The following is a 72,089-nucleotide window of genomic DNA, read 5'->3' as shown; positions in this document are numbered from 1 at the left end:
TCTAAACGGCAACGACAATCTAAACAAAGGTGGGACATTTCGATCTACATAGGTGACCATATTTAAATTGGAAGAAAAAGAAATCTACATAGGCGCCATGTAGGAAAACAAAGGCGAGACATGGCGATCTAACGGATGAGAGGCAAATATGATCCTAAAGTATAATTGTAAGGATAAATATGTCAAGAAAGTATAACGAAAGGCAAATGTAACCTTTTTTGAAGAGTAGAGGGGTAAATATGATCCTAAAATATAACGAAGGGCAAATGTAACCCGTTTTAACGTGTAAGGGGTAAATATGAACCTAATGTATAACGGTAAGGATATTTTTGATAGAAAATTTAAACGGAGGGTAAATAAGGCCTAATTATGATAGTAGAGGGGCAAATCAGACCCTTATCCGATCTCTATCTATCTATCTATATATCTATCTATCTATCTATCTATCTAAGGCCTAATTATGATAGTAGAGGGGCAAATCAGACCAAAAGAGACAATATAATAAGACGCATTTTTAGTCCCTAAGTTATATCTATCTATCTATATTATTATAAAAGTATGAATACAATATCGGTTTATAAAAATAATCTTATAATATTAAGCATAATAACTCATAATAAACGGACATAACCGGAATTCTAGATATTAGCCTTATAATCCTATTAGATTTAGGACATAATACTACATGTCAGGAATCCTACATGATTACTTTTAGGAATCCTATTAGTATAATTACTTTTGGGTTGTCTAATTCATATAAAATTGAACAAGTAAATATCTTTATTCATGTAATCCTATTACTTTTAGGATATACTTCTTAAAAATTTATATTACTAATTTAATTTGAAAATATATTATAATATCCTATTACTAATTTAATTTGAGAATGTATTATATTGTCCAAATCAATTTAGAAAATAGGAGAGACTATATTATTATAAAAACATAAATACAATAATAATATACCAAAATAGCCTTAAATTATTAAACGGAAGAACTCATAGAGAAGGGACATAAATGCAATTAACTATTTTTTGGATTACAATACCTTCTATGCTAATTTTTAATATTTAAGATTTTAAAATTAATAAAATTTTATCTATTAAATTCTTATTAAAAATATGTAGAAAGGTTTAATAAAATTAATTTAATAAGAATCCTCCGTATTGGCAATACATTACCACTCCATAATGTCCAATATCAAAAAATATAAAATAATATTAAAGATTGCATAAAGAGTTAAAATTGAGAGAGAGAAAAAAAAGTCCCGCAATAATATATTTTTATATTATATTTGAACTATTTTCCTACTAAAATAATATTTTTTATCATTTTTTTGTGTAATAATAAAAAATACTCAATTATTAGACAACAACTAAAAAAATATTTAAGAATATAAATGTGTGAGAAAGAGAAAGAAAAATGGTTGGTTAGAGTCAATACCACTAATGATTCTACTGACATAAAGATTTAAAGTAAAATGTTATATCAATCTTTTACTCTTTGAAAATAAAATTTATGGTGGATAAAAGTATAATTAAGATTAAATATTCAAAACAAGAGAAGAACTAATATTAAGATGTGAATCAACATAGAATAAATTAATTTTTATATTTAAACCAAATAATTAAATCTTTTAATTAATTATTTAGCAAGAGAATCTAATTCAATTATTTTCTAAATTTATCATATGAGTAAAATTCTTATTCAAATTAAAAAAACATATTAGTGTACATAAATTTATTCCATAAAAAGAGCGTTAGAACACAAAGTAAAAAGGTTAGCATGTTATTAAGAATCAAAATGTTATACCAGTATATGAGGAAGCACAATCAAAGCTAAATCCTAAACAAGAACAAGCTTTCAAGAATATATTATAAAGAGTCGACTCTGTTATAACATGATTATTCTTTGTAGATGCCTCCGACGGAATCGAAATAATATTTCTATGTCATGCATTATTTGCAAATATCATATCAAGAGGCATGACATTGTTAGCAATAATAGCAAGTGATATACCAACAACGATTTTATTATGAGACCACCCACTTTAGATTAGATATACCTTTTCAAACAACTTAAATAACCATCATAAATATATCAAAGCAGAATAATTGTGCTAAATTTATAAGTAAAACAAAATTGATAATATGGGATGAAGCACTTATGGCTAAGTGTCAAACGATCGAAATAATTGCTCGGAGTTCTAGAGATATATTGAATATCAATGAACCCTTTGGTGGAGATCAATGGTTTGAGAGGTAATTTATGTCAAGTACTACCAGTAGTTCCAAAATCGACAAAAACAGAGATTGTAAAAGCTAGCTTGCCAAAGTTATACTTATGCCCTCAAATGAAAAAGATTCAACTGACAAGAAATATAAAGTAAGAACAAATCCAGTATTCAGTGTCTTCTTCCTTCGTGTCGGAAACGAAGAAGAACATCCAATAAAAAAAGATTTGGTTCCTTCTAAACACTTTGTTATCAATCCCACTAATAATAGTGGTGCATTTAATAAGAGAAATATTTTTATCATTAGATTAAAACGCAATTTGTGCAAATCGCATGATAGAATTAAAAAGATATCTAAGCTAGCAGAAACGAATATGTTGATCAACTAAATAAAAGGTTCGATTGCAAAATTTTATAGTAAAAACAAAATATTTTTCTGTTTTTGACTCAGCAGAAAATGATACCAATAATTACTACCAAGAAGAATACTTAAATACTTTAATACCAAATGGTCTTCTACCATATATTTTTGTTTGTCAACTTTATTATTTCTTACATATGTTAGTGTCACCGTATATATAATAAACTAAGTTAAAATTGATCTTCCATTGTATATAGGCTGATTTTGAAGAAAAATATGCTTATCGTGCTGCTGAAAAACTTAGATACGTCGAATAACTTATGTAATAGTACACGGATGGTATATTGAAGTTTTGACAACAAAGTCTTACATGCAAAAATTATTATACTGGTCAATGTGCTTCTAAGTATATTCTTATTCCCGAATTCAACTTTCGTCTTTCGAAACTAAGGAATATCTAATTTAATTTGTGTGAAAATAATTTTTAGTATGTTTATGTTATGCAAACATAATAAATAAAGCACAAGGACAAACATACTAAATATTGGACTATATTTTGCCGTAATATATTTTCTTGCACGAACAACTGTATGTTGCACTTTCAAGAGGGATATCAAGATCGACAACAAGAGTTTTGGTTAAGGCATAGCAACCAAAGCATCAGGAGGAAACATACACAAAAAAATATTGTCCACAAAGAAGTGTTCGTTAAAATACAATCACATTAAATACTTTTAAACTATAATACATAATTATTTAACTAACATTTCAAAATTGATCATTTGTGTAAGTTTTGATGATGTCCTTTTATTTTAATTCATGTATTATGCTAATGTGATAATATTTTTCGGCATTTACTGATTGTTGTATTATTATACATAAAACTTTTCTCATTAATATAATTTTATTGTTCTTTCATATAAATAAATGTTTAAATCATCAGATACCATTATTAACGTGCAACGCACGTTCATAAATACTAGTATATAGAATATAGAATATAGAATATAGATATAGATATAGATATAGATATAGATATTTAAATTCAAAAATAATAACCAATAACTAATTATTAACTACTTATGCCATATTTTTTTTTATATGATGCCACTTGGCTTAAGGAGAGGGTTTTTTCCTCTCCTTTTAATAATATATAGATATATATTATTAACTACTTATGACATGTTGCTTTTTTTTTTTTTATGATGCCACCTTTTTTTTTTATGAGAGGGCTTTTTTCTCTCATTTTAATAATATATAGATTATATAATATTATACAAAAACTAACTTCATCTCCTTCCCTGAGCCTGTTCTGAATTTTAACTGAAATCTAGCTCAAATCTACTCCAAATCACTTCTAATTTAAGTTTTGAACTCTTCTTGATGTTTCCAATCAATTGGAAAACACCCAATTCAAACTACTAACAAACTCGAAAAATCCAATTTCTAAAATTAAAACTTCGAATAACCTTTAATGGCGAACTTCTATTTTTCAAGTTTTCAATCAACTATAGTAAAGAGAAGCTCGACTTCGGCTCAAATCTATTTTCAATAAATCTAAACAACACCCGCACCAATTTTTTTCTACAAAAACCGTATTCGAAATCCAACTCACTTCTTTAAACTTATTCAACAATAGTGAGTTACCTTTTTAATTTAATCTTAATATCTGTTTTATAAAATCAGTACTCTAACCACGATTTAGGGTGTTATCTGCTTGCAGTGTGTCTCTCTAGAACATGAAAGCATGTAAAAGAATACAATACAAAAAGATGTAATGTTCAGCTAGAAGTTGTTGGACCATTAAATGATGATATTAAAGAGCTGGTATGGCTATGGCATGTGAAAATCTTCGAAAGCCATTTATATAACTGGATTTCACTGTATAATTTTTGGATTCTTTTGGATTTGCTTCTGATTTAAGATTGATAATGAAGAGATGCTGATTCGGTTTCAAGCCGTGAAAATAACATCTTGCAGAAATGCAGGCTCAGATTGCGTACAATAAAACTTTGTGATTCAACCCTTCCCCGGATCCCGTCAATAATGAAACGTAATGCACCGAGTTGAATAATTAATTATTATAGGTTAATTCTTCCGACCCGAATTTCTGTCGTTGGGCCCAACTCAACCCGCTCATAAAGAAAAATAGGAAGTATATACAATAATATCAATTTTACCCGTCCTATGAAGCGCCCTAACACACCCAAAGTCCCTACAGTCAATTGTCCAAGCTTTTACCATCGTTGAGTTCTGTGAGCTTAAGAGCAAGAAAAAACTTTTGGGAAATTTCCCAATGTCTTCAAACAACCCTTCTCAGCTTCTTCCATCTGGTAATTTCCCTCCTAAGGAGCTTTATTAACTATGATTTTAACCTCTTTATTCAATTTTTAACGTTTCTTGATATTTTTTTTTTCTTCTGAAATTGGGTTTTTGAGTTTTAATTTTGCAGAGTTGATTGATCGTTGCATTGGGTCAAAGATATGGGTGATAATGAAGGGGGATAAGGAGCTAGTTGGTACCCTTAGAGGCTTTGATGTTTATGTTAATATGGTTCTTGAAGATGTCACTGAATAGTAAGTAGTAACTCCCTTTTTCTCCTTTCAGATTTTTACTTGTGTTACAGTTCTTTTTGTTGATAATTTACCATTGTTTGTCAAAGATTTTAACTTTAGGGTTTTAGAATGCTAAAGGGGTTTAGAATTTTTTGCCTAATGTGTGGATTGGAACAAAGATTGATTAAAAAGAATGCCTAATTTGCACAGTTTATTTAGGACCTTTTTGTAAAAATTGTCAAGCTTAAAAATACTTAGGAACTAAGCCTGGTATTTAAGTGGAGAAGGGTAGAGGGGCGCGCCCAATATCCCTGAGTTTTGAAGTCTGTGGTTGGTCCTAAAGATTGGGCCCGTATAGATTTCTGGGTCATCAAAAAGAAAGTTACCATCTTTATACTTATAGGAACGTTTCTGTTTTGTTTTCAAGGTTTCATAACCATATTTTTGTTTGATTTTTAAAATTTTCTTATGCGTTTCATCTGCATTTCATTTTGGGTATGGCTTCCTGTGTAGTTAAACATATTCAAGAATAAAGTTGTGAACTTTTGGTGAAGTTTGACAAGATACCAGTTTGTAGTGTTGTAATGGGCAATCTTGAATATTGATTTCAAAGCCATGTCCTTCTAGTGAGCTAAGTAATGCATGTTTTTTTTTCAATCTCTTATCCTAGTGCATCATATCAACCGTTGGATTTTATTATCATGGAGCGGGTAAACGGATCCCACCATGTTAATGTAGTAAAGTTATGTATGGTCTACGCCTAACTTGGTATACTTCTGCAATTAAAATCACATATTGTGATTGTGACTGTAGTTTCATCACTTTAAGCACCTTCTTCTTGACGTAGAACTCAAGTATACATAAGTTGGTTTTTATATCAATGCCTGCAATCGAGTCTGAAGTACATTTCATTCATCTTCATTTATGCTAGCTAGTTGACATATATGTTTGTTTTCTTAAGAGATCTATAATTGGTTTATTTATGAACTAAGTACTTTTCTTAAGCTGTCCTAATTTTTTGGTTCCTTATGTTGAATAAAGAGTTGGGGTTTTTTATCTATGCACTGTTTTGCGTGATGTCCTGGTAAGCCAAAAATGCAGCTTCTCCTACTTGGAACTTGGGTCCAATCTTTACCGTCTACTCTTCACATCCACTTGTTTGAAATTTTTGTTTGCTAGTAACTACCAAGTTGTGCACAGATTCCTTTTTTGATCAGTGATTTCTGCACAGATTTATATTCACATTCTTTTAAAGAGCATAGTTATTGAATGGAGGTTTTAGGCAGCATTTGCCTGGTATATTAATGATTTAGTTGAAAGTTCGGTCTCAAACTCTAGTTTAGCTCAAGCAGGTGAGAGTTACTCTTTATAATTTTCCATGTTAGCTCTGTAATTCCTAATATCCCCATCCTGGCTCCACCCTCGTACCTCTGCTATGAGCTATGGTTGAAAGTACTATCTATCAGTCCACTGCTCAACAATGTTACAATATTTATTTCACTGCTGTTTCTGTAATACTTTTCGGCAACTTGGCGCCTGATCTCTTTCACTGGTACTAAAATTTAGCCTTTGTATCTCTATTACTTTGAGGATTTAGTTTTGTTTTAACACAGACTTTCGAAAGTTCTCAGTCTATCCTGTTTTAGATGATTGAAGTTGTTATACTCATGGTCAAACAAGAAGAAACTTTGAGAACTTTGAAGTTGGATAATATGTAGTATTATTTTGGGAGCCTGGTTTTTTAATTTCCAAGTGCAATCAATATGTGTTTACACAGAATACTGAGAATGCATTTAAAATGTGCCACTCTTAACTCAATCTTATCCACATGGAGTAGAAGCAGTTGTACTCTGGAAATTGAATGACTAGATTAGATGTTATTTACATTGTCTGTTGTACAAATCTAAAAAAGATTATTGCATGATATAGTAATAGTTTCTGAAGTTGACACATGAGACATGCTACTGGGCACTGTTTCTTCACATCCCTTGCAGCTTCGTCGCTTGTCATGCAACGTTTGATACAGGCAGATTTTTTCTCACATTTTTAATAGGCACCAGAATATAATTAGTTACTGAAATGGAGGTTGTAGGCTGCATTATTCTGCTGTATTGATGAGTTAGTATATAATATGGTCTCTTAAGTCTAATTTAGCTCCACCAGTTATTTATTTCACTCCCATTTCTGTTCCTTTTTTCAGCAACTTGCTGTCCTGATATTTTACAGTTGGAGTCTAAAATTTAGTAACTGTATCTTCACTAAAGTGAAGGTTTGATCTGTATAAACTATAAAACACGCTAAGACAATAAGAATAGAGAGCCCAGTCTGTCTATCTGTAGATGATTTATGTTGTATCTCTTAAGCCCTGCTTGCTCTAGATTGTACTTCACGGATAAATGAAAATGTAAAAGGGGGTGGGGTGGTGAGTGCGAAGTTGATTCCTCATCCGTCCCGAAATGTTTTGACCAGTCGTCCCTGAAGTCCAGTCCAATATTGTGGAGATGTGCCATTTCAAAAAAAAAAAAAAATCCATTTCAAAAATATTGTGGAGATGTGGATGGTTACTTGTGAAGTGGGATAGTTATTGAATGACCAGAATGCATGCTTACTGATCGAAAGGAGAAAAAGTCTGTAGGAATTTGTTTTCATCTTTTATCTTTTAAATAAAACATTACGTTTGAAGTAATAATTTCACGACCTGAGATGTTCAACATGCTCCTGGCACAGTACTTTTCATTCTGTTGCAGCTCTTTGTTGTTTTGCAACAATTACTAGCAGGCAGATATATGCTCACATTCTTTTAAGAAGCACCAAAATATCACTAGTTATTGGATAAGGTTTTAATGCATTTGCCCCTTGATTTCATGGAGAAGAAAGTATCTATTTTAGCTCTCTTAGACTCTTAGTTGAAATGTTTGTCTCTCTTAATCTAGTTTAGCCCCCGCAGATGAAGTGCCCTTTAAACCCTCAGGGGTTGGCCTGGTGGCAATTGACTTGAGCCTTGGGGTTTGCTCCCTTTCAAGGTCTCAAGTTCGAAACCCACTGGGTGCAAACAATTTCTGAGGGCCATCGGACTGGGTAAAACCTGAATTAACCGTGGTGCACTTGCGGGAAACTCCTTGCCGAGGGCCTGTGCACCCCCGGGATTAGTCGGGGCTCAAAGAGACTCGGACACCCGGTGCAAAATCAAAAAATGAAGTGCCCTTTATACTTTTGTGGTTGTTATCTTCATTCAGAAAAAGTGCCCTTTATACTTTTCCATATTACATCTTCATAAAAGTTGATATCGAAGTTTTTGGTGGAACATAGTTTGTGCAATTTGAAGAGGTCTCCTTCTGGCCCCCCTCGTTATGAAAGAAAAATTTACACCTTCCTGCCATGAATGAAGTTGAAATGGACTATTTATCACTCCGATGCTAAAACCTTTTCACTTTTCCTACAGTGAGATCACTCCAGAAGGGAAGCGAGTAACAAAACTTGATCAGATTCTGCTTAATGGAAACAATATTGCTATCGTAAGTATAAGCTATTCTTTCTGATTCGAGTTGCTTCTTTTCATTTGCATCCTGTTCTTTACTGATATTCTCATTTTATTCCTAGCTGAGCTTGAAATATACTGAGTGATCAGTAACGAACCTTTTTTTTTAACTAATGCAGCTGGTTCCTGGTGGGTCACCTGAATCTGAATGATATATTACGATATGCGACTTGTGCTGTTTATTGAGATTAGTTGATGATGCGCTCGAGACATTTAAAACTCAAGCGGCATTTTCAATATGTATTTTCAGTAATTCTTACTGTACAAGTTTACCATGAATCCATAACTGGCAAGGATTTTGTAACAGTGACTTGTGAGTGTGTTCGGCTAGTCTTTCTAGGATAATGATAGTTGCATTATATCAAAAAACTTCATGATCCTATGGCGAACAATACTTTGAAACTGATTTTGTTCAGGTGTTATTACCTTTACACTATGGAGTTTTTGCAGAATTCTCTAAATCAAGTGCTTGTGAATCTACCTTTACTTCTTTCCAGCTATGTATGTCCATTGTTTTCTTTAGTTCACTTGAGATATTGTGTGCCCTCTGATGTAGTCAAGCAGGGAAATAGCTAGAGGGGAATATCTTCGTTCTTATTTATTTATATGTCCATACATTTATTTATTATGATCAAGCATTATTCACACAATTTTTTGGCTGAAGAATTTAGGCACATACTTGTGGGGATGGAAAACCAATGCATTCTTGGGCGAACATAGGCATTGGCGGATAGAGTTATTTGTACTAATTGGAGGTAGCAAATAGAATAATCGAGGTGCGTCCAAGCACAGAGTTATGTGTACTAATTGGAGGTAGCAAATAGAATAATCGAGGTGCGTCCAAGCAATCATCCTTCGGAACCATATCGCATCCTGGTTATGATAGAAATAGGATGAATTGAAAATCATCCTTCGGAACCATATCGCATCCTGGTTATGATAGAAATAGGATGAATTGAGACGGTATTTTTGTAAATAACTCCTCCTTACCCAAAAAGAAAGGACCATAGCCTAATGTACAAGACTGGAACTCAACAACACTTGTTTTGGGGCTTCTAACGTTTTTCTTTAGTGAAGTTTTTCCCTTTCTTCTATAATGCAGATGTTGATGGTGATAGCACACAACAACAACAAACCCATTGAAATTTCATAATTGGGGTCCGGGGACAATTGGAGTATTGGGAAGGTAGTGTATATGTATACCTTACCCGTATTCTCGGAAGATAGAGAAAATATTTCATAAAGATCCCGGCTCGAGCAAGAAAATGATAACAATAACGTAAGAAGTAGAAAAATTAGATGGAAGAAAGCAATAGACTTTGTTGATAGCATAATAAACTTTATTAGTCACTACAGAAATAGGGAAACATTTTTCTTTTTGCGGTACAAATTCAGCACCAGCTTAGTACTGCCCTATAATGAGATCCTTCTTGTACTCATTAGAAGAATTTATCCTAATCACAGTTGGAAAGTTTTATTGTACTTTGCATCTAATGCAGGATTATAAGATCAATTAGCCATCTACTGACTTCTCAAGTTGCATCCCAATGCGAATTACCTCGTCGGCTTCACGTCCCTTGATGTCGAAACCGCGGGCACCGAGATTACCTCGTCGACATCGAACATCTCCTTTATGGCCGGTTATTCTCCATATATCATCTTGACTCTTCCCAGTGTGGGGAATTTCAACGCCTGGTGCAAGGTCGAGGGTACCACCCACATATTTTGAACCCATGGGCTTCCGAACATGCCGTTGTGCCTCATGTCCCCCTCGATCACGTAGAACTTAATTTCTTGGATTGTCCCGACGGTGTTCATTGGCAAGGTTATTTCCCCTTTAGTAGTTTCATATACCATGTTAAATTCGTTCAACACCCGGATCGCTGGCACGATTTGGTCCTGTAACCCCAATTGCTCTACGACCCTCGATCTGATGATGTTGGCCAACACGTTTAACTCGAGATTTATTGATAAGTACGGATATTACCAGTGCATCATTGCAGGGTTGTACGATGCCCTTGGTATCTTCGTCGCTGAACAAAATGGCTCCCTCCGGAACATAATCTCGGGTGCATTTTTCCCTCGTGATGGATATTTTAGTGCGTTTGATCATTGACCCTTGGGGGACATCGACTCCTCCGATGATCATGTTGATTACGTGCTGAGGCTCCTCTTGTACGACCTGTTTGGTGGCATCCTTGTTCCTGAAGTGGTTTTTGGCTCGATCACTCAAGAATTCTCGGAGGTATAACCATGACTGAGTATAGATTTTCAATCGAAAATAGTGAGAGGATAGTAAGAAAAGGCCCCTAGGGTCCAAACAACACTAGCACAAGGCCCAAACATGACATTCAACCCAATTTACAGAAAACTCTTTCTAAAAACACATAAGTATCATATAGTTTCAACAAAATATGCAACTTTACAGTTGCTACGGGACGGACCAAGTCACAATCCCCAATGGTGCACGACAACACGCCCGTCACTAGCATGTGTGTCACCTCAAAATAGTAAAATGATACGAAATCCGGGGTTTCACACCCTCAACACTAGATTTACAATCGTTACTTACCTCAAACCGGTCAAATCTCTACCCCGCAATGCTCTTGCCTCTGGACTCGGTCTCCAAATGCTCTGAATCTATTAAAAACCAATACAATACCATCAATACGCACTAATGGAATGAATTTCATAAGAAAAGTAACAAAATTAGACCAAAATCCGAAATTGGCTCAAACCCGCCTCCTGGCCCACGTCTCGAAATCCGACAAAATATACAAAACTATAAAGCCCATTTACTCACGTGTCTAACCATACCAAATTCATCAAAATCTGACATTGTTTGGTCCTTCAAATCCTTAAATCACTTCTCCAAAAATCCCAAGCCCTAACCCCTCATTTTCACTAATTACAATGATTAAACAACGAAAAATCACCATATATACAAGTATTAGGGATCAAGTAGCTTAACTCAATGAAACCTCCTTGATTCCCCCTTCAAATCTCTCCCAAAAGCTCCAAAATCGAATAGAAAAATGGTGGAAATGAACCAAAATTTGCGAAGTGCTATCTATACATTCTGCCCAGATTTTCGCACACGCGGCCTATTCCACGCGCCTGCGGGACCGCACATACGTTTGAAAATCCTCGCACCTGCGAGAATCACTTAAACTCTCAGCCTCCGCACCTGCGCTCAGGTCTCGCACATGCGGGCTCGCAGGTGCGGCCAAATCCTTCGCACATGCTCTCCACACTTGGCCTCCCATTTTCCGCATCTGCGCCCCAGGTCTTGCACCTGCGGGCTCGCAGATGCGACAGACTTCTCGCACCTGCGCATCCTGCCTAGCCCAGAACTATCCGCACCTGCGAACTCCCCACGCGCACCAACGACATAGCACTTGCGACTCTTTCTTCCGCAGGTGCGGAAATATCAATAGCTTCAGTTGCATTTTCCAACTTTGACAAATCCGTTAACCACCCGGAATCACCCTGAGGCCCTCGGGACCTCAACCAAAAATACCAGCAAGTCATATATCAACATACCAACTTATTTGAACCTTCAAATCACTCAAAACAACATCAAATTATCAAATTACCCTCGGATTCAAGCCTAAGAACTTCTAAATTTTCAAATTCGGCAACCGATGCCAAAACCAACCAAACCACGTCCGAATGACCTCAAATTTTGCACACACGTCACAAATGACACTACGAACCTACTCCAACTTTCGGAATTCCATTCCGACCCCGATATCAAATTTTCCACTCCCGACCAAAATCGCCAAATTTCCAATTTCGCCAATTCAAGCCTAATTCTACCACGGACCTCCAAATCACATTTCGGACGTACTCCTAAATACAAAATCACCTAACAGAGCTAACGGTACCATTAGAATTTAAATCTAAGATCGTTTACACATAGGTCAACATCTGGTTGACTTTTCCAACTTAAGTTTCTACTTAAGAGACTAAGTGTCTCAATTCACTCTAAAACCTCTCCGGTCCCGAACCAACTAACCCGATATAACATAATATAGCTGAATAAGACAAAAAGAAGTAGAAATGGGGAAAACGAGGCTATAACTCTCGAAATGACCGGCCGGGTCGTTACATCCTCCCCTTTTTAAACATCCGTTCGTCCTCGAACGGGTCTAGAAACATACTTGGAGTCTCGAATAGGCGTGGATATCTGCTCTGCATCTCCCACTCAGTCTCTCAGGTGGCCTCCTCCACAGACTGACCTCTCCATTGCACATTCACTGAAGTTATATCCTTTTACCTCAACCTTCGAACCTGCCGATCCAAAATAGTCACCGGCTCCACATCATAAGTCATATCACCCTCCAACTGAACCGTGCTGAAATCCAAAATATGGGACTGATCTCCAATTTACTTCCGGAGCATGGAAACATAAAACACTGGATTCACACTCGACAAGTTGGGTGGAAAAGCAAGCTTATAAGCCACCTCCCTTGTCTTCTGAAGCACATCAAAAGGCCCAATGAACCGGGGGCTCAACTTGCCCCTCTTCCCAAACCTCATAACACCCTTCATGGGTGATACCTTCAGCAAAACCTTATCCTCAACCATAAAAGACACATCACGGGCCTTCCTATTTGCGTAGCTCTTTTGCATAGACTGTGCCGTGCGAAGCCGCTCCTGAATCAATTTCACCTTATCTAATGTGTCCTGGACCAAGTCTGTACCTAAGAGCCTAGCCTCACCCGGCTCAAACCATCCAACCGTAGATCTACACCTCTTCCCATATAAAGCCTCATACGGAGCCATCTGAATACTCGACTGATAACTGCTGTTATATGAAAACTCCGCGAGTGGCAGAAACTGGTCCCATGAACCCCCAAAGTCAATGACACAAGCATGCAACATGTCCTCCAATATCTGAATAGTGCGCTCGGGCTGCCCGTCCGTCTGAGGGTGAAAAGCTGCGCTCAAATCAACCTGAGTACCCAACTCTCGTTGCACTGCCCTCCAAAACTGCGATGTAAACTGAGTGCCCCTATCTGAAATGATGGAAACTGGGACACCATGCAGGCGAACAATCTCTCGGATGTAAATCTCATCCAACCGCTCTGAAGAGTATATAGTACCAACTGGAATGAAGTGCGTGAACTTGGTCAGCCGATCCACAATAATCCAAATAGCATCGAACTTCCTCGAAGTCCGTGGGAGCCCAACTACAAAGTCCATGGTGATCCGCTCCCACTTCCACTCTGGGATCTCTAAGCTCTGAAGCAAGCCACCCGGTCTCTGATGTTCATACTTAACCTGCTGACAGTTGAGACATCGAGCTACAAACCCAACTATATCCTTCTTTATCCACCTCTACCAATAGTGCTGCCTCAAATCCTGGTACATCTTCGCGGCACCCGGATGGATGGAATACCGCAAACTGTGGGCCTCCTCAAGAATCAAGTCCCGAAGCCCATCTGCATTAGACACACATATCCGGCCCTGCATCCTCAGCACGCCGTCATCACCAATAGTCACATACCTAGCATCACCTCTATGAACCATGTCCTGAAGAACGAGTAAGTTGGGATCATCACACTGACGCTCCCTGATACGGTCATAAAGAGAAGACCGGGAGACCACACAAGCCAATACCCGACTAGGCTTCGAAATATCCAATCTGACAAGCTGGCCCGCTAAGGCCTGAACATCCAATGCCAAAGGTCTCTCTGCTGCTGGAAGATATGCCAACTCCCCAAACTCTTTGCCCGGCGACTCAAAGCATCAGCCACCACATTGGCCTTCCCCGAATGGTACATGATAGTGATATCATAATCCTTAAGAAGCTCCAACCATCTCCTTTGACGCAAATTAAGATCCTTATGCTTGAACAGATGCTGCAGACTCCGGTGATCAGTATAGATCTCACAATGAACCCCATACAAATAATGACGCCAAATCTTGAAGGCGTGAACAATGGCTACTAACTCAAGATCATGGACATGATAATTCTTCTCATGGGTCTTCAATTGGCGCGAGGCTTAGGTGATCACCCTACCCTCCTACATTAAAACACAACCAATGCCTATCCTCGAGGTATCACAATACACGGTGTAAGAACCTGAAGCTGATGGCAGAACTAACACTGAAGTTGTGGTTAAAGCAGTCTTGAGCTTCTGAAATCTCTCCTCACACTCATCTGACCACCTGAATGGAGCACCCTTTTAGGTTAATTTGGTCAAGGGCGATGCAATAGATGAAAATCCCTCCACAAAGCGACAGTAATAACCCGCCAAACCAAGAAAGCTCCTAATCTTCGTGGCTGAGGACGGTCTGGGCTAACTCTGCACCGCCTCTATCTTCTTCGGATCCACTTGAATACCCTCACTGGACACCACGTGCCCCAAGAATGCTACTGAACTGAGCCAAAACTCACATTTGGAGAACTTTGCATAAAGCTTCTACTCCCTCAATCTATGTAATACAATCTTCAAATGTTGAGCGTGCTCCTCTTGGCTAGGAGAGTACATCAGGATGTCATCAACGAATACAACAACGAATGAGTCCAAATAGGGCTGGAATACACTGTTCATCAAATGCATGAACGCTGCTGGGGCATTGGTCAGCCCAACAGACATCACCAAGAACTCATAATGGCCATATCGGGTCCTGAAAGCTGTCTTAAGAATATTTGAATCCCGAATCTTCAGCTGGTGATAACCTGACCTCAAATCAATCTTGGAGAACACCCTCGATCCCTGAAACTGGTCGAATAAATCATCAATACGAGGCAAAGGATACTTGTTCTTGACTGTGACCTTGTTCAAATGCCTGTAATCAATACACATTCTCATGGAACCATCCTTCTTCTTCACAAATAGAACCGGTGCACCCTAAGGTGACACACTAGCCCGAATAAACCCCCTATCAAGGAGTTCCTGAAGTTGTTCTTTCAATTCCTTCAACTCCGCCAGTGCCATACGATACGGTGGAATAGAAATGGGCTGAGTGCCCGGCACCAAATCAATACCAAAGTCAATATCCCTGTCAGGCGGCATGCCCGACAGGTCTGCAGGAAACACATCCGAAAAATCACGTACCACCGGAACAGAATCAATGACAGAAGTCTCTGCACTAACATCCCTCACCAAAGCCAAATAGGATAGGCAATCCTTCTCAACGATGTGTTGAGCATTCAAATATGAAATCACCCTACTTGGTACATAATCTACTCCACTCAACCCTCAGAATTCCCGGCATAGCCAACGTCACCGTCTTAGCGTGACAATCTAGAATAACATGATATGGAGATAACAAATCCATACCCAATATCACATCAAAGTCGACCATACTGAGCAGCAAAAGGTCCACTTGGGTCTCTAGACCCCCAATAGTCACCATACATGACCGATATATGCGGTCCACAATAATAGTACCGCACACAAGAGTAGATACATGTACATATAAATCTAAAGACTCACGAGGTAAATCCAGAAAATGGGCAAAATACGAGAAAATATATGAATATGTGGAATCGGGGTCAAATAATACTGAGGCATCTCTGTGACAAACTGAGACAGTACCTGTAATCACAGCATCTGAAGCAATAATATCTGGTCTGGAATGGAGGGCATAGAAACGGTCCTGGCCACCCCTGATCTGCCTCCTACTCTAGGGCGATCCCTAGCTGACTGACCTCCACCCCGAGCTAATTGGGCGGGTGGTGAGGTAATTGGTGCTGAAGTCGGAGGCTGATTCCTATGCTGAGATAGACCTTCATGACGACGAGGACAATGCCTCCACATATGCCCAAACTCCCCACACTTAAAATAACTCCCTAGTGCTCATGGTGGGAACTGAAGGGAACCCCTAGCACCGGGATGACTGGTAGAAGAACCTGGCATGGAAGAGCCCTGAACAGGTGGAGCACGGGACGAACTCTGAGCTGGAAGGGCACTAAGTGATGAGTGGACCTGATGAGAATTGTGAGAACCATGGCCAGATGATGCACCACGATGAAATGGCCAAGCTGACTGAGCATGTCTGAAATGATGACCTCTACCGTGCTGGAACTGACCCCCAAAAAGAGCACCGCTGAATCCACCCTGACCACGAGGCCTCTTGGCCTCCCTCTCAACCCTCTCCTGACCGCGAACCATCTCAATCTGTCGAGCAATGTCGACAACCTCATCAAAAGTAGCACCTGAAACCCTCTATCTGGTCATGAGCAACTGTAGCTGATAAGTGAGACCATCAATAAACCTCATGATCCTCTCCCTGTCCGTGGGAACCAACCAGATCGCATGACAGGCCAACTCGGAGAACCGCATCTCATACTGTGTCACATATATATCACCCTGGCAAAGCCGCTCAAACTGTCTGCGCAACTCCTCTCTGCGGATCGAGGCACGGACTTCTCCAAAAAGACCACGGAGAACTGCTGCCAAGTAAGGGTGCTGCGGCAACAGGCCTACGCCTCTAGTAAGTCTCCCACCATCTGAGTGCAGCCCCAAAAAACTGAAAGGTAGTGAATGAGACCCCACAAGTCTCCAGAATACCAGTAGTACAGAGTATCCTCTAACATCTGTCCAAAAAGTCCTGAGCATCATCTCTCTCTGTACCACTGAAATGTGATGGCTGGAGTGTCCCAAATCTCTCCAACCTACGCTGATCATCTTCAGGCATAGCAAGAACCAGATAATCCTGAGCAACCGCAACCGGCTTGGCTGGTGGTGCCTCCAGTGTCTGAAGTCCCTAAACAACCTGCTCGGGTGTGCGAGCGACGGGAGTTTGAGTGCCTCCCCTGGCCTGAGAAGTGGCTGCGACCGTCGAGATAGAGACCGCCTGAGCAAGTCCGATAAACGCTGTCAGAATCTGAGTTAGGGCCTCCTGAAGGCCTGGAATCACAATAGGCAACTGAGCTGGTGCATCAACAACTGGAACCTGGTCCTCATCTGGGACAACTGGTGGATCTGCAGGCACTGCCCCAGCTATTGTACGGGCTACACCTCTGCCCCTACCACGGCCTCTACCGCGGCCTCGGCCTCTCGCAGCCCTGGCTGGTGGCACTGGTGGCCGGCCCTCCTGACCGGTAGCACGAGTCCTCACCATCTGTGAGAGAATGAAACAACAGATGTTTAGTTACTAGAATCAACAGATTCGCACGACAAGAAGTCAAGAGTGTGGAGTTTCCTAAAGGTTTTGCAGTCTCTCAAAGATAAGTACAGACGTCTCCGTACCGATCCGCAAGACTCTACTAAACCCGCTCATGACTCGTGAGACCTATGTAACCTAGGTTCTGATACCAATCTGTCATGACCCAAACTAACCCTGTTGTGATGGTGCCTATCGTGGAACTAGACAAGCCGACTCATTTCCAAAACAAAATGATATTTTCATTTCAAAGATGATTTTAAGGCTATTTAGCCTAAAAAACCTTCGTAAAGGAAATCAAATCAAAACAAAAATGCGGAAAAAAGAAAAGCTCGACATCGGGGTGTCACTAGTCATGAACATCTACTATCATTTGTCTGACAATATCAAGGCTAACTCAGTCTGAAAAATAGCTAAATACAACTAAAGAAAGATAAGAGGAAGAAGGGCATGGGCTGCGATCGCCAAACAGCTACCTTGCAATCTTCGAGAAAATCTACAACCAGAACAATCAACCACCGCTACCGTGTCCAGCTACACCTGGATCTGCACACAAGGTGCAGGGAGTAACGTGAGTACGCCAACTCAGTAAGTAACAACAATAAATAAATACTGAGCATTAGTGACGAGCAATAAAGCATATCAAGTTCATATTATAAAAATTCAGTAAAGTACACCATGCTTTAAAAATCAGTGTTTGAATCAAATCATCTCGTTTAAACTCGGTTCCAGTAAAAATCATTTAAAGATATTTTTCAACAGTTTTTTTCAAACAAAGGCTCAATGCAAAGGTGAGCAAAAATGATGAAATCATAAACAGCCCCTCGGGCAAACCTCATAGTCACTCGTGCCACTCGGGCATACCTCACAATCACTCATGCCTACCAGTCACTCAGTACTCGGCATTCGCACTCAGTAGGTACCTGCGCTCACTGGGGGTGTGTACACACTCCGGAGGGGCTCCTTAAGCCCAAGCTCTGTATCAATCCAAATAATGGCATAAATCAATCAGGCCCTCGCCCTATATCAAACATGCTACGGTGTGCATCCCGATCCCATAATTATCCGAACATGCTGCGGCATGCAATCCGATCCCATATTTATCTGAACATGTTGCGGCGTGCAGCCCGATCCCATATTTATCCTCACAAATCAGGCCATCGGCCTCACTCAGTTATAAACCTCTCAAGCCACTCGACCTCTTAGTAAAACATGGTATTCAGCCCAAAATAACATTTATATGCATCAAAACAGAGTAATGAAAATAGAGTTATGCAGTAAATACTAAACAAGTATAACCATGACTGAGTATAGATTTTCAATCGAAAACAGTGAGAGGATAGTAAGAAAAGGCCCCTAGGGTCCAAACAACACTAGCACAAGGCCCAAATATGACATTCAACCCAATTTACAGAAAACTCTTTCTAAAAACACATAAGTATCATATAGTTTCAACAAAATATGCAACTTTACAGTTGCTATGGGACGGACCAAGTCACAATCCCCAATGGTGCACGCCCACACGCCCGTCACCTAGCATGTGTGTCACCTCAATATAGTAAAATGATACGAAATCTGGGATTTCATACCCTCAAGACTAGATTTACAATCGTTACTTACCTCAAACCGGTCAAATCTCTACCCCGCAATGCTCTTGCCTCTGGACTCGGTCTCCAAATGCTCCGAATCTATTAAAAATCAGTATAATACCATCAATACGCACTAATGGAATGAATTCCACAAGAAAAGCTACAAAATTAGACCAAAACCCGAAATTGGCTCAAACCCGGCCCCCAGGCCCACGTCTCGAAATCCGACAAAATTTACAAAACTAGAAAGCCCATTCACTCACGAGTCTATCCATTCCAAATTTATTAAAATCCGACATCGTTTGGTCCTTCAAATCCTTAAATTACTTTTCCAAAAATCCCAAGCCCTAACCCCTCATTTCCACTAATTACAATGATTAAACAACGAAAAATCACCATATATACAAGTATTAGGGCTCAAGTAACTTACCTCAATGAAACCCCCTTGATTCCCTCTTCAAATCTCTCCCCAAAGCTCCAAAAACGAATAGAAAAATGGTGGAAATGAACCCAAATTTGCGAAGTGCTATCTATACATTTTGCCCAGATTTTCACACCCCGCGGCCTATTCCACGCGCCTGCGGGACCACACATGCGGTCAAAAATCCTTGCACCTGCGAGAATCACTTAAAATCTCAGCCTCCGTACCTGCGCCCAGGTCTTGCACCTGCGGGCTCGCAGGTGCGGCCAAATCCTTCGCACACGGTCCTGAACCAACTAACCCGATATAACATATTATAGCTGAATAACACAAAAATAGTAGTAGAAATGTGAAAAATGGGGCTATAACTCTCGAAACGACCGGCCGGGTCGTTACACTTCGGGAAGGGTCGGACTGCAATGGTCGCATCCACTTGGTCCCTTTGATACGCCCTATGGCCGACACGATGCTGGCGGCGTCCACGTTGAAGTTGTATTCCGACAATCTCGGTGCTTCCCTATTCCCGAGCGGCCTATCGAACCCACTTTTGCTCATCAAGCCTCGGCCATCAGACCCCCGATCGCTTCTCTTTTCGTTCCTTGCGGGATGACGCCGGATCCATTTCCTCTTCGGTCCGCATTGTATGGATGATACCGATCTCGAGTCGGTCCTGGCTCTTGATCAATGGCTCTCGTAGATCTGTCCTCGGACTTGATAGGGTAAACAGATCCGGAAGGGACCTCGAGCTGATCGTCCTCGACCCTAATCTTCGATTGATACCTTTTATGGATGTCAACCTAGGTTATCGCCGGGTACTCCACCAAATTTTATTTCAACTGTTGAGAGGCCAAGGAACTTCGGGGGTTGAGCCCCTGAGTGAATGCTTGAACAGACCAATCATCCGCGACCGGTGACAAATCCATCTGTTCCATCTGGAATCTTGACACGAAATCTCTGAGCATTTCGTTATCCCTTTGTTTGACCTTGAAGAGGTCTGACTTCCTGGTCTCGACCTTAATGGCCCCGACATGTGTTATGTAGATTTGTATCAAATCACCACTATTATCCTTAGCCCCACGATGGGCGCTAAAGTGTTTATTCCTAAATCGGATAACAATTAGATTTATACACAGTTTTAAGGATACGTGGGTTGATTCAACACAAATAATCAAAAATATTAGATAAAAGTGTTAAAGATAAAATAAATGACCAAACTAGTTGTAATGTTATGGCCTAGCCCAAACCTAGGTTGAACAGTGATTTTGCCCTCGATTGGACCCTTGGTTCGAGCCCAGTTGTGAATGGAGAACGTAACAATTAAATAAGAACTTTTGCAGTAGCTAGAAGGCAAAAATGAATTTGTATTGATTTGATTCGCCTGTTACAATGTGTCTTACAAAAGAAAACTTCCCATTTATATAGTAAGAGAGTTTCATCCCTAGTACAAGCCTAAAAAAAGGTAAATATCTTTCTTCCTCGTTAATTACTGATTCGTAACCGACATTGAGCGAGATCCGCGCCGTGATATCCGGTTGGGTGCGAATATCACGGCCCTCTATCCGTCGTGTGTAATCGTTTATCGTGTTTCCTGAGGTCTTAGAAATCGTCCTAGGTCCGGGGCGCGCCGCTTTATCAAGCCCGATGATGAGCACATCATTTACCTTTCATGGATCTCGATACGAAGGGCTCCCAACCTCAATTTCAATCTCGTGTGTCTATGCCCTCATTCAGTTTTCTTCATCGAAAAATCGGGGTACGCATTCTCCCCAATTTTACCCGTATACAAGTGTGTACGTACACCTTACCCGTATCATGAGGAGATAGAGAATGTTTACTAGAGACCTTCGACTCGAGAAGATGAATAGAAAATAATCAAATATCAATAACAATAGCCATGAAAATGATAACAATAATGTAAGAACTAGAAAAATTAGATGAAAGAAATCAATAGACTTTGTTGATAGCATAATAAACTTTATTACTAGTACACTGCAGAAATAGTGAAACATTTTTCTTTTTTGCGGTAGTACTGCCTTTTAACGAAATCCTTCTTGTACTCATTAAAAGAATTTATCCTAATCACAGTTGGAAAGTTTTATTGTACTTTGCATCTAATGCAAGATTATAAGATCAATTAGCCATCTATTGACTTCTCAAGTAGCATCCCAATGCGAATTAAACATTTAGTCTCGCTGCTAACATTTTATTATAACAAAAAAAATCTCCATTTCAGTTTTGAAAATTCGTTTGATTTTCTATCCTTCTATAATTAAGTACAGACTTGATGTGCTAGTCACCCTTCAAACTCGTGTTATAGGTCTTTCTATAACTAAATATCAAATTTAATTAAGTATTAATTAATATTCTGGCTGGTCTGTTGTACGTCCTTCTACAATTAAGTACAAACTTGATTTACTAATTAATGTTCAAACTTGTATTGTGCGTCCTTTTAAAATTAAGTACATACTTCATGTACTAGTTAGGATTCAAGCTCGTGTTGTACGCCTCACTCGTGTTGCTCACATTGGCATAATAGAGATGGCGAAGTGAGTTACTTAGCTTAAATGTAAAAGTGAAATAACAGAAATTCATGATTCAAAATTCAAATTATTTATTATTTACTCCATTATCACAGAGCGTGTCATACACTTCCCACAAAGTGTAGCCTCAAAGTGTATACCGGACATTGCACTGCAAACGCCCCCTTCCCCTCCACCCCCCCACTCCCACCCCCCACCCCGCACCTCTTCTCTCCATCAAACCCTAGCATTTCTTTTGCTCTTTTTTTTTTTTCAATATCAAAATTATGATTTTCTATACATGAATTTTGTGGGTTTTGCAGAATCAAGAATAACCTTCAAAGGTTTGTTCTTTTCTTTGATTCTATCATTATATTATCCTTAATTTTTCGTTTGATTTATAGGAAAGGTTCCCTTTTTTTTTTTCCTGCTTGAAATACAATTATTTGAATGGGGTTAGAAAAATCTTGAATTTTCAGATTTTCATGTTTCTTTTCTAATCGGGTTTTCCCTTATGTTGGTTATTGATATTTGCTAAATTTCCCTCTTTTTTTTTTTTACTTATATATAGTGATTTGTTGTCTGCAGTAGTATCTTGTTTATAAAAGGTTTAATCTTTATGGTTATTGTGTGATTAGGGTTTTGCTGCTAAATTAATACCGAGGATCATTGTCTTGTATGTACAGTTGGTTTCAAGTGCTTTCTATCAACAGTTTTATTGGATACATTTAAGCCCACACCAACTTATTCGAGACTGAGGTGTCCTCACGGTTCTTGTGACTGTCTTTCCTCCAACTTTACTTCTGATATTGTAACTTGATTCTGCACCTTACATGATATCTGTGCTAATTTTTGGTTAGTTAAATTTGTCCACTGATGTGATATGTCTACTTTTGGCTGTTTGTGCAGATTATGGATCATGTGAACAGCGATAGTCAATTCGATGTTCCTGACACCCCTAATAGATTAGCTGCTAAGGATCTGAATGTGAGGAATCGTGTCAGCACGGAGAGTGGTTTATCGACATCTGGTCATTCAGGATATGGAAATATTACTGGTGAACATAATGAGAATCAAGTTTATGTTAACGGTGTAGGAAAAAGAAGGCTGTTTATGCGTCCTCCAAAAAGTATCAATAGTTCCATGAAATCTGAATTCCATGCAAATTCATCAGCTTCTGGTTTGGGGAATTCTATCCCTTCAAGAAATGGTGTTCAATTTACTAAGGTTTCCTCCATTCCTAATTCCAATGAGAAATATAACTTGCACCTTTCCAAAAGTGAAAACCCAGAGTCAAAAAGTCAAAAGTCTTCTCAGCGAAACTACCCTGCCATAGACCTAACAAAGAAAAGTGGGTCGATGCATGTGTTTGTTAAAGCTCCTACAGTTGAAGCACACGATGGTGGTCAAGTTGAAAAATGGAGAACACGATCCGGATCGGCAGCGATGAATGAACACTCTCATTTGCACAAGATGACTTCGTTCGTACCATCTAGCAATGCCAATAAAGGAAAGGAAATCGATGGTTCAAGTTCTAAATCTCATGGAGAAAAGGATTCTACCAGTGATGCGCAGCTTGGAGCTCGAAAAGATGGTTCTGCATCTTTTGCTAACTCACCCAGAGTAATTGGGCAGAAAAGATTGGTACGAAACGGATGTATATCCCCTCATAACATAGCTAAGGCCAAAAAGCCAGCTGTGGAGGAGGACAAAGGTGTTTTAACTCATGGGCTAACTGGTAACAGTCTTACGGAATCATCTGCAGGTACAAGCTTAGGTATTGCCAAAGAATTGATATCTAAAAATGGTATCTCTAGTACATTAAAGGGTAAGGAGGTGATAATGCACTCTTCTCCTTCAAAAGAACATGAAACAACACATCCATTTAGCAGGTGCGTATTTGGTGAAGATTGTCTAGATATTCATGGAAGAGACAATTTTAGTTCTTTTCTGAGAGCAGTTTATTTCAAATTTACTAGGCCGACCAAATTGGAAAAGAAAAAGGGAAATTTTGTTTACATCTTCTATGATATAGATCCCTGCTGAGCGATCTATGCTTTGATGATTTATGTGGAACACAGTTTAGCTTGTTTTCATGTGTGTATAGATGGATGAGTTCAACCAGCTGTAACAAATGATGAATCTATATTAAGATATGCATTTCGACATATTTGTGTTGTGCGGAAACTTATCCAGAAAAAAATATCTGTGTTGTGTGTATCCCTGTTTTGGCTTTAATGAGATGTCTGTAAATGCTTGCTGCATCTTGTTGTATGAGATGCTACTACTACTTCGTTCATAAGTATTGTTATGTGATGTTATTCTAGTCATTTTATTCCTGCGAATTGTGATTTTACTTTATTATTCATAATCATATCTAAGTTTGTGCCAACCATTTTGTACCTTTGTTCTCTTCTTATCCATGTCATAAATGTTTGCAATATAGTTAGGTGATTTTAGTTGCTTCACATTCTTCATGCTTTACAAGTTACAGGTTCTTATATATATTCTAGAATTGTAATGTTTATAGTAGCTTAAATTTCTGGGTTCCTTTTCTTTTGAATGTTACCTCAACGATTAACTCTTGTCCTGATAAAGGTCTCATCAGGTTTTTTTTTTTTTTTTTTTTTCATTTATCCTTCCAGAAGTTTGATATCTATTGATGAGAAGGCAAAGGAAACGAGTGATTCCAGTAGAGATGCGTCCAGAAGCTTTGACGAATCCAGTGGATGGAGAAGTACACGTAACCGTAGTGGGAACATGAACTTTTCTTTGTCCAATGTGCACAGGACCTTAGATAAGGATAGTGCCTGCTTTATCACTCACTCCAGTGGGAGTTGGGCGACGCGAAGAGATGATGCAAGTAATGGTCACGATTCAGCTTCTATTAGACATGTTTCTGGTGAATCTGCAGAGCCAAATGAATCCATTTCTGGACCTCAATGTCCCCAAATTAATGGAAATCATACTGCATTAAACACAGTTAAGAATAGACTAAAGCAGGGACCTGCCTCAAGCATCCATGGTGAATGTTCTACATCAGCCTCTGATGATTTAGACATCATTTTGCTTGCATCACCTGAAAGTAGGATTAATAGAAGGTCCACCAGAAACAGAAATCATGTAGGTATAGGCGTAGAACCAGTGATTGATGTGGACAGTCCCTCCTCTACCACAAGACATGAAGGCTCTCGTGTTGTATGTAGCAGTAGTAGGAATGATGATGCTAGGACCAGACAATTAGAAGCTGATGAAAGGCTGGCACGGGAACTCCAAGAACAATTATATAATGAGGTGCCTTCGTTTGGCGTTGGCGAGGTTGGACTCTTTATGAGCATATTTTTAGCTGTTCTCTATCAATATTTAACTGTTCTTGTCTTCCGTACACAGTACCATACCCCTTTGTCCATAGATGATATTTGGGAAGTTTGAGAAAAAAAAAATTCAAATGTCTTTGTTCTACAATCTGGTCCATTATTTAAACTTCAACTTGAAATAGAGAATTTGAATTTTGAAGAACTGGTTTGAGAAGTATTTCAAGTGAAAATAATGGTTCCCACTCACAAAACTTCAAATGTTTTTCCAAGTGAAATTCATGTCCAAGCACAACTTCTTCCAAATACCCGTTTCAACTACAACTACAAATACTTTTTTCAAACTTCAACCAAATATTATCCAAACACCTACTATTTTTTGATAGTTTTGCTTTTCTTCGCAACAGATTGATGGAGATGTAGCCTTGGCTTTAGCGCAGGAGGATCTCCTACATGCTTCCTCTGGGGGAGAGAATCAATTATCCAATCTTGTATGTTGGGCTTCCTTACATTTTATTGTCTTCTATACTTTACATCGCTTCTTAGTAAAACATGTGCCACTTAGGTCTAATATTGACATTGACATCCGACTTTCAAAGATTTATACATTATGTTCATGTTTGGGGGCTTTAATATGTGGAATGTTAATTCAGAAGTTACTTTGACTTTCATTTGCACTTGGTAATATTCATAATAATCCTCCTATTCAATTACTTCGACCATCTCTGAGCACCTCATATCTTTTTCGGGGAATTCAAAAGTTCGATTATTTTTGTATGATTTCTCTTGCACTGCCTTTCCAATGGGTTTCAAAGATAAAAATCTTTTATTGATTTGCCCGTTAAGTGACCTAGGTAAACCCATAAATTTCGTTGGATTATCCTTTTTGACTAAGCATATGAACCATGACTTGCCCTAGTAAGACAATTCAATCAATCCTTTGTTGCTAAAATAGATCTTTGTATACTAGGTTTTCTTTGACATGAAGTGATATAGAAATTGGAGGTTTTGCTAAAGTTAGTACGTATGCTGGTGCATATGGTCCCAAATATGCATTATACTCAAACATGATATCTTGTGTTGTTAAAGGCTCGCTTGAGGTACACTTAAGCCTTGAAGCTAGATGTAGTGCAGGCCGGGAACTTCGCCGAGCTTAAGAGGCACCTCAATGCTTAGCACCAAGGCACTAAGCGATGCACCTCATCGACCATAGGGCATTGAAGAGGGCAGCAACGAACGGTACATATAGCTCTAGAAAATGATATATGAATTGTTAAGAAAATGTCATAAATAAATATATTAATAACTAAGAATAGAAATAAGTAGTCAAATTTTGCTGACTAGGTACTGTACTAAATTCAAAAAAATTAGGAATTTAGTCCAGAAACTAGTGAGCAATATGGGATTTGGAACTGGAAACTGCACACGCGTTTGAGTATATATATATGGGTCCATATGCACCGTCATGAACTGCTAATGTGTTTCTTAATGCTAGATCATGAGAAGATGTTAAAGGTTTTGTGCACTGGGGACCTCCCTTATTTACTTTAAAGACCTTGCATGAATAATTTCGCTCACCGTAGAACTTCCATTTCCAAACTGTATTCAAACAGTTACCACATTTTCCATGCCACATTTAGCTCTATGCTACTCTCAAGCTCTTTCTGGAGATATCTAACTCTACTTGGTCAGGTCAAGGACGAGCTTTGTCTTCAGCTCTTCCCTCGATCTTGTTTGCTGAACTTAAGTTGTTGTAGCGGAAAACCATATTCAACATTTTCATTTGTAGTGAAGTTTGTGTCTGAGACACTTAAAATTTTTTGACCTACCCAGTCTGGAACTTCCTCTGGGGGCTGTGTACTTTTTATATGTACCCAAAAATATTTGAAATTGTTTACACTTGAATGTGCTCATGTTGGATATATTGCTGTGATCAACGATCATGATAGTTGGTAATTTGGGTTGTAGCCGTGCAAATTGATTGTTCTTTCTTTGTTATATAACTTTGACTTGCAGCATTGATTGAAATTCAAGGTTTTCATTTTGATTTTTGTTTAAAATTTGCTGTGATTGCAGTATCACCTATTTTGACAAGAGTGGGTTACTCTAGTGGTGAACACTCCACTTCCAACCAAGAGGTTGTGAGTTCGAGTCACCCCAAGAGCAAGGTGGGAGTTCTTGGAGGGAGGGAGCCGAGGGTCTATCGGAAACAGCCTCTCTACCCCAGGGTAGGGGTAAGATCTGCGTACAAACTACCCTCCCCAGACCCCACTAATGGGATTATACTGGGTTGTTGTTGTTGTTGTTGCTGCAGTATCACCTATTTTGTGTGTCTTTCTCTTTGAATTTCCTAGTCTAAGTGTGATCTTAAATACATTAGTCTTCAAAATGTGCAAAAAACAAAAAACCTTTAATTCATATTCTGTTTTCATCCTTTAAGAATGTGCCTTGATCTCTGACTGAGTTCTTTTTCTTTTTCCTCCTTTTGTCTTTTTTTCTTTTTGGGACGTGGGGATGTTGTGCAGAATGGATCATTGGTTGCAAACATACGCAGACGACAATCAAGAAATGCATCCATTACATCTCGTAGAGCTTCTCAAGCTCGGGCTTCTTCATCAAATAGAATGGCAAGGTTGAGGAGCCGTTTCCCTGGACAACCTCGTACAGTCTCATCTTCTAGAGGAAGAAATTCACTATTTCCTCCTAATATGGATGTGGACATGGTATTTATTACTTCCATTTTTCCTTGTGACTTTGGTCGCCAATAAAACATTTAGTTTACCCAAGTTGTATTTCTTGTTATTTTCATGCTGCTTGTATTCAGTTGGCTTCAAGTAATGACTTTTTGTTTCTAAGCTATTTAGGTTGATTCTACAGTAGTTTGTGTTTTAGAAGAGACCGAGATGATTAGTGTTAAGCAGCTGTGTCATATATAAAGAAAGAAAGGACGGGCTATGGAAAATTGAATCTGAGCCGCCTCAGTTTGAGAGTCACTAGCCTATAGAGTTATAAACAGTCAAATAGAAAGAGAGAAATAGAAAGGTACCTAAGAAATGACAATCACCTACGTTTTCTGAATCTGCTGGAGTACCTTAGTCTCCGTTGGTCTTCATTCCAACTTCATCGACCATTAGGCAACATCCTTGTGTGCAGATCTTGTTCTTATATTATGATTTATCTCCTTTCTTTCCCTACTTTCCAAAAGGACATTTTAAAAGATTTGATATATTTTCATTGAAATGTGGAGCAATTATTGCATTATGGGTTCTCTTTCCCTTTTGGATGTGTGATTACCCTATATGCATCATTGTATGAGTTTGAATGGCATCATTTTAAAAGATTTGATATATTTTCATTGAAATGTGGAGCAATTATTGCATTATGGGTTCTCTTTCCCTTTTGGATGTGTGATTACCCTATATGGCATCATTGTATGAGTTTGAATGTGTACAATGAAATCCTACTTTGATGTGGGGTTCTTTTATTCTGGATGTAGGATTGATATAAATGGATAGTTAGCTAAGTTCATCTATTTCTTTGGTTTGTCAAAACATACTTAAGAAGACAGGATTTGATACAGAGGAGAAAAATATCGCACTTCTTTCTTTTATCTTGATAAACATAAAGAGATCTCATGTTATAATCCTTAACAAAGAACAAACGATTTTCTGTTAAGAGAACATCTCTTATGGGACCACAAGCTCCCTTAAGCTCTTTATTATCATCCTCACTTGTGCCCTGATTGGTTCTTCCGGTCTCCACCTTTCTGTCTTTGCTCCTTCTGAAAGAAACCATCACCTCTTCCCATTAAAACTTCAGCGTCAAAGAGATGCTCTTTTCACCTCTCTTATTGAAGGACTTGTTTTAGCCGAATGATTAAAATGGGATTTGGGTAATTGCTGTCTATTTTTTTTGATGTGGGTCCAGCAGTGAATGTGTAATTTACTTTTTCTGAATGTTGCAGAGGATGCATATATTGGAAACATTAGAGGCTTTCAGTAATATGGATGTTGATGGTAACCTCCTTCAGACGCAGCGTGACTTCAATGAGTAAGTTTTTATGACTTCAATGAAATTAGCACTTCAATGAAATTAACTTTTGTTGCATCAAAATGTAAAAGGAGGCATGGTGACTACGCATTCAAATCTCTGAAACGTATTTTTTTCAATGATATTACTAGAAACTCTAAGTAACATAATTTGATTCTCTCTGAAGTTAAGGTGCAAGGGTATGTGTCATCCGAGGGAATGAACTAATCTGAAGTAATCTATGTACTATACCTTATCAAAAAAAACTAATCTATGTAGTATTGTCTTCTTTCTTCTTTACGTTATCAATCTCGTTTTTAGCGTCATTACTATTGTTTTGGAAAAGATGTATATCGTGTTTTCTAACATGTCCTTTCCTTCTTTGGTTTAGGAATGACTATGAAATGCTATTAGCTCTTGATGAGAACAACCACCAACACGGTGGTGCATCTGTATGGCAAATCAACGACTTACCACAGTCAACAGTTCAGGTAACTAGGATCTCCTTGTGGTATTAAATTCTTACCTTAGATTAACACTGTTGTATATCCTTGACATTCTACTATAATAAAGGAGTACACATCTATGCGAGTGTAGAGCATAGATGTTGGTTTGCTGGCTGCTGCTTAAAGCCGTGAGTAGCTGGAATTGCACGTTGCTTACCCTCTTTGGTTCCTTGCAGAATGAGAGTCTTCAAGAAGCATGTGCAGTTTGTCTTGAAACTCCTACCGTGGGGGACGTCATCCGCCATCTTCCTTGCTTGCACAAGTTTCACAAAGATGTAAACTTTCTGAATTTTCTTGCTCGAGTGTTTTTATTGTTGGTTAAGCAACCAAATTTCTAACAGTCGTTGAACTTACTGCAGTGCATCGATCCGTGGCTGAGGAGAAAAACATCATGTCCAGTTTGCAAGTCTTCGATAGCTTAAACCTGCTTTAGAGATGATAGTTGGTATGTTGTGGCAGTTGCAGCTAGATTCTGATACAATCTTTTTGTTTCTTTGGAGGTTGATCAGAACAAATGCCTTATTTCGCTATATAGTTTTCTGCAATTACCTTTCTATGCTTGATTTTCTAAAGATGCATATTTGAGGTTACATTTAACGACGAAAAAAATACAAATGTTCGATTTTATGAGGTTGTTGATGAGCACATACTAGTTGGTGGTCTGTGCAACACTACTTCCAATCATTGATGAAACTTCATTTTGATATTCCTACTTTCCAAGTTCTCTGAGATGAATATGAATTTATGCGTAGTCTAATTAGTTGTCGAATTGATTAAATATTTTAAAATAGATCTTTGCATGTTAATTTATTGTATTGGTTCGAGCTGTATGATTTCAAATTTCTCTTATTAAGGGATCGGTGAACCTCATGTCCTTGTGAGAATTTGAATCTTGGTAGTTAGGATGCTGTTGCGTTAATTAACTAAAGAGAAAAGTTGATAGACAAATTCAGAGCCTCATTTGAGCAAAATTAAGAAGTTACTGAAATTGGTTATGATACTATTCTGGTGTAACCTTTTAACTAAAACCAATATTCCAATAATTCGTCTCATGTCATTCTTTACGAAAAATCAATAAAATATCCTCTTCTTTCTTTTTTTTTTTGGGTGGGGTGGGGGTGGGTGGGGTGCGTGGGGGGTGGGGTGTCAAACTGATTGATTGGGTATAGGTTGTGTGGCCACCTTATCTGTTGAGTGTTTTTAAAAAAAAATTTAATTTGGTCCTTTATTAGACTTTAGCCAAGTTAGTCCTATAATGCGACTGTGACATTTTATTTGTCACCTGCAGTTGGCTGAGGAGCTAAAAATTCCTCTCATAAAATGGTCTAGGGTAGTTATTCCACTGTTATGGACTTATGGTTGTATTTATAATTGTTGGTCCCCCATTGATCTAAGGTGTCTGTTCCAAGGGCGGAGGTAGTGTAGCAGTTACGGGTTCGGATTAACCCAGTAATTTTTGCTTAAATCTTATAGTTGTATTAGAAAATTCGTTAAATATGTAAAAATATTCAATTGCAAACCTAGTAACTACAACGAGCTAGAGTTCAGTGATAAGATCAGAACCCGTAACTTTTTTCAAATTCCGTCTTTGCCTCTGGTCTGTTCCCAGTGTAGTCTGGTTTGAGACATAATTAGAGCTTAGGAAGCTACGAAATTAGACATCAACTACGAGAAATAAAACCCTCTGCTACGAGCCAAATAAAAGAGGCATCTTGTTGTGAATGCTCCACTAAAGCGCAGCAGCACCTCTACGCTCGTCATATTCATCGTATTGTTATCCAGCAATTAAAATAGAAAAATAAAATAAGGGAAAGTTTGTGATAATTTATCAATCTTGTCGATTACTATCCATATGCATCGTTGTGGTCTGACTCTATTATAGTCAGAAAATCTTAGAATATCAATTGAAAATACTACTAACTTGACTGCAATGTTTTCAAAGGTGTTTTCGGGACGAGCCCTAGGATGAGGTGCACTAAAAATGACCCGAGGCGATAGTGGGGCGAAAGTCTCAAAAAGGGCGTACACCCTGGAGTTGAGGCGAATTTTTGTAGCGAGGCGTGAGCCCAAGAGACTTCCTCAAGTTAAAACAAAATTTGCTGAATAAGTCCATAATATAATACCAAATTCTCAAAGTCAGCTTGTAATTACTCAAAAAGTTTTAAAATGAACTAAAACATTCAATTTAAAAGTCAATACCTTTTTTTATTTATTGATAGAAACCTTAATTTATGATTTTTTCCAATTCTTATCTTGTCCGCGTCTGCTAGTATCTCCCAAAGCTACGTACAATCAATTTTTTCGCAAATACAAAAAAAACTTCATTCCCCTCCATAGCAGCAAGTTCAAAGTTCAAATTGAAGGTTCAGTATCTTTTTTGTCCCTCCATATAGAAAACTATTTCCTTTTTGTATAATAGATTATTTTGACTGTTTTTTATGGAACGCATCTATATATATATATATTTCACTTATTTATTTATTTTTTAAATTTTTATGTAATTATACTTATTAATATTTACTGTAATTGTATTATTTTATGAAATACCCATGAGACTTACTCCCCGTGTCTACGGATTAAAACACTCCACACTCGACTGATGTGAATAATTACAGGATAACTTTAGGATGTCAAAGCAATTCCATTTCCTACTTGTCAGCGAAGGCCATAATTTTAGCTTCTTGTCCCAAGTCTTTGTAGCAATAGAGTCCAAACAGGAACAAAAAGGATAGGGCCATAGCAAATTCTCCTCAACTTTGTACAGATTAGAAAGATTGCAAGGAAATTGATTGGTTTTTTCCAATGAACTCCAATGCATAATAAGAACTAGAAAAAAAAGTTTCTTCTGTAGACCTAGTGAATCTTTTCTGATTTTGAAGGAGACCCCTGGAAAGCTTTTCACCTCACAGTGAACATATAACTGAACGAAAAAGATGAATATTCCCTTAATCAAAAGGAGAGTAGTTCTATGAAATATTGAAAAACAGGAGAATTCTGAAAGTTTGGAACACAAAACATATAAAGCATATCATGAAAGACCAAAGCAATTTTCAAAGTACAAGGCTGATCCAGCCGATAATCGCAAAACCAATGCAATTTTACAATCTATCTTTTTTTTCAAGAAAATGTCTCAAAGCTTATTATGATTTATTGTTCTTCTTCTCTGTAAATATTACTAAACGAAACGACTGCTGTGTATCCCTTCTGTTTATAGAGCATCCTTAGATAAGAGATTGTGGCTTCCAATTTTTCGGGCATTGCATAGCTCATCACAGGAGTCTCCTCTTTCAAAGACAGCAGCTGCCCCCATTCCAGTGCCTGTTGGGAAATGCAAAAAAAAATAACATCAGAAAAGGGTTGATGAGCCATTCTATTTTCAGGGTTTTGGGTGCTGAGGGGTGGGAGGGATCAAAAAGGGAGAGAATTGAACATACCTATGCACATGGACACCACACCAAATCGGCAGTCCTTTCCGCGACGTTTCATCTCGTGCAACAGAGTTGCAACGCATCGTGCTCCTGTTTTGACATATAGAAGCATCTCATGAGAATGATCTTTAAACACGGTATTTTTTAGCAACGAGAAGCCAATAACAAGCATACACAGAACCACCACACTATCCCCCCCCCCCCCCAAGCTGATAGATTGTTGTAAGGACTGATAAGAGCGAAAAGGTAGCGTCCCATATACCTATTGATCAACTGACTGGCGATAAAACCACTGCTACTCCAACAAGAGGAGTCTAGTACAACACATGTTCTTACACGAAGCTTTTAATTCATCCCCGTGATTGTTATTCTATAAAATGGTCAAATTTACCTGTAGCGCCCAAAGGATGCCCGAGGGCCATTGCACCTCCATTAACGTTGATCTTCTCTGGGTCAAGTTCCAGCTTCTTACGGCAATAGACATATTGTGATGCGAATGCCTAAACAAGAGCCATAGTCAAGAAATTGTACTCTACGCATATAAGACGGGAGAGCTGATGAATTTATGTAAATTACCTCATTTATCTCAAAGAGATCAATATCTTCAAGTTCAAGGCCTGCGGATTTGACAGCAGCAGGAATTGCAACAGCTGGACCAATTCCCATAATGGCAGGGTCTACACCCACGGCAGCAAAGGTCCTGCATGAACACTGGGTGTTAGTTCTCATTTAAGACAAACACCAATAATAGAATAAAGATGCAAAAAGTATACTGTCATCAGCTGACTAAGGTCAAGGCATGAGTCGGAGGAATTGTGAAGAAAACCACTAACGTGGAGAAAACCAAAAGACGCTCACTGCAAGTAACGTTACTACAGACCTGAATACACCAAGGATAGGAAGTCCCTTTTGCATTGCAAGACTTCTTTTCATAAGTAGTACAGCTCCAGCACCATCAGTGACTTGGCTAGAGTTCCCTGCAGCGAAGAGGAAAACTTTATTCACCAAACTCAAAATTTAAATTACATTACAGACCCAAAGACTACCAAATTACCAGCAGTAGTAGTTCCACTCTTCTTGAACACTGGCTTTAACTTTGCCAAGTCTGAAACAGAGGCATTTGGCCGTATACCATCATCAACAGAGATCGTTACCGGTGTCTCATCTCCGGTTTTTGGATCAACAATCTTTAACAGAAGACATCAGAAACGTAAGAGGGTAGTTGATATAGCTATTAATGGATACCCCAGTGGTTAAAATTTAGACAGGGATACCACCTTAGTGGGTACAGGAATTATTTCATCTTTGAATTTTCCGGAAGCAGAGGCTGCAGCAGCCTTACGATGCGAATCAACCTAGCAACAGAGATAAAAATGAGATGAGAATATATGCCACAGACATGATCATAAATTGAGGGGTCTATTTAACTTACTGCAGCCTGGTCTTGTTCCTGCCTTGTCACACCAAAACGATGTGCAACATTCTCAGAAGTAATACCCATAGGAAGAAGACAGTCTTGAGCTTGTGCCATCATCTTAACCTGAGATCAAATGTTACAGATCATGATAATCCTTCCAATAGAACTCATCTCTAAGAATAAGCCTAACAATATATAACAAAAGAATACACAATATTTTTCATAGAACAAGGGACATACTTTTGGGTTGACTGATCCTTCCCAAGCCATTGGGTTTGCGGTCATAGACTCCAATCCAGCGCCAATACCTGATTTGTTAGAGGTAAGTTAGCCAAACATGATTTGTTAGAGGTAAGTTAGCCAAACATGATTTGTTAGAGGAACACCGAATCCAAGGGAATGCAGTTACAATGCACTTCAGCAAAAGGAAATGGCAAACAAACCAATGTCATAAAATCCAGCTTTAATAGCTGCAGCTACATCAGCAACTGCTTGAAGGCCTGATGAACATTGCCGGTTTACAGTTCTAACTGGCACAGTTTCTGCTCGAGAGAAAAGAAAAATGAGCATATATTGAAATAAGAACCTCATAGATAAAATGAAGAACTTCACACCATGACGTACTAATAAAACCTACCAGGAAAACCAGCATAAAATGCAGCCATCCTGCACTCGCTTGCTCTCTGGGAACCTGGGGCCAACACCGTGCCGACAACAATATCCCCAACTTCACTAGGGCTCAGATTAGTCTTTTCCATCAACGCCTGTAGAGAATATTAAAGGAAGAATTAAAGGTAAATATCTTCGTTAATCTTGATCAACATCAACAAATGACTCAGCTTAGTGTAACGTACCTTTAGAACTGGAGCAAGTAAATCATCAGGATAAGTATCCTTGAAGCCGCCTCTCTTTGCTTTGCAAAGAGGAGTCCTATATGCACTGCATGGAACAAATACATTGTCACGGTAAGGATAAAGCCCATTGATCCAAGGAAACCACATATGTAGTGCAAATGAGAAGTTAAAACAAAACCATGAAAGTATAAAAAAGTAAGAGAGCAACACAAAGGTGCAGCTCAGGTAAACTCAAAAACTGAATCTAGAGACGGTTAATAACTATAACAACTTACGCGACTATGACGACATCATCTCCAAAGACAGAGGTCCTTTGGTAAGCAGCACTGTCTCCAGCAGAGCATACAGATGCCTGGTTTAAAATTGAGAGAACTTAAGTAACAAAGGTATAATGTATTTCTTTTTTACGACACCAGATATTTGAAATTAGACAACCCCATTCACCACTCAACAAGTAATAGACTTTCACAGCGAAAGGAGTGTTCAAGAACAAGCCAAGTAACCGAAAATACCTAAAGACTCGGTATAACAATAAACATGTCATATAATTAACTGAATATTCCTGCAAACTGTAGTTACTAAACATCTAATGAACATAGTTTTGAACAGGATTAAACATGACACAGGCACATCCGCCATCAGACATGTAGGATTTCACCACCTTTTGTCCCTTACTCCGTTTTATACTGATCAATTGTAAAAAATATTTCCTAATATCTAAAAATAGAAAACTCAGCAATGAAACTAATAAATCAAACTCTGCATCCGCTTTATACACAGGTGTTCTTCCTATTAATTTGTAATTTAGGAGACATCCTCTTACACATTTTAGAGAATAAAAAACACAAGAAAAGAAGGAACAAAGCTAGTAGATTTACAAAGAGAAACGCAACAACCTAATTGGAAAAGAATGAACTTGAAAAGGTCGTCATCCATGATAGGCTTTTCTTTTCCAATTATTGTACTCTGGACGGTGTTTAACTGAGGACGAGTTTAAGAAATAAAGACACTTTTGAAACTTGTCATTAAAAACAAGTCGGAGATATTAGTATGGTTATAAATTGTCTCATTAAGGGTAAAATTAATAGTTTAAAGTTTTATTACTTCTGAATGTAAAAATGTGTCATTATTTTTCGGGAAAAGGGCCAAATATACCCCTCTACTTTCAGATATTGTCGACATTTAACCTCGGTTTATACTATCCGGCCAAATTTACCCCTACCATTATACTATCGGGCCAAATATACCCCTACAATCAACAAACCTTTAAAAATTACCCCTCAGTCATTCAGGTGGCTCAGAATCTCCCAAATCATTTTAATTAAATTACTGATTCTTCTTCTTGATCCGCTATTTTCGAAATAAATGGCATTTACCTACTTTCTGAATTGGAGAAAAAAATAAGAGAAAAGAAATATGAAATAATACAACAGTTAATAAACGAAGTATAGTTATTTGAAAATTTTAAATTAAGTAGCTTGTCTAAATTCTAAAAGTATTTACAACATCCCAATTTTAGTGAATTCACTGCACCAAATATATGAGGGCTTTGCAAGTATTAGTGATTGAAGTTGAAGTTCCTTGGAGACTTTATATTGTCGAATGCAACTTTGCTTTAATCAAATGCCTACACATTGTGCACTCTTAAGTTAGTCGATCGAACTCTGTACTAACCAGATAATGACAAAATATATTTGAATATACATATACATACGTAATGATCTGCTGCATATAATGCAATAAATAGACCCACTGAATTCTACAGTGTGTATATGGTTGGAAAAAAAAAACCAATTCCAAACCCATTATAACAAGAAGAGAAGTGGGTGCATTGGTAATTAAAAATATTCATGAATCATTTGTATAGTCTAGTAACTTTAGCATTCACATCAATAGTAATTTTTGAAAATAGTGGAGCAAGAAGAACAATAAGTGATTTAAATAAAAGTAATTTGGGAGATTTTGGATTACTTAACACATGAAAGGGTAATTTTTAAAAGTTTGCCGATTGTAAAGGTAAATTTGGCCCGATAGTAAAAGGTATAACAATAAAAGTAAATTTGGTCGGATAGTATAACGGAGGTTAGATGTAGACAATATCTGAAAGTATAGACGTATAATTGGCCATTTTCCCTTATTTTTCTGATAAACTAAAAAAAAAAAGTGTCACGTAAATTGGGATAGACAGGAATATCCATTTACAACTATACCACAGTTCCACTCCAAATAACAAAAGAAATTAATAGGTCATCAGATCTGCAGGAAAATAATATTTCTACTAATGGCATAAAAGCACTACGGAATAATTCTGATCTTGACCCCTCCCAAAACATGAAAACAATTAATGACTTCTTATATCTAACACCTTCCACCTATGGATCGAATTCAGCTATATACCCTCGTAAAAACTACTCAACTACCTATCCACAAAACTCAAACTTTCGCTCAAAACATACATAAAAAACAAACAAAACCATATACAAAAACATAAATTTAGCTCAAACTTCAATCTACATATCAAAATAAACCATACCCACATAAAAAAACTTAACGACCTGCCCACAAGATTCAAACTTTTAGCTCAAAAACATACACAAACCCAATAAAACCATATACAAAAACAGAAATTTAGCTCAAAACTTCAATCTTCAGATCAAAATAAAAAGTACCACATCAAAATCAATCAATAAAACAATAAAAATATACACAGTAAACCAAACTGAAATTCAAGAAAAAAGATAGAATTCAGAATTGAATTGAAAGCAAGACTTGAACGGTAGCTCAAAACATACGCAAAAACCCAATAAAACCATATACAAAAACATAACTTTCGCTCAAAACTTCAATCTACAGATCAAAATGAAAAAAATATCCACATCAAAACCCACCAAGAAAAGAATAATTCAAAACATACCGAATAAACCAAATTGAAAATCATTTATAAAACAAATTGAATCCAAAGGTGGGATTGAAAAGAAGAAATAAAACACAGCCACAAAAAATTGAAAATCAAGAAACAAAAACAAATCAAAAATAGAATTTTGAAAATTATAAAAGAAAAAACCAAACACACCAAAGCACTCAATTGAAATTGGAAAAAAGAACTCACAGCAATGGATGATTCAATATTTTCCAAGGAAGAAGAAGTTTGAGAAGGACGAAGGTGTTGAAGAAGAACTCTTTGTCTCTCAATTGCTTTCTCCATTTGATTTCACAATTATTTTTTTTAGTACAAATTACTCTAAAAATTGATTAGAATATTTTTGAGCTAGTTTTCTACTCTGTGTCTCTTTATATGGGGAAAGAGGGTCGGTTTGTGTATTGGGATTTGCAAAAACGTGAAAGTTTATCTAGAAATGGGTTTAAACGAAGGAAGATAAAGTTGGTGACGCTGTTCTGATATTTTTTTTTTATCAATTCTGGGGAGGTAAATGACAATATTGCAATTATTTTTGTAAAAACCACTCTATTTTAGCGGTTGACATACACGCGCCAGTTGTCTTGCTTTTGTCTTTTATATAAGCATTTTTCATTTAATCATTAATGAAGTGATATGTATTTTTTAAATTTTTACTAGTTAAAATTAAATTATTTAATTTAATATAAATATTAAATGCAAATAAATATTTTTTTATTTGAACGTTTATTGTAATAATTTGAAAGTAATATATTCTAATTGTTTAGTATTATTAGACTAAATTAGAATTTAAAAAAGAGTTGAGACTTTTAAAACGTTAATTTATAATGCTCAAATATCAAAAGTATCATCTTGTGTGATGATTGATGAAATATGTTTGGTTGATCATTTGATGTATGCATCATTGCGATGAACATATAATGTAGAACTTTTGTATATAGTTCATCATAGTTAACTAATAATATATACTATGTTATAATTTATTATTTAAATATAATAAAATAATAAGTTATTGTAGGCGTTATAGTAAAAAACATTGTGTGTGATATATTGTGTTAAGTTTTATAAGAAATATCTTATTATAAGCAAAATAAAAATATAAATATTATGAGTATTTAAAGATAAAAATGCAAATTAATTCTTTTTAGAAATAGACAAAGATTGAAACAGTACCAAACGAATTTAAATAGAAGGAGTATTATTGCTTCAAATTTTTGAAAATTAGATAAATTGGATAAAAACAATAATTTGAAATAAGATTTTGACATAATTAGTTGGTACTTGGTAATATGTCAATTCAATTCTACATTATTGTATTTCAAAGCTTGGTATGTGCTTGGAAATGTTATATGGAAATACATATAATTACTTGTAGCCGTATATGGCAACTTATTTATTGTTACAAATTATAAATATAGATTATTGAAAATTTCAGAACCTGATTATAATTGCAACAAATAACTTTGAATTTTAAATTTTCATATAAACTTAACGAAATTAAAATTTGAATTTCAAAATTACAAAAAATTAAGGCTAATTCAAAGGCAAAGAGACAGATATAGAAATTCAAAGTGGCAAAAACACGCGCCATTAGGGAGAATGATGAACGAGCACATAGAGATGCGTGCCGAAGAGAGAAATATAAAACGGATTTTCCTCATCTGAAAGCTCACCAATTACGTATCTGTCCAATCGTTAAATTCAACGGCTCTGATTTACCAAATTATTTGAGGAATTAATAGATGATGATGAAGTTGAGGCAGCTCTTTCTTTTTCATTCACTTGGTATTATGAGAATTTTGACCATTTTATCTGGTCAATTTTTAATTTTTGAAAAAAAAAGACAATTGGAAAGTAAATTTGAGAAATATTTGAGTAAAATAAAATTGTGGTTTATGTTATAAAATAAAGACCGTAAAGTAAAGAAACCGAAGACAAGTATAGAGAGAAATTGATATATTATTCAACTTCAAACTAATGTACATAATGAACTGAATTCTCCTCTATTTATAGAAGAAAGGAAGCTGATGTGTAAGCTGCTACTGCAAGCTGCTGTGTAAGCTACTTGTAAGCTGCTGTATAAATTGCTTGTAAGCTGCTACTCTAAGATGCTGTGAAAGCTGCTAATGTTCCATATATAGATAATCTTCTACCAGAGATAATATATATCCATAACGGAGTACTGAAAGGATAAGCTTCTTCAGGAGGCTTATTTCTAATAGAGTACTAAATGAACATCCATAATATAATATATTTATAACACTCCCCCTTGGATGTTCATTAAAAGATATTGTGCCTCGTTAAAACCTTACTAGGAAAAATCCAGTGGAAAAAATTCTAGTGAAGGAAAAAGAGTACACATATTTAGTAATACGCAATTCTAGCTACCTCATTAAAAACCTTACAAGAAAAACTCCATGGGAAAAACTTTAGTAAGGAAAAAAGATACAATGCGTATTTCACTCCCCCAGATGAAAACCTTGTTCCAAATATTTGAGTCTCTGCATTCCAATCTTGTATGCCATCTTCTCAAAAGTTGAAGTTGGCAAAGTGAACAAATCTACTGGATTGTCACTTGAACGGATTTGTTGCACATCGATGTCACCATTTTTCCCGAAGATCATGTGTGTAGAATAATTTTGGTGAAATGTGCTTCGTTCTATCTCCTTTTATAAATCAGCCTTTTAATCGGGCTATGCATGTAGCATTGTCTTCGTATAATATTGTGGTTTTTTTATCACATTCCAACCCACATTTTTCTCGAATAAAATGAATCACTGATCTCAACCATACGCATTCCCTACTTGCTTCATGAATAACTATTATCTCAGCATGATTTGAAGAAGTAGCAGCAATAGATTGCTTTGTGAAGCGCCATGATATGACAGTACCTCCACATGTAAACACATACCCGATTTGAGATCGAACTTTATGGGGATCGGATAAATAACCTGCATCTGCACAACCAATATGATCTGCACCACTTTTGCTAGCATTAGCAAGATACATAAGTGCACCAATTGCACTGAGATAGAGTGTTCCAGGACCAAGGAGTTCCTCATCCTCTTCTAGAGGTCGGAACGGATCCTTATTCACTTCATGTGATCAAACACTCATTTGGTGTACTTAATGGGTGTGCTTTGTCCATGTAAAAACGTTTTAAGACCTTTTCTGTATAGACAGATTGATGGATAAAGATCCCGCCTGCTAAATATTCAATTTGCAGACTAAGACAAAGTTTTTCCCTTTGGAGCTCTTCTGGAGTTCCTATGAGATTTATGCCATTAACATAAACAACAAGTATAACAAACTATGATATTGTTTTCTTTGTAAAAATGCATGGACAAATGTCATCATTTACATAACATTCATTCATCAATTCAGTGAGGCGATTATATCACATGCGCCTAGATTGATTTAAACCGTACAAAGATCTTTGTAATCTGATTGAATACATTTCACGATGCTTTGAACTATATGCTTCAGGCATTTTAAATCCTTCAGGGATCTTCATATAGACTTAATCAAATGAGTCATATAGGTTAAGACTTGCATTTAGATGGCATGACATCTTCAGGTATCTGGATTACAGGTCCGATCCTCATAATCTTTTACAATATTGTAAATTATATTGTATCAAATATATCATCGACGATGGTTTTGTATCGGTTCCTAAGCGACATAACTTGTTGAGATCTCATCACTTTCCTTATTTTCAGGTACCTGAACTTCTTCTGGAGTTTCATGAAATGTTATGTCGTGGGCTCTTCTAGAGCTCATTTCCTCCTCATTATGATCATTTGCTCCTATCATTTTTCAAGGATTGTTATCTTTGGAACCGATCAGTTTACTACGCTTCATGCGTATAGTAAACTTTATCCTTCGGGGACTTTAATTTTAATAGGAACATTTGCGGCTGAAATATAATATTTAATTTTGGATCAGCAAATGCTTCTGGCATTTAACTTGAATTATCTTCTAGGTGAGGATAATATTAATGATAATTCGATTCATATAGCATATTTTCCAGCTGTTTATTCCATCCCCCAAATGTTAGAAAAACTAACAGATATCCCCAATCTTCTTTGGGAAACCTATCTTTATGCATTGTAGTAGATAAATTAATCATATACCACACATCAAAAGTTATTAGATAGTAAAAATATTTGGTTTCTGATCCTAAACCAATTGTGAGGGGAGGACTTATCATATTTTGTTGGTCTGATGCATACAAGTGTTGTTGTATGTAATTTAGAAAATCTTAGACCAACACATGAGGCTTTGTTCTCATAAACAATAGTTTAGCCATTAATAAGTGGTATTCAATGCTAAACTAGCTTGGATATAACCAGCATCATCAAAATGAACTATCTTGATTTTATAATATGAAAATTATGCTCTTAATTGATAAATATAATTTCAAATGCCAAACTGCAGGTTGACAATAAACACACATGTAACCATCTCATATATGCATCTATAAGTGGTTCACATGATAAGTGAATGGGCCCATATTCACCTTTTATATATTTCAGAATTTAGGGATTTTAGTCCCAACTTTAGCTGGTATAATCAATTTATTATAAGAACAAGCAACACAAGAGAATTTTTGAAGAGTCTTCTAGCTCTTCAATATATGCTTATATGAATTCTCAAATAGCTCATTTAAAAATGGCAAATGAAAACTTCAAGTTTATCATGACATGTGCTATCTCTAAGTAAACTTCTGGTTTACTATGGCATAAACTTTTTGTAATGACCCGGCCAGTCGTTTCTAGTATTACAACCTCGTCTCCCCCATTTACTACTCAATTTATGCTTTACAGTTGTTATATAACTTGTCGGGGGTGATTAGTTCGGGTCTGGTGAGGTTTTCAAATAATTTGGAATATATAGTTCCAAGGTTTAGAACTTAAGTTGAAAAGGTTGACCGGATGTTGAATTATGTGTAACGACCCCAGAGAATTTTTGCTAAGGAAATTAAAGTTTTGTGGTACCGAGGTAGATCAATTAGTACAAGGGTTGTAGAATTTTCTCCATTGGATGTTAATTTCAAAGCAACAAGACTAAAGAAAATACAGTGATCTATCTCCCCATAGCGCAGCTATAGCACAAGAGGGAAGCTGAAAATTTTAGCAAACCAGTGAGCTAAAGCCTTATAGCACATGGATAGCACCATTGGAAAAATATTGTATCCGATTTTAGCAAACCAGTGAGCTAAAGCCTTATAGCACAGGGATAACACCAGTGGAAAAATACTGTACCTGGGCCTATTAATACATGAGTAGGGAGAGAGAAGAATAAAAGGATTTCAAGACTAGGGCTTTTCTCTCCATCACCCACCCTGCCAAGGCTTCCAATATACACTTAAGGTGAGTTTTTAAGAGTGTTTTTATGATGATTTCACTTTTCAATCACTAATTACAACAAGATTTTGTATTGGATTTCATAGGATTTCTTCAAAATCTCAAGAACACCCCAAAAGTTGACTTTCAAGATTTGGTCTTCAAGAGGTAATCTTTCATTCTTAAACCTATAATCATGGATTGTTAGTGAATATATGAGCAAGAAATAAGCATTAGCACTTATTGGATGGTGCTTGGAAGCCATAAATACTTCAACTAGATTATTGGGTATAGTAGAGATTTTGTAATGAATTAATTAATAACAATTTGGTGGATGTGAGTTCATTGATGATTGCAATGGAGCTAAAGAAGGAAATTTGTATACAAAGGATGGTTTAATATCTCTTATTGGTGGGAAGGAGGGATTGTTGGATGAAAAAATACCATTACTGGAGGTAGTTAAATTCTATGCACTCTAGGTGTTTGATAAAATGCCAAAACAACCAAAAACCTGGAAATTTTTACTAATATTGGTCCAATTAAATTATGTTGATGTAGATTAAAATTGTAAGAGTTGTGGGTGGTTTTAGTAGCACTAAAGAGCTCCATCAAGGGATGTTGGCTAAACTACTCTCTTAGAATTGAATTCCACGATATTCCCATAAGTTTCAAGTATGGTTGGACTCGTGGTTGGATGGGCATTCATATTTTGTAACTCTTGTCGGGTTCCAAGACGTGGGCCTCACGGGCGATTTTGAGTGCAATTTAGGATTTTACTGGAAAAATTAGTATTTTCATATGGAATTAATTCCTATAATTGGTATTGACTGAGTCGAATTAATTGTGGCTAGATACGAGGCTTTCAGAGACCAATTCTCGTGGCAAGGGCATATCGGAATAAAGAATTACACGAGTTGAGGTAAGTAGCAGTTATAAATCTGGTCCTGAGGGTATGGAACTCCCCATATTTTTGTATCATGTGATTATTTTGGAGGTGACACACATGCTAGGTGACGGGCGTATGGGCATGCACCGAGGGGATTGTGACTTGGTCCGTCCCATGAAACTGTAAAGTTGAATAACTTATTGTTAGCTATATGCTCTCTATGTATTGAAGAAATTTGACTGTAAATCATGTTAGAAATCATGCTTAGGCTATGTTATAGTACTGTTGGGACCCGCAGAGGTCGCGTACTTATTGAATTATTTGCTAATTGCTGTCTTGTACTCAGTCATGATTTTACTTGCGTATCATACCTCAGTCCTTCTTGATTTGTTTGATATACTATGTTATCTTTGTTTGGGCCGATCTTTGTGATTTTCGAGAGCCGAGAGACTAGAGAGGTTGATGACTGAGTAAGGCCGAGGGCCTGTCCGTGAGGTAAGGATACTATGGCACATGAGTTGTTCGTGCAGGATATTATAGCACGTGAGTTGTCCGTGCATCACGCGAGTTATTACAGCACGTGAGTTGTCCGTGCGGATTATGGCGCTTGGGCTGTAGGAGCCCCTCCGAAGTCTGTACACCCCCAGTGAGCGCGGGTACCCATTGAGTGTGAGTGCTGAGGTTTGGGAGCCGAGTGAGTGATTATTGTCCTGAGAGGCTGTACTTACTTTTCATTTGTTGTTGCACTTAGTTGCTATCTGTCATTGTTGTGAAATTTTCTGAAAGATTTTATATCCGGAATACATGAACTTGAACTGCATAGAATTGATTTGACTTAAAATGCTGGATTTGAAAGCATGTCTATTCTTTGCTGGAATTACTGAAAATGAACTATAATTGTGTAGCTCATCACTATCTTTAGTTCCTTATTTATTATTGTTACTTACTGAGTTGGTTGTACTCATGCTACACCCTGCACTTCGTGTGTACATCTAGGTATTTTCGGACATAGCGGGTGTTGATTCTTTCGCGCAGTTTATTTTTTCGAAGATTCTGAGGTAGTTGTCGTGTTTCGCAGACCTTGTCTCTCCTTCCCTATCTCCTTGTTTACTGTATTTGGTCTCAGACTATCATAGACCATATTTTTCAGACTTGTAATCATATTAGATGCTCATGTACTCAGTGACGCCAGGTTTTGGGAGTATTTATATTTGTACTTGTAAGATTTCTTCCGCTGAATTTAATCATTCTCTTTTCAAATTTAAAAGAATACGTGGTTTATTGAGATTGTCGGCTTGCCTAGTATTGAGATAGGCGCCATCACGACGGGTAGGATTTTGGGTCGTGACAAGTTGGTATCAGATCCTAGGTTACATAGGTCTCACGAGTCATGAGCAGGTTTCATAGAGTCTTGCGGATCGGTACGGAGACGTCTGTACTTATCTTCGAGAGGCTGTAAAACCCTTAGGAAAAATTCACTTTCTTGTATTCTGTCATGCGAATTTGTTGATTCCGGAAACTACATTTTTGTAATTTTATTCTCTCACAGATGGTGAGGACACGTACTACCGGATCGGATGGTCAGCCACCAGTACCACCAGTTAATGCCGCGAGAGGCCGGGGTCAAGGTAGAGGTCGAGGTGTAGCTCGTACCACAGTTGGACCAGCACCTGTAGTACCACCAGTTGCTCCAGCTTAGGATCAAATTCCAGATATAGCTGAGCCGACAGGACTAGCTCAGGCACCAACTGTGCCCATCGAGATTCCAGGCCTTTAGGAGACTTTGGCCCAGATATTGACAGTTTGCACTCGTCTTGCTCAGGTGGTTTCGGCTTAGTCCGCACCTGCCATGTGAGACCCCAGGTGTTTCTCTCTTCTCTTACGTAATATACGTAACGTGGCGTGGTTATATTAAGTATATATGATTGGGTATAGCACATTGAGAGAATAAGACTGAAAATGTGTGGTAATATCAAGGAACTAAACTAAAGCTTTAAGTCAAAGGAATTCCTTAAACAAAGGTTCATGGTTAAAGAAATGGCTCGGGTAGTACCCCACGCATTCGAAAGGTTTAAGTTAACTTGCACCTATGGGATAAGACTAAGAGTGTATAATATGCTAAGAATAATGTGTTATGAGGTATTATAATATCACACTGGTCACATGTTAAGTTTTGGAGTCAAGCAAGTTGCGAAATAAAGGTTGGCAAAAGTTATAGTAAATTTCTCTAATAAATTTTCTAAACTTTGGGTCAAATGTATCAGATCATTTCTCCCAATATATAAAGATTTATGGGACCCACAATCTACTAAATCGAAGGTCTACGAGTCTAGTTTGCAATCAAAGAAATTTCACATCAAACCGACATGGGAGTAAAAGGTTATGACTGTTTTACCGCGGACTGTCCGGGCTGAAATCAGGTCGCGAATCGGGTCGGGTCAAACAAGTGGTATAAGTCGGAAAATCCGACTTTTAAGACCCCAAAATATTTCATCTTCATCCCAAAATAGTAAGAAAGCTTAAGAGAGGGTTTCATGGTGTTCTTGAGTGATTAAGGTGCATTTTTAACGATTTCTATCGTTAAAGTTTGCCCCCGTGCCTAGAAGAGAAATCTCTACGCTTTGCAATCATTTTTCCCTTCTATTAGCTGTGTTTGGAGCTATTTTTGGAAGATAGGAAATTGTTGTTCTTGCTGGTTCTTCAGGATTTATACTTTGTTTGCCAAGGTAATCATCTTGGGACTCTTTTATGATCGTTTTTACAAAGTTCTACGGGCGTTTCGTCAAGTTAGGGTCATATGGCAAATCTGCCGATTTAAACTCATTTATGAACTGTTTATAGGTACGTATAAGCTGCATATATATAGTGGTTTCGAAGCTTAGGACGTAAGGAACAACTTTCATGAAGGAACTACAGGCATTCAGACGTTCGTTGGAGAGGTATGTTAAGGCTAAGCTTCGTCCTTCCTTTTAGCACGAATTTTGGGAAATTCCTAAGACGCCAAATGTGATATTTTACTATTCTGTTTCTAGAAAGACCTTCTGTGAAAGGCATTGGTATCGTAGCTGAGGTATTTTCATGATGCTATTAGGTTGATATTCCACTCGTTTGGTTAAAAAGGGTATTCGACATCTATATATGTCATTTTGTCGGCTTTCTTAAATATTTGTCCATATATATATGAATTCTTATTCGTCTTTGGGTTGTGTGACTTAAAAATAATGGCATTTAGTATTTGCGATCAGTCCTTCTTCCTTGTTAAAGTGTATTTTAAAATCTCTAAAGTGACACGTCGATTTCAAAATTTTCAAATATAATTTTTATGTTTAAACTACTAAAATATTTGATTTTTTTTTTGAAATACTTTCTTTTACTAATTATCAAGAAATCAGGTATAAGGACTAAGTGAAGCACCTTAAGCTTTTTATGAACATATTCAGAGTTAAGTTATCTTTCTAAAAGTCGAGTTAAGTTTTCAAACTTATTAAAAAAAGATATAAGGTTCCACGAGACATTTGTATGCGATACGAAGGTGATTATGAGATTATGAGAATAAGAGTACCAATGAGCCAAGGTTGGCTAAGTTCTTGTTATGGCCTATTATGTGAATTCAAAGTTCATATCATACATGACATATTATGCATGGACTTCGAGCTATAATCGGAGGTAAGGGGCCTATTTGCCCGAAAGACTATATATATTGTACAGATGGCCACAGGTTGGCAATATGATACCGGTTAGCTACCGGGAGAGACCGCCATTGCTAGCATTTGGTTGGGTATGTCATGCATTTACATCAATATATATGTATTCACGACATACGATTACACGAGCATACCATGCATATTTTATTACTATGAGGTCGGATGTCGGCCATGGAGGCTATCAGAGTTTCAGTGTCAGGTGGTATCTTTATTACCTTTTTACATCAGCTATGTATGATTCTACTTTCTGCCTTACATACCAGTACATTTTTATTCGTACTGATGTCCCGTTGCCTGGGGACACTGCATTTTTGTTTCGTGCGTGCAGGTCCAGGTAGGGACTCTGATCGACCCCTCCGCTAGGATTTCGAGGTTCAACTGTGAGTTGGTAAGCTCCACCTCTTCCTGGAGCTTTCATAGGATGGTTACTTTTGTTGTACAGTTTGGGTATAGTTGGGGCCTTATCCCGACAGTGCTTATGACACTCTTAGAGGCTATTGTGGACACAATATTCTGGGTTTATTTTTGCTGCTTTCAGTCTCCAGCCCATAGGCTTGGCATGTATATATAGGTGTGTAGGCATGTATGTCTTCAGTCGCGGCCTCGTCAGCCAGCTAGTATTTTATTATTTTGGCTTGTCTACCTATGTTTATATGGCTTATTGTTATTCATGTCATAACCTTACGGTCCAGGCTTAGTATTTCAGATGTTGTACTGCCCGATCTGTTGGGCCCCCAGTCTAGTTAGCTAGTATGTTTAGTGGCTAACTCGATCGAATACAGTATTGAGTGCCAGTCGTGCCTCCCCTAGTTTGGGGCGTGAAAAACTTGGTATCAGAGCAGGTCGTATCCCAGAGAGTCCACAAGCCGTGTCTAGTAGAGTCTTGCTTATGGGTGTGTTATGCACCACACTTATAATCAAGAGGCTATGAGGCATTTAGGAATGGTTACATTTCTTTCAATTAATAGATCGTGTTATATAGCGAAGTTATAAGAACATATGAAATCTAAATCGTGCTTTGTGTTTCCTATCTAACAGGCTATTTACGCTCAGGAGATGGCACATCGAGAGATAGGTATGGATCCGGGAGAAGGTACCAATCGTTCTCCACCGGGTCAGAGGGATAGATTTCCCTTAGAGGCTCACAGTGAGTCTCCAGTACCCCTAGTTTCAGCTTCCCCAGCATTTGTTTGAGCCTAGGGAGATGCAGTACCCCCAGCCTCACCAGTTCCATTGGTACCTGAGGCAGCTAGAGACACAGGACCTCCAGCACCTATTGTTCCCCCATCAGAGATTGGGGAGCAGGGGATGAGGGAGGCTGTTCAGTTGCTGACTAGGATGGTTTCTATTCATGAGCGACAGCTAGAGTCAGGAGAAGATACCCGGAGAGATCGGATAGGAAGCTCGACGGTACGAGAGTTTCTTCACTTGGCCCCTCCATTATTTACAGGATCCAGTTCCACTGAGGATCCCCAGGACTTTATAGACCATATGTATAGAGTATTGAGGGTGATGCATGCCTCCGTCACCGAGGCTGTGGAGTTGGCTTCTTTTCGACTACGTGATGTAGCCGTCCTATGGTATGAGGCATGGGAGAGATCTAGAGGACCTGATGCTCCGCCAGCAGAGTGGGAGGACTTCTCTGAGGCTTTTTAGCCCATTATTTGCCACGGGAGGTTCGGGAGGCCGTCTTGACCAGTTTCTTAGCCTAAAGCAGGGGGATATGAGTGTGAGGGATTATAGCCATAAGTTTAATTCTTTGGCAAGGTATGCACCAGATATAGTACGTACCATGAGGGCCAGAGTTCATCATTATGTGGATGGTTTGGGGGATCATCTGATTAGAGACTGTAGGGTTGCATCCCTATCGGATGATGTAGATATTTCCCTCATACAGGCTTTCGCTCAGACTACAGAGGACTTTTCCCGTCGGATTCGTGATACTCGCAGGGATAGGGAGCAGAGTAAGAGGGCTCATACTATGGGGTCTTATAGGGAGCCACGAGTTGATTTTAGGCCCCCACTCCATCGATATCCACCTCGGTCAGCAGGTAGTTTCCCACCACAGATGCAGGGCCAGTGGTTTGATCGTTATATTCAGTCAGGACCGGGGCAGAGCTCAGGCCAGCCTGAGGGCCGTCGACAGGAGCGTTCTGCACAGATGAGACAGCTTACTCCTCCATGTACTCAGTGCGGTAAGCTGCACACCGGGCAATGTAGACAGGGTTCGAGTGCATGTTTTCATTGTGGGCAGACATGACATTATATTAGCCGGTGCCCGGGGTTAGGCAGAGGTGCACCAGCTCAGCCTTCAGGATTCACAGCAGCCTCTTCGCCCTCAGTCCGTGCTCCCCGACCAGGTCCACAGTCTACTCAGGGCCGTGGTAGGGGGAGAGGTGGAGGAGACACCTCAGGTTCTAGTGGTGGCCAGAATCGTTTTTATGCACTCACAGGCCGACAGGATTCAGAGGCATCCCCAGATGTTGTCACAGGTATATTGATAATACATTCTCATGCCATTTATGCATTGATGGATCCCGGCTCTACATTTTCATATATTACTCCATTTATTGCTGGTAAGCTTGACATGAGATCTGAGTTGTTGCCACAGCCAGTTGAGGTGTCTACGCCAGTTGGCGACTCTATTGTAGCTAATCATGTCTATCGAGATTGTACAGTGTTAATTAATGACCGTCCATCCTCTGTTGATTTAGTTGAATTGGTTATGTTAGACTTCGATGTCATTATGGGTATGGATTGGTTGGCAGCTTGTTATACTAATATTGATTGCCATGCAAAGTTGGTCCGATTTCATTTTCCTGGTGAGCCTGTCCTTGAATGGAAAGGTAATGCAGCCACGCCCAAGGGTAAGTTTATTTCATACCTTAGGGCTCGGAAGTTTATTGCTAAAGGTTGTATATACTATCTGGTTCATGTTAGGGATATAGATAAGGAGCCAGCGACTCTTCAGTCGGTTCCTATTGTGAATGAATTCCCGACGGTATTCCCTGATGAGCTTCTAGGAATTCCCCCCGAAAGGGAAATCGATTTCGCTATAGATTTGCTTCCTGATGCGCAGCCTATATCCATTCCTCCCTACAGAATGGCTCCTGCAGAGCTAAGGGAATTGAAGGAACAACTGAAGGACTTGCTCGATAAAGGCTTTATTAGGCCAAGTACATCCCTATGGGGTGCTCCGGTGCTCTTTGTTCGAAAGAAAGATGGGTCCTTGCGGATGTGCATTGACTACAGGCAACTAAATAAAGTCACTATCAAGAATAAGTATCCTCTTCCACGGATTGATGACTTGTTCGACCAGTTACAAGGTGCCAAATGCTTTTCGAAGATCGACTTGCGATCCGGTTATCATCAGCTACGAGTCAGGGATATTGATATCCCAAAAACAGCATTTAGGACGAGGTATGGCCATTTTGAATTCCTTGTCATGTCTTTCGGGCTTTCAAATGCCCCAGCAGCCTTTATGGATCTTATGAACCGGGTATTCAAACCATTCTTGGATGAATTTGTGATTGTGTTTATTGACGACATCCTGATATATTCACGATCGGAAGCCGAGCATACGGACCACTTGCGAGCTGTATTGCAGACTCTCCAGGACTACAGGTTATATGCTAAATTCTCTAAATGTAAATTTTGGCTAACTTCTGTAGCTTTTCTTGGTCATGTTATTACCGGCGATGGTATCAAGGTTGATGGCCAAAAGATTGAAGCTGTGATGACTTGGCCGAGGCCCTTGAATCCGACAGAGGTTTGATGTTTGGCATATTTCGATATGTGTTAATGTTACTTTACCCATGCTTTAACCACTTTTTGATGTTATTTAATCTTTAAAACACCCAACATGGTGTAATTATTGGTTTGATGACTAATTAAGTTATGTGTGACGATTTAAGGTGTTCGGAGTGCAAAATATGAAGAAAAGGTGGTTTAGCTAGAGGAAGAAGGGTTGGATGCGTCGCATCCAACCTAGGAAAACATCATCCTGCATGCAACCTTAGCAGTGAAGTTGTGCCATCGCGTCCGCCATCGCGTGCGAAACTGGGAAGTAGAAGTGAAGCTGGATGCGTCGCATCCACCATCGCATGCGAAGCTGAGAAATAGAGGACAAGGTGGATGCGTCGCATCCGCCTTCGCAGGCAAAAATTGAAATGGAGGACAAGGTGGATGCGTCGCATCCACCTTAGCATCAATCCCTGAAGCCGAATTGGACTAGGAATGGGAGAGCTTTGGCCCACGACTTTTGTACGCAATATATAAGCTAAAAACGCCTCTTTTAGGTTATCTAACATATTGGGAATAGGGAAAAAGCCACGACAAAGCTGTGGAGGCCGGAATTCATCAAGTTTCATCTTTCTCCCACCAAACTTAGTAATTTTTATGTTTCTTTATATGATTTGTTGTTTGGCTACCATGTCTATGTGGAGCTAAACTTCACGTTCTAGGGTTATGGTTCTTTCATGACTATTGTTATTCGGATATTGATTTTGACTTCTTGATTTATCATATTAGTTTATTTATTCAATCTTGCGCTTAATTATTTAATTGCTTGATCACCAATTGAATATTATCTACGAATCTAGAATTGACCTCGAAAGTGGGAATTCTATATTGCATATAGGATTGAGTAGGGCAAGTTCTTGAACTCGGGCATCGGGGAACGGATTCGTGGTTAGGATAGACATATACCTAATTGCCTTGCTTGGTTGATTTACAGGAATTATAAATGCGTTCTTGTTGATTCTAACTCCATAGACATATAGGCGTTAGGTTAGCTTGAATAGGCGAGTAAGAACTCGATAGATTCTTATGAGCAATATTAACCCTGTCAACCAATAAGCTAGATAGATTAGTCGGTCAATTCAATTGAAGAATACAATAGGATTGTTAGATAGACCATAACCCTAGATCGTTTTCATTACATTGATATCATTAAAATCTGCTCTTCCTCTGTTCAAAGTTTATTATTTATATTTTTCTTATTTAATTAGTTGGAATAAAATATTTTTAGATTTAATTCTTGTTTAGATAATTAGGATAGTCTAATTTAGTTAATAGCTAATCATAAGTCCTCGTGGGTTCGACATCCGACTTTTAGTCACTTTATTACTTGACGACCGCGTATACTTGCGTGAGTGTGTTTGGTCGCAACAAGTTTTTGGCGCCGTTGCCGGGGACTTAGAAATTAGCTACGTGACTAAGTTAAGCTTTTATTAGATATTTGTTTTCAAGTTTTAATTTTCAGTTTGCCTGGTTTGTGTCAACGCAGGGTTTACTCTCGAATGCAGAGGAGTAGAAGTGCAAACAACCTCATTCCTCTTGATCCAGAAATCGAACGAACATTACATAGAGTGAGAAGAGAACACGAAGCTAGAACGAGAATAGAAAGAGATTTGGACATCGCAATCCAACCACAGCCAATAGATATGGCAGGCAATGAAGAGCGTCCGGTAATCGAAGCCGCAAGGCCCAATCTTGCGAATATGACTCAGGCTATTGTGAAGCCTGATATCACTGGGCATTTTGAACTCAAACAGTACATGGTACAGCTGATTCAGTCCACAGGACAATATGTGGGTCTATCTCATGAGGACCCGCAGAGGCATATTCAGAACTTCTTGGAAATCACGGACACTTACAATTATCCGAACGTCTCCAAGGACTATGTCAGGCTGACACTATTCCCTTTTTCACTGTTGGGGGAAGCTAAAGAATGGTTGCAAAAGGAGCCCGCGAACTCTATCCACACTTGGGATGATCTCGCAAGGAAATTCCTGATCAAGTTTTTCCCAACTAAGAAGACAAAGTCGTTGAGGAGCCAAATTCTTGGGTTCCAACAACGGGATGGCGAGACACTTCGTCAAGCTTGGGAAAGATACAAGAAACTACTCAGAGACTGCCCGCATCATTGTCAAACTGATGAGGTATTGGGTCACACTTTTGTTGATGGGTTAGATGAAGCATCAAAGATGAATCTTGACTCAGCTTGTGGGGGTAGTTGCATGGCAAGACCGTATAGTGAAATACAACTCCTGCTAAATAATTTCACTGCTAATGACCATAATTGGCAAGGAGAGGGGGATTCACGAAGGGTAATTAAACAGAAGGCCGCCGGTTTGATTGAGCTTGATGACTTTTCCGCCATGAGAGCCGATATAGCAAAATTGGCAAATCAGATGAATAGAATGACAACACAACAAATGCAACATGTACAGCAGATGTCTATTTGTTGCGAACTATGCGGAGACAGTCATATGATTGACATGTGCCCCACGAATCCTGAATCTATATACTATGTGGGGCAACAAAACAGAGGTCCTATGAATCAACATGCGCAATATGGAAACACTTACAACCCAAACTGGAGGAATCATCCTAACTTCTCATGGGGCGGGAGTCAACAGAATCAGTATAGGCCTCAAGGGAATTTTACTCAACCTCAGAAGCCACCCCAACAAATGGAAGAAAGTACGAATGACTTGCTGAAAAAGTTGTTACTAGACAATCAACAGCTCAGGACCGATTTCAGAAATCTTGAGAGGCAAATGGGGCAGTTAGCAGCAAACCAAAATACTAGACCTACAGGCTCACTTCCCAGTGATACAGAGAAGAACCCTCAAATTAATGCAGTTACACTTAGAAACGGGAGGGAACTAGAGGAAGCGCCAAGGAAGATAAAAGAAAAACCTACACCTGGGGGGAGTTGACACCTAAGGCAACACAAGAGTCAAAGGAAGATGATGCAAGTTCAGAGCGAATGGAGGTTACAAGGCCACCACCACCTTTCCCCCAAAGATTGCAGAAAAGGAATGACGATCGCATGTTCAACAAATTTCTCTCCATGTTGAGTCAGGTTCAATTAAATATTCCATTAGTGGATGTACTTCGTGAAATTCCAAAGTACGCTAAGTACATAAAAGACATAGTGGCTCATAAGAGGAAATTGACTGAGTTCGAGACGGTTGCACTTACTGAGGAGTGCACATCAAGGGTCCAAAACAAGCTTCCCCAAAAGCTTAAGGACCCTGGCAGCTTCACTATTCCAGTACAAATCGGTAATATTAACGTGGGACGTGCTCTGTGTGATTTGGGTGCAAGCATAAATCTGATGCCGTTATCCTTGTTTAAGCAATTAGGTCTGGGAGCTCCGAGACCAACCACCGTGATGTTGCAATTAGCTGATAGGTCCATAGCCTACCCTGAAGGAGTGATTGAAGATGTGCTGCTGCAAATTGGAAAATTCATCTTCCCAGCTGACTTCATTATTCTAGACTTCGAGGCTGATGAACAAGTTCCAATCATATTGGGACGACCTCTCTTGGCTACTGGCGATGCAATAATTAAAGTGAGAGAAGGGAAAATGATTATGAGAGTGGACAACGAGGAGGCAGTCTTCAATGTCTACAAAGCAATCCAACTCCCCCGCCACTATGAGGAGCTCTCTATGATATCTGTGGTAGAGGTGGATGAGAAACTTCTTAACACGAGCGTATATCTAGGCGACTGTTTAGAAAAAGCAATCATGCTATTTGATAGCTTGGAGATGGATGATGAGGTTGAGGAGATAAAGGGAATCCTAGATACATCATGTGGTTACATGCAAGGAATAATCCCGTTTGAGCCCCTGAATAGGCCAAGTGGCCCCCCACAAAAGCCGTCAATTGAAAAAGCTCCAAATTTGGAACTTAAACCCCTACCCCCTCACCTTCAATATGCTTATTTGGGAAGTTCTGACACTTTACCTGTTATTATTTCTGCTCACTTGTCTAAATTACAGGAAGAAAAGCTATTAAGGGTGCTACGTGAGCACAAGCGAGCAATTGGGTGGACAATGTCTGACATTAAAGGCGTTAGTCCAGCTTTCTGCATGCACAAAATCCTCATGGAGGACGGACACAAACCGAGTGTAGAACACCAACGCCGACTAAATCCAATCATGAAAGAAGTGGTAAGGAAAGAAGTGATTAAGTGGCTTGATGCAGGTATTGTATTTCCAATCTCTGATAGTAAATGGGTAAGCCCCGTTCAATGTGTGCCGAAGAAAGGGGGATAACCGTAGTAGTTAATGAAAATAATGACTTAATTCCGACAAGAACTGTAACTGGATGGAGAATTTGCATAGATTACAGAAAACTAAACAATGCCACCCGGAAAGACCACTTTCCCCTGCCTTTTATTGACCAAATGCTTGATAGATTAGCTGGCCAGGAATACTACTGTTTCCTGGACGGTTATTCGGGGTATAATCAGATTGCTATAGCCCCAGAAGACCAAGAGAAAACTACATTTACATGTCCTTATGGCACGTATGCGTTCAAGAGAATGCCCTTCGGTCTTTGTAATGCACCTGCGACTTTTCAAAGGTGTATGATGGCTATTTTCACTGACATGGTTGAAAGATATGTAGAAGTATTCATGGACGATTTTTCTGTGTTTGGATGTTCTTTTGATAGTTGTTTGATGAACCTTGATAAAGTGCTAGCTAGGTGTGAAGAGACGAACTTGGTACTAAACTGGGAAAAGTGCCATTTCATGGTACGTGAAGGTATAGTTTTGGGGCACAAGGTTTCAAAAGATGGTCTACAGGTGGATAAAGCAAAGGTGGAGACGATCGAAAAATTGCCCCCGCCGACATCCATAAAAGGCATTCGCAGTTTCTTGGGTCATGCAGGTTTTTATCGTCGTTTCATTAAAGATTTTTCGAAAATTTCTTCCCCTTTGTGCAGGCTTCTAGAGAAAGACGTTACCTTCAAGTTTGATAATGCATGTCTGAAAGCATTTGAGGAGCTGAAGGGAAGATTGGTGACTGCACCAATTATCATTGGCCCCGATTGGGCACAACCATTTGAGTTGATGTGCGATGCAAGTGACATAGCAATTGGAGCGGTGTTGGGGCAAAGGAGGGATAAAATCTTTCACTCCATTTATTATGCAAGCAAAACTATGAATCCAGCTCAGATGAATTATACAGTGACTGAAAAGGAGTTGCTTGCAGTGGTGTGGGCGTTTGACAAGTTCAGATCCTATCTAGTGGGAACCAAAGTCATCGTCTACACAGATCATTCAGCTATCAGATACCTATTTGAAAAGAAAGACGCCAAGCCGAGGCTGATTCGTTGGGTCCTCCTCTTGCAAGAATTTGACTTAGAGATCCGAGATCGAAAAGGGACAGAAAATCAAGTGGCCGATCATTTATCCAGATTAGAGAGCCGGAACCATGTAGCTGAAGGAGGGTCAATTAAAGAAACATTTCCGGATGAGCAAATATTGGCAATCACCTCAGGTGAAGCCCCATGGTATGCAGATTATGTGAATTTTATCGCAAGTGGGGTAACGCCACTAGAGTGGACAGCTGACAATAGAAGAAGATTCCTACATGATGTAAGGTTCTACGTGTGGGATGAGCCATTCCTATATAGGCAGTGTGCAGATCAGTTGGTGAGAAGGTGTGTTCCTGAGGAAGAGATGAAGGCTATACTACATGACTGCCATGCGTCACCATATGGAGGTCATCACGGCGGGGATAGAACCGCCCAAAAAGTGCTACAATCAGGTTTTTATTGGCCAAAATTGTTTAAGGATGCACATGCCTTCGTTAAAAATTGTGATAGATGCCAAAGAACTGGAACTATCACGAGGAAGCACGAGATGCCCTTGCAAAATATACTGGCGGTAGAACTTTTTGATGTTTGGGGGATTGATTTTATGGGACCATTCCCATATTCTAACGGACACAGATACATCTTGGTGGCGGTCGACTATGTTTCTAAGTGGGTAGAGGCCATAGCTCTTCCTACTAACGACGCAAAAGTTGTGGTAGGCTTTGTAAAGAAGCACATCTTCACACGTTTTGGGACCCCAAGAGTGTTGATAAGCGACGGGGGAACTCACTTTTGTAACAAACTGCTGAATAATATTCTTGCAAAATACGGAGTCAAGCACAAAGTTTCTACTGCCTATCATCCCCAAACGAGTGGTCAAGTAGAAGTTTCCAACAGAGAGGTCAAGCAGATTTTGGAAAAGACAGTAAGTATGAATAGAAAGGACTGGGCCGGGAAGCTGGATGACGCATTATGGGCATATCGCACTGCGTACAAGACCCCAATAGGCACTTCTCCGTACAGGTTGGTTTATGGGAAGGCCTGCCATCTGCCCGTCGAGCTTGAACACAAAGCTTATTGGGCGATTAAAAAGCTAAATATGGAGATGGACTTGGCCGGTGAAAAGAGATTGCTACAACTCGACGAGCTTGATGAGTTTCGATTGCATGCGTATGAAAATGCCAAATTGTATAAAGAGAAGACAAAAAGATGGCATGATAAGCATATCCAACATCGTGAGTTTGAACCAGGTCAACAAATTCTACTGTTTAATTCAAGGCTAAAGCTTTTTCCAGGAAAGCTTAAATCTCGATGGTCGGGTCCGTTTGAAGTGGTTAGTGTGAAACCTCATGGTGCGATAGAATTGTGTGAAAAGGGGTCCAATACGACATTCTTGGTAAATGGCCAAAGAGTAAAACACTATTGGGGTGGTGACATTGCACGTCACAAGACCACAATGGACTTAGTGGAGGCATGAAGAACATGCTGCGTCGTGCCGCGACGTTAAATCAGGCGCTTCTTGGGAGGCCACCCAAGTTAGTTAGTTTTTTTTTTCGTAGGACATAGATTTTATTCAAGAAAACGAGGCGGATGCGTCGCGTCCCCCTCAGCAAAAAATAAAAAAAATATTTTTGAAGGCAGACAAGGCAGTGCAGTCTGCCTATCGCGCCCGTATCGCGTCCCAAAATTTTTGAAGGAAGACAAGGGGATGCGTCGCGTCAAAGCTCGCACGCACAGGTAAGTAATATATATTTTAACACATCTTAAGATAACCTATTCGAACAAAAACGTTTCTTGCGACGCATCCACTCGTCTCGTTTTGGCGACGCCTACGAACGCAGAACAGAATTCTCTCATCGAAATTGTATCGCAATAAGATCAAACGCGACAGGTACGCACCATCCTCTTCGTTCTTCCGTTGGCTTCTCTCCAAATTCGTCTCTCCTCCCTCCTTCAGTGGTAGCAACAAGTAGGTTTTGCAATTTCAAGATTTTTAGGGCTGTCGTTCTTGGTAGTTGTAATGGTTGAGAGATGATAAACTATAATTCCCTTCATCTCGTCCAACTTTGGGAGGGTAGTGTCACTGCTCAACTGATAGAATGAACTAGGCACACTTGTTGCATACCACATGTTCGACGAATTGTCCCTGAGAAAAATTTAGGCGTCGGTGAAGTCTGAGTAACCGAGCAACATTGGTGTATGCTTGAGAATAAGTGTGGGGTCGAGTGAGGGGCTATGTGAAATTGAGTTTTTGAAGAAAGTTATCACATACTTGCTGACAGTCATGAGCTACAATTCCATGAAGAGTGAATGGCATGACTTTACAAATAAATTGAAGTCTGCAAGCTGTCGCAATTGCTTTCAGGCTGAACTTCGCTGTTTCATCTGCTAATTGTTGAATTCTTTGCATTGCAGGTACTTAGATTCGTAAAATGACAGCAGCGAGTAAACCATCCAAGAAACAAGACAAAGATGGTAACAAACAACCGCCCAAAAAGCCTACCGGAAGGGCAGCGGGCGGTCCAAATCCACAGAAAAAGAGGAAGCGGACGGAGAAGGAAATGGAACTGCTGCCTAGGCAGTTAAGTGATGATTCAGAGCAAGAGGAGGAGGAAACATTGGTCCGGAGGATAGTGAAGAAGGGTATTACACCGAGCAAAGGAATAGAGATACGAGAGCCTGTGACATACCAAAGAAAAGCTTCGAGAATGAGTGCTCCAACTGATAAAGGGAAGGAGAAGATTACTACAGAATCTGAATCCGATTCCGATTCGGACAATGACCACCTACAGATCAACATGAGTGATGAAGACGAAGGTGAACCCATAGACCGAGTTGATTGGGAGAAATACTTTGTTAATGAGAAGGCATTCCGAGCCTATAAGAAGATATTGGTTTCAAAGAAGTACATTCCGGAAAAGCCGATAAACATCGGACCACTTAAGACAAAGTACTCAGAGTTTCTCCAGTCAATTCGAGAGGTGCAAAAATGGGGACCCATTCTGAAAGGTCATGGCAAAGCCAACCTCACCATTGTTAGAGAGCTCTACGCCAATTGGCGTCACGCACGGGGAAACATTGTGCGAGTGAGAGGGATAGATATTAATGTGTCAGCTGAAGCTCTGAATAACTTCTTAAGGGTGCCACACACACTCACTGACAGGTTTGACGCCATATGCAAAACACCAGATTATGCACACATTAAGTCTGTCCTATGCCCTACCAGGAAGGATGCAGAATGGAAGCATGGGAGTATGGAGTACCACTCTATAGCAAAGGAATTCATGAGTGCGTTAGCACGTGTGGCTCTAAATTTCATTTGTAACCGACTGCTGCCATGCCAACATAAAACTGATGTCCCTCGTTACCGCGCACTCGTATTATATGCTTTATTAGAGGGGATACCACTCAACTTCGGAGCCATCATGCAGGATCAAATGCAGCGAACCAGGATGAATTACAAGTGGAGGCTGTTCTTTGCTAATACCCTAACGGCTTTTTAACAGAGAGGGGAGTACTATGGGACAAGGAGAATGATGACATTGAGGCTAAAGCTCCAGGACCATATGATGTCACTCATGTTCTAGAGCCGAACAAGGGAAGGTCTTCTAAGCTCACCGTCCAACAATTATTTGAGCATATGCAAGCAGATATGCAAGAGAACAGGGCTGAGCTGATAGCGACTCGTGTCGAGTTGAGTGCCACCAGGGATGAGTTGAGACAGACTCGTGCGGATCTAAGCCGAGTTCAGACCGAGCAGGCCACGATGATGAAGGAGATATCATTACTCCTCAGAGCTCTGGTTCAATGTGCAGGTACAGACATCTCCCAGCTGATTGCATCATCCACTGCCGGACCATCCACTCCTGTTCCTCCCATAGTCACCGAGGCTCCACTCAACAGGCCTATTGAGGTTGCTGTAACACCTGATACAGAATCAGCACCAGTTGTTGATGATAGGAATGCTATGGATGCAGATGCTCCTCCACCTTGACTTCAGGGAGTCCTTCTCACCCTACTTTACCTTGTTTGTATGCGTTGGGGACAACGCACAACCCTAAGTGTGGGGTGGGGGTGATTTATGTTTGATGTATGGATGAATGTACTAATATATTCACTGGATTAATGGCATAAAATAACAGTAAATTCATCTATATGGAGTAACTATCAGTTTATCTATTAGTTTATCAAAAAAAAAAAAAAAAAGTATCTTTGTAGATAGTAATAATCCCCTGTGGTTTTTCTTTGTGCCTCGGTTCTTTTTCATGGGATGTAGTTTGAACCGGGTAATTTTGTTTTCTTTTTAGAGTAGAGTAGGAATGTAGGGAATAAAAGGAGGAAGAATGATGAACCTAGGTGCCCTTGACTTGTTTGATACTGGCATATTTAAGCTTTTACATATGTAATATCTTCCCTTCTCACTCTGAAACTATTGATGATGCCTTGTTAAAACGGATAGCATGTTTTGTTGCAGCCTATTTCTCATTTTCTTGACTTGTGTTCACTTTGCGCTTAATGCTTAATATCTCGTTGCTCCGTGAATACTTGCATTGTTTGAGAGTCGGAATGTGACCGTCCTTAGCGAGTCATGTGCCATGTGTGGTGAGGTTTTTGTGTAGTCCATGTAATGTACTTGTGTCTAGAACTTGCCCGGTATGTGAGTTGAAGCGAAATTTTAGGTGATGCTCGGTTTGAAAAATGATTTTAGGCTTTCTTTGATCTTTTTGAGCTTATTGCTTATCACAAATAAAATCTATCCCTAGTTAACCCTTTTGAGCCTGTAGACCTTTTATTTGGTACCCACATTACAAGCCTATACCCTTTTTATTCTTAATTGACATTGTTTTGATCCTTTTACCTCTTAAAGCACTTTAATTGTTAGATGAGCGCTGAAAGAAGTAAGAAGGGACTAAGTGTGGGGTGATTTTTGAGTGGAACCAATGAAAGAAAGAAGGGTGCACTTATTTTGTAAAATAATACACCACTAGCGGAAATTAAAAGAAAAAAAAAAAGAAGAGAAAAATCTGGAAAAAAAAAAGAAAGAAAAATATAAATGAATAAATTGTTGTCTTGTTCTTGCTAGTGGGTATGAATTAAAGTAGTGCTTAAAGAAAGAGGAAATATTGTTGGGGTGATATTATTTGTGAAATTGAAGTGGTGTTGAAGAATTTGCGCTTAAGTTATTTGATGATGTGTTAAAGTGCTTAGGAGGGTGAATCACTATTCCTTAAATATATCCTACCCGTCCCTTAGCCCACATTACAACCATGAAAAAAGTCCTAATTGATTTTAGATCGAGCGAGCTTACATTAGTAGAGATTTACATTAAGGGCAAGCCTATGGTACCAACTGCATGCATGCGACTTCTTTTGTGAGAGTGAGCGATTTTCTTTGTGAGCATGAGATTCGAATGTGTGGATTGATTCTACTCTCTTTGCTTTTGTTGTGAGGGCACATGGTTTCACGAGGGATAGGTAACGTTATTAGACTTCTCTATGATGTTGGTTGTTCAAGCCATGAGTGCATTGTGACATTGAGTCGGTTTTTGAGGTTAGGATTGTTATGAGCATGTTGTCTTTGTTCGAATATGTTTAAAGAAGGGCCTAAGAAAAGGGAAGTGTGTTGATGCATAGTCTAGAGCCTAATTGTAGCAAATAATCATGGTCATAGATGTAGTGTGCTTTGAACGATAAGAGTTTAATTTTGTTTCGTCTACTATAGGATGGTTTGTTCGAGGACGAACAAAGGTTTAAGTGTGGGGTAGTGATGTTTGGCATATTTCGATATGTGTTAATGTTACTTTACCCATGCTTTAACCACTTTTTGATGTTATTTAATCTTTAAAACACCCAACATGGTGTAATTATTGGTTTGATGACTAATTAAGTTATGTGTGACGATTTAAGGTGTTCGGAGTGCAAAATATGAAGAAAAGGTGGTTTAGCTAGAGGAAGAAGGGTTGGATGCGTCGCATCCAACCTAGGAAAACATCATCCTGCATGCAACCTTAGCAGTGAAGTTGTGCCATCGCGTCCGCCATCGCGTGCGAAACTGGGAAGTAGAAGTGAAGCTGGATGCGTCGCATCCACCATCGCATGCGAAGCTGAGAAATAGAGGACAAGGTGGATGCGTCGCATCCGCCTTCGCAGGCAAAAATTGAAATGGAGGACAAGGTGGATGCGTCGCATCCACCTTAGCATCAATCCCTGAAGCCGAATTGGACTAGGAATGGGAGAGCTTTGGCCCACGACTTTTGTACGCAATATATAAGCTAAAAACGCCTCTTTTAGGTTATCTAACATATTGGGAATAGGGAAAAAGCCACGACAAAGCTGTGGAGGCCGGAATTCATCAAGTTTCATCTTTCTCCCACCAAACTTAGTAATTTTTATGTTTCTTTATATGATTTGTTGTTTGGCTACCATGTCTATGTGGAGCTAAACTTCACGTTCTAGGGTTATGGTTCTTTCATGACTATTGTTATTCGGATATTGATTTTGACTTCTTGATTTATCATATTAGTTTATTTATTCAATCTTGCGCTTAATTATTTAATTGCTTGATCACCAATTGAATATTATCTACGAATCTAGAATTGACCTCGAAAGTGGGAATTCTATATTGCATATAGGATTGAGTAGGGCAAGTTCTTGAACTCGGGCATCGGGGAACGGATTCGTGGTTAGGATAGACATATACCTAATTGCCTTGCTTGGTTGATTTACAGGAATTATAAATGCGTTCTTGTTGATTCTAACTCCATAGACATATAGGCGTTAGGTTAGCTTGAATAGGCGAGTAAGAACTCGATAGATTCTTATGAGCAATATTAACCCTGTCAACCAATAAGCTAGATAGATTAGTCGGTCAATTCAATTGAAGAATACAATAGGATTGTTAGATAGACCATAACCCTAGATCGTTTTCATTACATTGATATCATTAAAATCTGCTCTTCCTCTGTTCAAAGTTTATTATTTATATTTTTCTTATTTAATTAGTTGGAATAAAATATTTTTAGATTTAATTCTTGTTTAGATAATTAGGATAGTCTAATTTAGTTAATAGCTAATCATAAGTCCTCGTGGGTTCGACATCCGACTTTTAGTCACTTTATTACTTGACGACCGCGTATACTTGCGTGAGTGTGTTTGGTCACGCGGTTATATGCTAAATTCTCTCCAGGACTACAGGTTATATGCTAAATTCTCTAAATGTAAATTTTGGCTAACTTCTGTAGCTTTTCTTGGTCATGTTATTACCGGCGATGGTATCAAGGTTGATGGCCAAAAGATTGAAGCTGTGATGACTTGGCCGAGGCCCTTGAATCCGACAGAGGTTCGTAGCTTTTTAGGCTTGGCAGGGTATTACCGAAGGTTTGTGGAGGGATTTTCCTCTATCTCTGCACCATTGACTAAACTGACACATAAGGGAGCTATGTTTCAGTGGACTGAGGCATGTGAACAAAGTTTTCAGGAACTAAAGAAAAGGCTTACTACGGCACCTGTCTTGACTCTTCCGGATGGCACCGAGGGTTATGTTGTATATTGTGATGCCTCAAGAATTGGCCTAGGTTGTGTTCTTATGTAGCATGGTAAGGTTATCGCGTACGCCTCCAGACAGTTGCGAAAACATGAACAGAACTATCCTACGCACGATCTTGAGTTAGCCGCAGTTGTATTTGCCCTAAAGATTTGGCGGCATTATCTATATGGGGTTCATATTGATGTTTTCACCGACCACCAGAGCCTTCAGTATTTATTTAAACAGAGGGAGCTGAACCTATGACAAAGAAGATGGCTAGAATTACTAAAGGACTATGATGTTGATATTTTATATCATCCCGGCAAAGCTAATATTGTTGCTGATGCCCTTAGCCGGAAGTCCATGGGCAGTCTAAGCCATGTTGAAGCTGATAAGGTCAAGATGACCAAATATCTATGCCAGCTAGCTAGTTTGAAGGTGCGTTTGGTAGATGCAGAGGGTGGACGCATTCTCGTTCAGAATACGGCAAAATCTTCTTTTGTTACTGAAGTGAAAGAGCGACAACACGAGGATCCTGAGCTTATAAAACTAAGGGAAAGTGTTCCACAGCAGCGACAACCTTTATTTGAGCTAACTGGAGATGGAGTCCTTAGATACCAGGGCCGCTTATGTGTACCGTCAGTAGGAGAGCTCCGTGCCAAGATTCTTTCGGAGGCCCATTATTCTAGATATGCAGTTCATCCCGGAGCGACAAAGATGTATCGGGACCTTCGACAGATCTATTGGTGGAATGGAATCAAAAAAGATATCGCGGAGATGGTAGCCCAATGTCCCAACTGCCAGCAAGTTAAAGCCGAACATCAGAGGCCTGGAGGCCTAACTCAGTGTATTGAGCTTCCATTATGGAAATGGGACATGATAAATATGGACTTCATCACTGGTTTGCCTCACACTTCACAGAGGTATGATTCTATTTGGGTAATTATTGATAGGCTTACAAAATCTGCTCATTTACTGCCAGTCAGGATGACATATTTAGCCGAGGATTATGCCAAGCTTTACATTCGAGAGATTGTTCGCCTTCATGGAGTGCCATTATCTATTATCTCTGATCGAGGGGCTCAATTTACAGCATATTTTTGGAAATCTTTTCAGAAGGGTCTAGGCACGCAGGTAAATCTTAGCACCGCTTTTCATCCGCAAACTGATAGACAGGCAGAGCGTAATATTCAGACAGTTGAGGATATGTTACGTGCATGCATGCTAGATTTTAAAGGAAGTTGGGATGATCATCTACCTCTTATTGAGTTCGCTTATAATAACAGCTTCCAAGCTAGTATTCAGATGGCTCCTTACGAAGCACTATACGGGCGGAAGTGTAGGTCGCCGATCGGTTGGTTCGAGGTCGGGGAAGCAGAGTTGCTAGGTCCTAACTTAGTCCAGCAAGCAATGGAAAAGGTAAAACTTATTAGAGACCGGCTGCGTACAGCACAAAGTCGGCAAAAGTCTTATGCAAATGTTCGACGACGAGACTTAGAGTTTGATGTAGAAGATTGGGTTTTCCTGAAAGTATCACCTATGAAGGGCGTCATGCGATTTGGAAAGAAGGGGAAGCTCAGCCCCAGGTATGTTGGACCGTATAAGATTATTCGGAGGATTGGTAGGGTGGCGTACGAGCTTGATTTGCCTTTAGAATTGGAAGCAGTCTATCCTGTATTTCATGTATCTATGTTGTGGAAGTGCATTGGAGATCCTTCACGTATTACGCCCATTGAGGATATTCACATTGCTGAAGACTTATCTTATGCAGAGGTACCAGTAGTTATTTTAGATCGGCAGGTAAGGAAGCTTCGAACTAAAGAAGTGGCTTCCGTGAAAGTGTTATGGCGAAATAACAACATCGAGGAAATGACCTGGGAAGCTGAGGAGAAAATGAGGAAGAAGTACCCCCACCTATTTACGACTTAAGGTGAGTCGCATTTAAATAATTGCCAATTATTTCTTTACAGCAACTTAATTGGATTTTAAATGACTTGAAAGTGCAATTTAAATTTTTTTTTATTGCGAGATAGCTATACGAAGCCTAGTAGTTGGAATCTTCAGAATTTGATTTATGCTTTGTAAATGTAACAAATATAGCCTCGCAAATAACGTATTAGCGGACAAGAAATGAAACCAAGGAATTGACTTGACCCATTCGCGGATGAATGTTCTTAAGGGGGGGAGACTGTGAGACCCCAGGTGTTTCTCTCTTCTCTTACGTAATATACGTAACGTGGCGTGGTTATATTAGGTATATATGATTGGGTATAGCACATTGAGAGAATAAGACTGAAAATGTATGGTAATATCAAGGAACTAAACTAAAGCTTTAACTCAAAGGAATTCCTTAAACAAAGGTTCATGGTTAAAGAAATGGCTCGGGTAGCACCCAGCGCGTTCGGAAGGTTTAAGTTAACTTGCACCTGTGGGATAAGACTAAGAGTGTATAATATGCTAATAATAATGTGTTATGAGGTATTATAATATCACACTGGTCACATGTTAAGTTTTGGAGTCAAGCAAGTTGCGAAATAAAGGTTGGCAAAAATTATCGTAAATTTCTCTAATATATTTTCTAAACTTTGGGTCAAATATATCAGATCATTTCTCCTAATATATAAAGAGTTATGGGACCCACAACCTACCAAATCGAAGGTCTACGAGTCTAGTTAGCAACCAAAGAAATCTCACATCAAACTGACATTGGAGTAAAAAGTTATGACTATTTTACCTCGGACTGTCCGGGCTGAAATCGGGTCGCGAACCGGGTCAGGTCAAACAAGTGGTATAAGTCAGAAAATCCGACTTTTAAGACCCCAAAACATTTCATCTTCGTCCCAAAATAGTGAGAAAGCTTAAGAGAGGGTTTCATGGTGTTCTTGAGTGATTAAGGTGCGTTTTTAACGATTTCTATCGTTAAAGTTTGCCCCCGTGCCTAGAAGCGCAATCTCTACGCTTTGCAATCGTTTTTCTCTTCTATTAGCTGTGTTTGGAGCTATTTTTGGAAGATAGAAAATTGTTGTTCTTGCTGGGTCTTCAGGATTTATACTTGGTTTGCCAAGGTAATCATCTTGGGACTCTTTTATGATCGTTTTTACAAAGTTCTACGGGCGTTTCGTCAAGTTAGGGTCATATGGCAAATCTGGCAATTTAAACTCATTTATGAACTATTTATAAGTGTGTATAAGCTGCATATATATAGTGGTTTCGAAGCTTAGGACGTAAGGAACAACTTTCATGAAGGAACTACAGGCATTCGGACGTTCGTTGGAGAGGTATATTAAGGCTAAGCTTCGTCCTTCCTTTTAGCACGAATTTTGGGAAATTCCTAAGACGCCAAATGTGATATTTTACTATTCTGTTGCTAGAAAGACCTTCTGTGAAAGGCATTGGTATTTTTGCTGAAGTATTTTCATGATGCTATTAGGTTGATATTCCACTCGTTCGGTTAAAAAGGGTATTCGACATCTATATATGTCATTTTGTTGGCTTTCTTAAATATTTGTCCATATATATATGAATTCTTATTCGTCTTTGGGTTGTGTGACTTAAAAATAAAGGCACTTAGTATTTGCGATCAGTCCTTCTTCCTTGTTAAAGTGTATTTTAAAATCTCTAAAGTGACACGTCGATTTCAAAATTTTTAAATATAATTTTTATGTTTAAACTACTAAAACATTTGATTTTTTTTGAAATACTTTCTTTTACTAATTATCAAGTAATCAGGTATAAGGACTAAGTGAAGCACCTTAAGCTTTTTATGAACATATTCAGAGTTAAGTTATCTTTCTAAAAGTCGAGTTAAGTTTTCAAACTTATTAAAAAAAGATATGAGGTTCCACGAGACATTTGTATGCGATACGAAGGTGATTATGAGATTATGAGAATAAGAGTACCAATGAGCCAAGGTTGGCTAAGTTCTTGTTATGGCCTATTATGTGCATTCAAAGTTCATATCATACATGACATATTATGCATGGACTTCGAGCTATAATCGGAGGTAAGGGGCCTATTTGCCCGAAAGACTATATATATTGTACAGATGGCCACAGGTTGGCAATATGATACCGGTTAGCTACCGGGAGAGACCGCCATTGCTAGCATTTGGTTGGGTATGTCATGCATTTACATCAATATATATGTATTCACGATATACGATTACACGAGCATACCATGCATATTTTATTACTATGAGGTCGGATGTCGGCCATGGAGGCTATCAGAGTTTCAGTGTCAGGTGGTATCTTTATTACCTTTTTACATCAGCTATGTATGATTCTACTTTCTGCCTTACATACCAGTACATTTTTATTCGTACTGATGTCCCGTTGCCTGGGGACACTGCATTTTTGTTTCGTGCGTGCAGGTCCAGGTAGGGACTCTGATCGACCCCTCCGCTAGGATTTTGAGGTTCAACTGTGAGTTGGTAAGCTCCACCTCTTCCTGGAGCTTTCATAGGATGGTTACTTTTGTTGTACAGTTTGGGTATAGTTGGGGCCTTATCCCGACAGTGCTTATGACACTCTTAGAGGCTATTGTGGACACAATATTCTGGGTTTATTTTTGCTGCTTTCAGTCTCCAGCCCATAGGCTTGGCATGTATATATAGGTGTGTAGGCATGTATGTCTTCAGTCGCGGCCTCGTCAGCCAGCTAGTATTTTATTATTTTGGCTTGTCTACCTATGTTTATATGGCTTATTGTTATTCATGTCATAACCTTACGGTCCAGGCTTAGTATTTCAGATGTTGTGCTGCCCCATCTGTTGGGCCCCCAGTCTAGTTAGCTAGTATGTTTAGTGGCTAACTCGATCGAATACAGTATTGAGTGCTAGTCGTGCCTCCCCTAGTTTGGGGCGTGACATGCCACTTCTCAGGCCGGGGAGGTACTCATACCCCTATTGCAACGTACTCCAGACCAGGTAGTACAAGGACTTCATATACTGGGGGCACTACTAGCCCAACCGGTTGCAACTGCTCAGGCCCCAGTAGTTCCTGTTATGGCAGATGATGAACATATGAGACTTGAGAGATTTGAGAGGCTTCGACCTCCACCATTTAGCGGTGTTGAGTCAGAGGATGCTCAGGGTTTTCTGGATAAGTGTCAACGGATGCTTCGGACATCGGGTATTCTGGAGACCAGTGGGGTCTCGTTCACTACTTTTCAGTTTTCTGGGGCTGCCTTCAGATGGTGGGAGGCTTACGAGAGGCGTAGGCTGGTCGGTGCAACACCCCTTACCTGGCAGCAGTTCTCCGGTCTATTCCTGGAGAAGTTCGTGCCTCAGTCCCGCAGAGAGGAGCTGTGCAGACAGTTCGAGCAACTTCGTCAGGGTGATATGTCCGTGACACAGTATGAGATGAGATTTTTAGAGTTGGGCCGTCATGCTATCTGGCTGATTCCCACAGAAAGGGAGAGGATCAGGAGGTTCATAGATGGCCTCACTTTTTAGCTGCGATTACTCATGACTAGAGAGAGAGTGTGTCTGGTGCTACTTTCGACGAGGTTGTCGACATTGCTCGACAGATTGAGATGGTTAGCAGCCAGGAGCGGGTTGACAGGGAGGCTAATAGGCCTCGTGGTTCAGGTGATTTCAGCGGTGTTCCTTCAGGGGGTCAATTTTATCGCGGTAGGGGTCGTTCTTACAGACACGCTCAGACGGGTCATCCAGCTCATTGTGGTGCATTAGCTAGCCACGGTTCTTACAGTGCTCACTCTGGCCAGTCTTTATTCAGTGCACTACTAGCGCATAGTTCTCATCATGCCTCGTCCGCTCAGGCTTCTACAGGTAATTCTTCGGGTTATCAGGAGCAATAGTTCCGTCAGAGGAGGGGTTGTTTCGAGTGCGGAGAATTGGGTCATTTCAAGAGAGATTGTCCTAGGTTGTTGAGTGGGTCTCTACAGCAAAGTTCTCGACCAACGGCACCAGCACCAACAGTTACAGCAATCGCCCAGCCAGCTCGGGGTGGGGGTCAGGTAGCTAGGGGTCGCCCAAAAGGGGGAGGCTGATCAGGTGGCGGTCAGGTCCGATTCTATGCTTTTCCTGCCAGGCCAGATGCTGTTGCTTCAGACGCAATGATCACATGTATTGTTTCAGTGTGCCATATGGAAGCTTCTATGTTATTTGACCCTGGTTCCACTTATTCATATGTATCATCGTATTTTGCTCATTATCTAGATATGCCCTGTGAGTCCTTAATTTCACCTGTTTGTGTATCTATACCGATGGACGATATTATTACTGTGGACCGTGTGTATCGGTCGTGTATGGTAACTATTGGGGAACTGGAGACTAGAGTTGATCTCTTATTACTCTGTATGGTTGATTTCGATGTAATCCCGGGTATGTTGGATGTATCCATGTCATGCTATTCTGGACTGTCACGCAAAAACCATGACATTGACGATGCCGGGGTTGCCAAAGGTTGAATGGAGAGGTTCTCTAGATTTTGTTCCTAGTAGGGTAATTTCTTATTTGAAGGCCCAATGTATGGTTGGAAAGGAATGTTTTTCATATTTGGCCTTTGTGAGAGATGTTGATGCTGATACTCCTATTATTGATTTAGTACCGGTCGTGCGAGACTTTTCAGAAGTATTTCCTGCAGACCTACCGGGTATGCCACCCGACAGGGATATTGATTTCGGTATTAAATTGGTGCAGGACACTCAGCCCATTTCTATTCCTCTGTATCGTATGGCACCAGCTGA

General features: G+C 39.1%; 3 protein-coding genes across 6 annotated transcripts; 2 read left to right on the top strand and 1 right to left on the bottom strand.

The window, feature by feature from the left end:
- The first annotated feature begins 4,765 nt into the window (after window positions 1–4,765).
- On the top strand, window positions 4,766–9,148 carry LOC107807746 (sm-like protein LSM5). The gene is made up of 4 exons (XM_016632186.2): window positions 4,766–4,927; window positions 5,047–5,170; window positions 8,592–8,664; window positions 8,807–9,148. The coding sequence occupies exons 1-4, from the start codon at window positions 4,891–4,893 to the stop codon at window positions 8,837–8,839; spliced, it is 267 nt and encodes an 88-aa protein (XP_016487672.1). The 5' UTR covers window positions 4,766–4,890; the 3' UTR covers window positions 8,840–9,148.
- A 13,315-nt stretch (window positions 9,149–22,463) lies between these two features.
- Window positions 22,464–30,894, top strand: LOC107807743 (uncharacterized). Of its 4 annotated transcripts, none has more exons than XM_016632184.2 (10): window positions 22,464–22,683; window positions 23,026–23,098; window positions 23,249–24,231; window positions 24,985–25,657; window positions 26,061–26,144; window positions 28,179–28,376; window positions 29,618–29,703; window positions 30,074–30,173; window positions 30,365–30,463; window positions 30,548–30,894. In XM_016632184.2, the coding sequence occupies exons 3-10, from the start codon at window positions 23,252–23,254 to the stop codon at window positions 30,608–30,610; spliced, it is 2,283 nt and encodes a 760-aa protein (XP_016487670.1). In that variant the 5' UTR covers window positions 22,464–22,683; window positions 23,026–23,098; window positions 23,249–23,251; the 3' UTR covers window positions 30,611–30,894. The 4 variants fall into 4 exon arrangements, with proteins under 4 accessions (XP_016487670.1, XP_016487668.1, XP_016487667.1 ...); XM_016632181.2 differs by having other exon boundaries at window positions 22,535–22,683; window positions 23,026–23,150; XM_016632183.2 differs by having other exon boundaries at window positions 22,560–22,683; window positions 22,978–23,098.
- Window positions 30,895–33,189: 2,295 nt separating this feature from the next.
- On the bottom strand, window positions 33,190–39,288 carry LOC107807744 (3-ketoacyl-CoA thiolase 2, peroxisomal-like). The gene is made up of 14 exons (XM_016632185.2): window positions 38,997–39,288; window positions 36,163–36,239; window positions 35,888–35,972; window positions 35,671–35,797; window positions 35,477–35,575; window positions 35,274–35,341; window positions 35,049–35,156; window positions 34,894–34,971; window positions 34,671–34,803; window positions 34,497–34,593; window positions 34,193–34,316; window positions 34,008–34,116; window positions 33,623–33,706; window positions 33,190–33,506 (listed from the first exon to the last, which is right to left on the bottom strand). Exons 1-14 carry the CDS (start codon window positions 39,090–39,092, stop codon window positions 33,397–33,399), a joined length of 1,395 nt encoding a protein of 464 aa, XP_016487671.1. The 5' UTR covers window positions 39,093–39,288; the 3' UTR covers window positions 33,190–33,396.
- Window positions 39,289–72,089: the final 32,801 nt, after the last annotated feature.

Source organism: Nicotiana tabacum, chromosome 14, assembly GCF_000715075.1.
Source record: "Nicotiana tabacum cultivar K326 chromosome 14, ASM71507v2, whole genome shotgun sequence".
NCBI lineage: Eukaryota > Viridiplantae > Streptophyta > Magnoliopsida > Solanales > Solanaceae > Nicotiana > Nicotiana tabacum.
The sequence above is the reverse complement of the archived record's forward strand: the minus strand, read 5'-3'. Positions and strand labels throughout refer to the sequence as shown.

Excerpts from the sequence above, each read along its gene's own strand:
- LOC107807746 (XM_016632186.2), top strand. The coding sequence starts at position 4,891 with ATGTCTTCAAACAACCCTTCTCAGCTTCTTCCATCTG. Across the intron at positions 4,928-5,046 it reads TTCTCAGCTTCTTCCATCTG|AGTTGATTGATCGTTGCATT; the intron begins GTAATTTCCCTC and ends TTAATTTTGCAG. Across the intron at positions 8,665-8,806 it reads ATGGAAACAATATTGCTATC|CTGGTTCCTGGTGGGTCACC; the intron begins GTAAGTATAAGC and ends TAACTAATGCAG.
- LOC107807743 (XM_016632181.2), top strand. The coding sequence starts at position 22,641 with ATGAATTTTGTGGGTTTTGCAGAATCAAGAATAACCTTCAAAG. Across the intron at positions 22,684-23,025 it reads ATCAAGAATAACCTTCAAAG|TTGGTTTCAAGTGCTTTCTA; the intron begins GTTTGTTCTTTT and ends TTGTATGTACAG. Across the intron at positions 26,145-28,178 it reads AGAATCAATTATCCAATCTT|AATGGATCATTGGTTGCAAA; the intron begins GTATGTTGGGCT and ends GATGTTGTGCAG.
- LOC107807744 (XM_016632185.2), bottom strand. The coding sequence starts at position 39,092 with ATGGAGAAAGCAATTGAGAGACAAAGAGTTCTTCTTCAACACCTTCGT. Across the intron at positions 36,240-38,996 it reads ATATTGAATCATCCATTGCT|GCATCTGTATGCTCTGCTGG; the intron begins GTGAGTTCTTTT and ends ATTTTAAACCAG. Across the intron at positions 35,342-35,476 it reads AGCTGGATTTTATGACATTG|GTATTGGCGCTGGATTGGAG; the intron begins GTTTGTTTGCCA and ends CTAACAAATCAG.